Source organism: Macrobrachium rosenbergii, chromosome 1 (assembly GCF_040412425.1).
Source record: "Macrobrachium rosenbergii isolate ZJJX-2024 chromosome 1, ASM4041242v1, whole genome shotgun sequence".
Lineage (NCBI taxonomy): Eukaryota > Metazoa > Arthropoda > Malacostraca > Decapoda > Palaemonidae > Macrobrachium > Macrobrachium rosenbergii.
Window position 1 is genome coordinate 17,554,318 of NC_089741.1, and position 72,089 is coordinate 17,626,406.

Consider the following 72,089-nt stretch of genomic DNA (forward strand, 5'->3'; position numbering starts at 1 on the left):
GCGTATTTTTTCTCGTGGTCCTTTCATTTCTTTTTTTTATTGTCAACTTTCACTCTTCGACAAACTTTTCAATTTTTTGTTCTGTACGTTTTATTCTCTTCTTTTTTTTCCTCGATGTTTTTAGTCCTCCACAAAATTAGGTGTTTTAAACGCACGGCGTCCTTTTAGGCGTAACAGAGAATTTGCGCGCGTTACTCAAGCGTGATAAATCCCATCTTTCGCTGTTTACGCTAATGGTTAGTCTTATGCGCGTTATGAGGTGTGGTTGTGTAAATCTCTCTCTCTCTCTCTCTCTCTCTCTCTCTCTCTCTCTCTCTCTCTCTTATACACATATGCAAATTAACACACCATAGATATATATATATATATATATATATATATATATATATATATATATATATATATATATATATATATATATATATATATATATATATAGAGAGAGAGAGAGAGAGAGAGAGAGAGAGAGAGAGAGAGAGAGAGAGAGAGAAGCTAACCAACAGGCTTCATTATCAACCTACAAAAGTAACATATATTTTTGTATATATTTTTAATACATATTTACGCTTACACCATTGTGGATTTCTTCACCAAAGTAGGAATAACCATTTAGTACAATAAGATTAGGGACGAACCTTGAAATAAAGCAAAATCAGCTAATATATATATATATATATATATATATATATATATATATATATATATATATATATATATATATGTATATATATATATATATATATATACACACGTATTCATACACTATGGACTCTTTCTCATCATGAAAAGTTTGGTTCTAGTGGTATTTCAGTACGAGGCTGCTAGCTCCATCCCCATCATGCCCCTTTCTGAGACCCACTGCAGTCTAATAACCACCAATTACTTAGGTCATCTTAATAAGTTTAATTATAGTTAATTATATCCTTGTTCTTTAGCCTCTAACCCTTCAGCTACCCCGTTCAAGAACACCTGAGGAAACACATATTACTGGGTTTGTATGTCCATCAGATCGGAGAGAAAAGTTAAGTATGTCTTAGTTTAACTAGACCACTGAGCTGGTTAACAGCTCTCCTAGGGCTGGCCCGAAGGATTAGACTTATTTTACGTGGCTAAGAACCAATTGGTTATCTAGCAACAGGACCTGCAGTTTATTGTGGAACCCGAACCACATTATACCGATAAATGAATTTCTATCGCCTGAAATAAATTCCCCTAATTCTTCATTGGTCGGCCGGAGACTCGAACTCGGGCCTAGCTGAGTGCTAGCCGAGAACTCTACCGACTCGTCCAACGAGGAACTATCAGATCGGAGAGACTTTGGAAATTAGGAAGCGGGCGACGAGCAGAATCGTTAGGAAAGTTTATCCTCAGTTGATTATTATGACAATGAAATTGTTAATGACGCTGATAAGGGGAAGATGGAGAATCGCTGAATTGTTATGAGGAGATTTTCCAAACTCATAATCAACACCACGAAATGTTTTTACAGTATGATTAAAGGAGTGACTGAACTACTTGATGATGAGTGGAATTTACGTAATTTGTATGATAATATGATAACCATTTCATGTATGATTTTCAATATTACTGTAAAATTATTATTTTTAATGAAGGAAGTTAACTATTCAGTTATGAGGGAAAATTATTAACATTTATGACTATTGGTAAAAAATTGTTACAGAGAGGCTTGTGCTAAGATAGTAGATGAGATGCTGAATCATATAGGGAAAAATGTCACATGATGTATGACTATTGTAAAAACAAAAACAAAAATTGTTTATGGTTTATTCGGGTATAAATTTTGGTTCATTATGGCAAAGTTAAATTTTACACGATCTTGTAATCATAATCATTTCAGTGACATGCAGTATTACATGAAGATAGTGTCTCAGAATATAGGTCGTATGTCAGTGTTGTATACATCCACAGATAAATCTGAATACAAATGATTAAGCAGTTGTAAACTATTTTATCACTTAATCAGCTTTCGGGTTATGTACTCGCCTTAATTGCTGTTTCAGTTTATAAACCATTCAACTTTAACCGTCACTCACTTTGTTGCTCTCGGGCTTCATTGTAACCCAGTTATTCATTTGTTCTCTAATATAACTGCGTACTCGATATTTTCACACCGATGGTCGAAATATAAGAAACAGTGATAGAAAATTAAAGCACTGATCCATTGCCGCTTGCACGAGTACCCCAAGATCTGCTGTAAGTTTCACTCAGTGTCACTCATCCTCTCTTTGTTTTTTTCAGTATCTGGTGTTGCTGATCCTAGTCATCGCCTCGGAAATCGGCGGCATCATCGCTCTCAACATCTTGCAGATGAGGGTGAGCGCACCTAAGGCCTTTATTTTTAGTTTTCTGGAAGAGGAAACTATTGTGCCGGCTTTGTCTGTCCGTCCGCACTTTTTTTCTATCCGCACTTTTTCTGTCCGTCCTCAGATCTTGACAACTACTGAGGCTAGAGGGCTGCAAATTGCTGTGTTGATCATCCACCCTCCAGTCATCAAACATACCAAATTGCAGCCCTCTAGCCTGTATGGTTTTTGTTTTATTTAACGTTAAAGTTAGCCATGATATTGCATCTGGCAACAATATAGGATAGGCCACCACCGGGCCGTGGTTAAAGTTTCATGGGCCGCGGCTCATACAGCATTATACCGAGACCACCGAAAGATAGATCTGTTTTCGGTGGCCTTGACTATACGCTGTAGCGGCTATACAGAAAACTCGATTGCGCCGAAGAAACTTCGACGCATTTTTTACTCTTTTTTCTGTATTCTTACCCTCTCCGCCTCAATCACCTTGTTGCGCAAAGACTCTCTGGGAAACTGCGCCACTCGTCTTTATTGTGCTTTGTCTTCTGCAAATCTCCACTCATTCCAGCCTCCTTCCCCGTATCCGGGTAGTGCCGTTAGTGTACCTCACGTGGTGCACTGTAGGCATCCTGAAGAGCGTTTGCAGCGTCCCATAAGCCCCTAGCTGCCCCCACTTTTAACCCTTTTACTTTACCTCCATGCCTGCTTCCTATCTTCAGCCTTGCTGTTCAACCTCCCTAACTGTTACTTCTGAGTGCAACTGTGGGGTCTGCTCCCAGTTCCACTTTTAGATCCTTGTACTTTATCTCCTTTATATTCTGGATCTCTTTATCTTGCTGTCCAACCACTCCAATTCCCCCTTTTCGCTGTCTTAAGCGATGACTGACGGAAAGTCTCCAGTTCTTGGATTGACAAGACCAGTTTCATAAATCAGTCAGATTACATCCAAGTAGGGTCCAGGTCTCCCAACTCTTCCAGTGCTGTAAATTTAATTGAGTAATTTTCGGGAATTGTCTCGTGAATCTCACTTCATATCTGATTTGTTATATATCTTATTTGCTTTTCTATATTATTTATCTAGATTGTTTTTCCAAGCTATTTCTCTAATTTTGTTTATTATTTACTTCTATAATTCTTTTTCTGTACTGGGCTGCTTTCAGTATTGGGGCCCTTGGGTTGAACCTTGGCTCGTAATAATATGATAATGATAATATTGACATCCTGGTTTGGTGGTTGAGGGTATGACTAACGTACCGGATGCTGAGTCAGTCTTTTTTACTGTTATATTATTGTTAGAGTAGGGTCCACTCAACACCGTTCGCACCAGATTCCCAAGACCTGTTGCAAATTTCAGTAAAACCATCCCTCTATGTACCGGGCGTAAGTGACGATTTAATTTTCCTGGCCCACCCACCTCCTCAAGGAAATTTTACAATATTATTTCAAAGTGATGATGACAATGATAATAAGCTTCCACGAGTTGCTTTTAAAAATGTGATGATAGTAATTATAGTATATCTTCATACATTAACACTGAAATTAACATAATTCCAAAATGATGATAGTAACCATAATGATGATAATCTGTCCCAATACTCTAGTATTAAAATTAACATAATTTCCGTACTAATACAATTATCCTGACGTTGACATGTTTCTCCACAAATTCTCATTTTAATTCCGATAATTTCAAAATTATGATACTCATGATGGGATGATGATGATGATGATAACCGTTTAATGTCCTGATCTCTTTGCAGTTGGACGACATCCTGCTGAACGGCTGGGCAGAAGTGAACCAGGGCACTCGGAATATCATACAGAACGCTGTAAGTTGTCGTACTTATTTCTTTACATCTTGTCGTAAGACGAAACGGTCTAAGGTAACCGCTTCTTCTTCCTTTGGAGGTATGCGAAACCGCTTTCTTAAATATCAGTTGGTTTTCAGTAAAGATGATATTAACTATTACTATTAGTATTAGTAGAAGTAGTCGTAGTAGTATTAGCAGTAATAGGCGTAGTAGTATTAGCAGTAATAGTCGTAGTAGTATGAGCAGTAATAATAGTGCTATGATTTTTATATAATTGCAATTCCCACTTCGCATATTGGCTAATCTACTCCAGGAAGAAAATCGCTTAATAATGGACTTGATATATACAATTCTCATCTTTTTTCTAAACATGAAAGTCTGTGTTGCATTCTCTGATTCTCTGCAGTTATAGTGATGAGCAACATCATAGAATTGTTAATGATGGCATCTACTACGCTTTTGCGCGCTTCAGCAGACCACCTTTGTTTTATATTTTCAACAGAAAGACGTAGAATAAAAGGTTAAGATGAATGCCTTGACGAAATGTTGAATTAGGAAGTATAGCAAAAACTGGGGATCTCTATGTATCTCATACCCGCTGGAAGAATATAAGAATGTTCAGTATACACAAACCAATTCACGTCTTTTGTAATGTTACTTTGGACCTTCTTTGGACATTCATATATATATATATATATATATATATATATATATATATATATATATATATATATATATATATATATATATATATATATATATATATATATATATATATATATGAATGTGCAAAAGAAGTACCAAGGTAATATTAAAAACGTGAATTCTTATTTGTGTGTGTGTGTGTGTGTGTGTGTGTGTGTGTGTGTGTGTGTATTTCTCAAACGGCACAAGTTTTTATGTCTCTGTGAAACTATGCATATATTAGAACTCGCGCTTTTTTAAACATTACTGTGAAACTTTTTTCTTTTGAGAAAGTACGACACATACTTATTTACACAATAATATATAAATATATATGTGTATATATATATGTGTGTGTGTGTATATTCAGTGTACTGTATGTATATATATATATATATATATATATATATATATATATATATATATATATATATATATATATATATACACTTACATCCATATATATATGTGTGTGTATGTATATTTATATACATATAAGTATATAAATATACATACATACATATAAATGTATGTATATATATATACATACATGTACTGTATATGTACATGTATATACCACTCTGTGTACAGTATATATAAATATACATACATATATACGTATATATATATGTATGTATGTATGTATGTATGTATGTATATAATCTGCGCGTGCGTCCAACCCTTCAAATTGTCAACATCGTGAACAAAAACCAAAACAAAAGAATGGAGTTACCCCCCCCCCCTCCAATAAAACTAACCTACATTTAAAGCATTCCTGAACCTCGGAACGCGACCACAAGCACACTAGAAGTGTTTGCGATTTATGCTTGCAAACAGTCGATCGAGAAGAACCGTTCACTCACGCGTTTGTCACGCTGCGTGCTCTGATCGACTTTCACACTTATCGTTCTCAGATAATGGACATACAGTAATGCTTTTGATTTCACGGCTTATGAGCTTCGAATATTTGAATATTTAAAGCTACATTCACCTCCTATGCGGTTTATTGGGTGATTGTTTTGAAGTGCTAAAATTAAGTGTTCTTCTCTCGGTCAGTCCACGTTGAAAGGCACCGCATACAGCGGGCTTCACGTGGTGGCACTTTAGGAGTTACCAGAGGCAAGATAATCGTGATAATCATGTGTATAATTACCCGTTTGGTATGACCTTTCCAAACGTCACTTCTTTGTTGGTACCGGGAGGAATATCTACGGTGATGGTTGCGTTCTGTTCAGCTGACTGATGCTTAGCGTACCATTTTACAGTTTGGATGCTGTGGTTTCTACGGTCCGAAAGAATTCGCCTACACCAACTACCCTCTGAGTAACTCTTGCTACGACACCATCCAGAATGCAGATGCGGATTCCTTTACGGAGGCACAACAGAAGCTCAAACAAGTAAGTTCTCTTGGTTTTATGTAAACGAATGAATAAAGTGTAATTTTCACTTCTTATTAATTGAATGAACGAATTAATTGGGTATATGATCTATTTATTTGCCTATTTCATGCTGATTTTCAAATCCATTCATTCGTTCGTTCATTCTTTCATTTATTTAGTTCCATTATTGCTGACAGATGATTCTCATATACTGTCCATAATTAGAATAATACTTTATTCCAGTTTAAGGAACTACAGAATTTTAATAGGAAATCTCGCTTTCTCTTCATCCAGACATCCTTGGGAGCTAAGATAGAAAAGAACATTAGATTTTCCACTCCATCTTTCTCCAAAATATTAATTTTATTTTTTTACGTTTCGTTAAGTGTCATGCGAATTAATCATTGTCTCAGGTGGCGTAGTGGTTAGATAATAACCGAGTTATAATTTCAGTCCTCTAATATGCATAGGTTCGAATCCCACCAAAGAGGAATTTCTGCATTAATATCTTTTTAGATTTCAACGTTTTTAGTTAAAAGCGTATCCAAAAATATTAGGAGGTAGGTGAGTTACAGGCCATTGAGGTATAAAAGTACATGAAGTACATGTAATTAGTGAAAGGTATACCATTAAACTATTGAATGAGCTCTTATTTTACCTTCTGGGTAGGGGCATTCAGCCTTCTGACTCTTTATTGGATATTTCTTATGTTTCCATAGTTATTAATGTCATTATCTGTATTAAAAATCCGCAGTCATGTATCGATGTATTATCTGTAGGCTCCAGGTAGTTTCCCACTTGTGACAGGCCCAAGAGGTACTTTGTATGAAAGTGTGAGAGCCAATTGAGACCTCCAGGTAATTCATTATATATGACTGTAGATTTTCAGTACCCGATAATTTTTAGGTACTTGTAGTGTTTTCTTAAAGTTGGTCTCTTTATTTTTATTATTCGCTTTACATGAAAAGAACTGCACTCTGCCTTTTACTTTGTGATTGTTCAGTCTGTCTCGGAGAAATAACTTCTTGGGTATAAATCATTCTGGTTGCTCATGCTGCTCGGAAAGATTAGTAATAAATAACAATGTTTTCATTATTCACCATACCTCATAAAATTAAATAGGAAATAATCGAACTATTGTCATTATTCTCTCAGCTGCACGGAATGAAATAGTGAGTACTAGAACTCTTTACAGTATTCTTTCTGCCTCTTAAAAAAAAGTAAAGAACGGAACATTTTGATTGTGCTGTATGTTCTGCCACGTGGAATAAAGCCTTTAGAAATAGAAAGTTTTAATTCTTTATTTTGCCTCACAATAACGAACACTAATGTAACCCACTGTTTCCGCAGAATGGCTGTGGGGCTCCTCTCAAGTTCTGGATGAACGAAAACAAAGCCATCTGGTGCTCTGTCCTGGCGGCCGTGGGAGGCCTCCAGCTGATGTGCGTCGTCCTCTGCATCCACATCATCCACAAGCTGAAGGACAAGGTCGGCTACAAGCGAACTTCCTCCTCGAAGCGACGCCTCCACAATGAGAAAGGAGGCTACTCCCTATGAGCCGTCGACCATGATGACCTCATGTGGTAGCCTCAAAGGTCCTCCTCGCGTAGAGGCTGGTTGAAGGAACACCTTTGGGGAAGGGGTTGGAATTAGGAGGGGTTCTTGGGTTTGGGAACTCAAGAAGTCACCGCCCGATGACTTTTTTCCGGGACATCTTTTGGGAGAAAGAGGGGCCAGGAAGTCGGGCAAGGAGAACCGACTGAAGAGCTTCTGGTGACCCGGAAAGTCATCGAGGGATAACTACTTGGGGGCCACCTCGGGGGAGATGATTAGGGTCTGCAGGAGATGACTCTCTTTCTCATCAGGTTCAGGAGTCTTTCAGAGAAACCTTTGAAAGTCCTGCTCGAACAAAGTGTTCTTTATGAGTAGGACTCGAAAGTTTTCCCGAGTAGAATTTTAGAAATTCCTGGCGTAAAACTTTCGAAAGTACTTTCAGGGCGAGACTTTATATGATCCATCTTGGCTAGGACTTTGGAAAATTCATCCTTCCTGAATAGGACTTAACATCTCTGGAAATTTGCTCCAACTGTAATAGTAGAAGGTCTTACCCTTCTTATGAAATATCTTTGAAAGTTCCTGAGTTGGGATTCGAAAAACTTCTGCAGCAGGACTTCGTAAAATCCTTTCTGAGCAGGTCTTTGGAAAGACCAAAGAGGGACTTCTGAAAACTTTGATTTGGTTCTGAAGACCTCTCGAGTAGGATTTTGCAAAGTCCTTCCTAAGGAAGTCTGGAAAGTCCTGTCGGACTGACGAAGCCTCAGTGACGAATCAGAGTCGTCTCATGTGATGACCTTTCTTAGTTTTCTGTCTTGAAAAGGGTCACTATTCGAAGAGGACGCCCTTCTTCGAATTGAACATGAGGTCATCATGTGGCAACTAAGTTTCTCGAGTTGCAACTTGAGTTTTCACGTGGTGATCAGTGTTTTCGCGTGAGGCTGACGTCATCTTTCAAGGTGACTGAGGTCCAGCGTGATAACCCGAATTCACTCTTACGCCATTCAAGCTGATTTTCAATCTGTACACTTAGGGGTATGTATTTTCAAGTCTGTAGTGACGTTTTCCTTTCCAAAAGGTGTCTGTTTTTTATGACTACGAATTATCACGGAAGATCCACATTAGTCCCCGTCAGCTGAATTTTGAGCAGTTCGAGACTGCGAGCGCGTCAAGAACAAAAGTATGTTACGTGTAATTTCCATTTACTTGCGTACCGGAAAGTTTTTACTTGAATACAATTAAATTTGATTTACGACACCTTCTGGCAAAAACGAGTAAGGCCTGGAGAAAACGTAAAGTAATATGTAATGATAATTGTATATTAATAAGCCATTATATATATATATATATATATATATATATATATATATATATATATATATATATATGTATATATATATATATGTATGTATGTATGTATATTGAGTGTTGAGGTCATTTTGTGTGGTGCCATTTTAATATCCAAAAGTAAATTTCTTGTGTACTCTGTCCTCTTCTTACGGGTGGTTATCTCGAGAGAATTTCAAGATTTTTGAGCTGAAGTTGTAAATATACATACAGTTTGACGTGTAAACAGCCCAAGGTAATGCCAGCTGCAGAGAGATATTTTTTTATTTATTATTCTTTGGTTGAAATTATTCAGCAACGCAATTATTAAGTCGAAGGTCTTTGGAACATTAATTAATTATTACAGAGTATTTTCCTAACTATGAATATGTCGATTATGGTAAACGGTTGAGTAATAATTAGGAATTTATAAGCATATGTCATGTATCGAAGTGTCTTCCTGTTAACATATATAGTTAACACCGAAGCCTTTAACTCTTAAAAAAAAAATTCTATACTTCTGTACCTTCAAAACAAGAATATTTCAGGGTTGACACGAACATCTGATTTAGTGCATCAAAATATTGGAAGTCTGTCATCTCTTCATTTCGCTATAAGAATCATCGAATCTACAATTTGTGTTTACAAGAACCGACGAAAATAGTTATGGTATAGAATAACTTTTTTTTTTTTTCCGAGAAAACCGAACTGTAACTGACGAACTGAAAGGGCCCGCCTGAAGAACGTAATGAGGGCCCCCGAAAATGAACAACGGTGAGAATGATGATGATGATGAAGACAGGGAGCCATCTTGAAGTGATGATTCTGCAGAACCCACGGTACTATACCTTATTTCAAGCGATGAGATCTGGTCGCAAGACCTTTGGTCAGAATAGACTGGAATACATGAAGCAAGTACATAACAGCCGTGGTTTTTCTGACTGTATACATTTAACGGCTGTCAGCGAGATTTTCTGTAACGAAAACTAAAAAGTCTGGTATACTTTAAGTAAATTTATAATAGCTGTTGTTACCCTTTCGTTGTGCATTAAGATAAATATTGGAAAGATTTTTAATTAAAATACCGATGAAAGAAGCGAAACTGCATAGGGTTCAGGCTAAACGAGGCAACAGAGGCGCATTCTCACAGCAGAGTCTCCTAGGGCTGACTTTCGAGAAGAATACGTCCTGCGAGAAAAATTTAAAGAAGCTGGACAGCTAAGTGTTAAGAAATTGATGGGAATGATGATAGTTGAAAGTGTGTCACGTAAGATACTCGATATGCAGACACCAACTTTTTTTTTAATCAAGCGAAAGTTCTCTCGAGACATGACCATTCTTTAAACTTTAACGTAGAATTAGGCTTCGAGAGTTGACATCCTTAGACAAAGGATGTCTTAGTGAACTTGATCAATGCTGTATATATCTGTACATCCGCACTGTAAATCATGTAAGTAGTTTCTGTCTGTTGTTTATTTTAAGCTGTTTCGGAACTGTTACTTGTTATTGTTGCTTCAATATTGCATTTTAGTTTTAAGGACCGTATTACATTTTTTATACTTGCCATCGATATATGAAGTCACTTTTTTACTACATAAATATGCAGAGCATTATGTGGTTTCATTAACCTTCTGGTGAACCTTGACATTTTGTCCATGGGCTTTTTATTTTTAAGTCTAACCGCTCGACACCTTCCAAGTACCATTTCTCTGGATGGATGTCTGGAATTCAGATTCGTATCCCAAGCACTGGGACCCGTAAGACCATTCAACGCGGATGTTCCAATGGCAGCCTTATTTAACAACTTTGGATTCACTGCTTTTAGTTGTCACGCAGTTATTAACCACCCGTTAATTAAAAATAAGCGCTTATCTTTCACTTTAAAGCAGCCAGCTGTACTCATAAGAGTATCCATCTGGTTGGTTTGTTGAGGTGAAGTCGACATCAAGCCCACACGACCCCTTTACAAAGGCGGCAATTAATTGTGCTGAGAGGAAAAGACGTCTGATGTGGAACTCAGGACTAGATGCAACCAACCAAGAAGTCCGAACATTATGAGAAAGTGAATTTCAAATGAAACAGGAAGCCATTAAGCTTAACAGCCTATTAAGTTTATATGAGTATGAATTTGAAATGAACAAATAGAAAAACATTAGGCATAAAAACCCATCAAGTTAATGAATAAGTACGAATTTGAAACGAACAAATAGGAAGCCGTTAGACATGAAAGCCCATCGATTTTTTTTTTTCTTTGGAGCGAAGGCATCAGTATCTCCAGTATATGTACTTTGATGTAGTCTAGTAGCTGGTCATTTTAACTACCACGACAAAATACACGTACCACCTGACGAGCGCCCAAGTAACTTTTGATTTGACAAGTTCCCCTGACCAGCAGTCATACCGTATGCAAGCTTTGACATAACAAAGCCATTAATTCTAGTAGGTTTATCTCTAAGGTTGTCCAGAAATGCCCAGGGAAATTAAATCTGTAATCAACATTTTTAATCTTTCATATCAGAGTAGTGTGCTGTATTCTAATTGCCATACAAAATCAGTTTTTAAGAACGATTAATTTTAACTGACGTTGCAAAGATAATGGCCATGAAGGTTTGGGGAATATACTGTAGGGTACAGAATTAGTCAAAAGTTATACCAGAGTAGCTATAGCAGTCTAACACTATTAAGTCAGAATTATACCAGAGTAGTCTTTGTAATCTAACACATAACTGGGTCAAAATTATACCAGTGTAGCCTTCGTAATGCACCACGTTGTCAAAATTATAGCGAGTAGACTTAGATACTAACACTTTATTAGGCCAAAATTATATCAGAGTAGCCATCCTATTCTAACACCTTAACTTACTATCAGCGAAAAGAATACTATTTTCATCTAAGGCTTTTTAAATAATTGCAATGTTCATTATGTACGTAACAGCTGTTTCACCATCAATCATTCGAGTGACTAATGTGCATTATTTTAACATGATCTGCCTTTACTTAAATCGCAAATTATCATGCAGTTAGGCTACCAAAGCTCTTTTAAAGTGTGGAAAAAAAAGGTTAGTGTGCCATAAACTTCAACCGTTTTCTATATCGTTCAGAAGAAAATAGACAGGTGGCATAACTGAAAAGTAATTTGTATTTACTGGTGAACTATAGACTAACAGTGCGATTGTGTTTGTTGCAGTGGTCGTGCTTAGGCAAGAGGCTTAGAAGACGAAAGATCGTAAATACTGACTAAATAAGATAAGGTAAAATACCAAGCCTCCCATTCCTTTTGTCACTTAACGACCGCTTAGTTTCCTATGGACTAGAAGACTTGGAAATGTGCAAACAGTAAAGTACAGTATATGCCAATAATGTAACAACCGCTGGCTTGCTGTCAGTGAGAAGGTTCAGTAAAAGTACTAATATCCCGTCCTTCTGGTTTTGGTAACTGCCGGTTTACGTGCAAATTAGGCGCCGTGTTTAGTAGGCCTACCAACCACTCCTGGATGATAGTAAACGCATAGGCCTATGTAAAATACGGTCAATACCATAAACTAGATATTCCAGTCTTCGACTGGTGGGAACCAGGCCACGGCAATACTCGTAGTTTTCAATTTTACCTAAAGTATTGCGAAGCTCACTTTGTTCTTCACATATTTCTTCTCGAATTGCATGGTTAAGGAAAAATCCCATCATTTGCTCATAGACCGATGGCATCGACAGGTTGTGTCACAAGTCACATATGTGTCTGACTAATAAATACCCTAGAGAAAGTAATTTCCAAGCATTAATTGCCATGTTCTGTGTAGTCGATTAGGTGTAAATTGCCATTTTGTATTTGTGGCCAGTTGGTATTGGTTTAGTCTTTTAGTTTACTAACGTATGCTATTCTAACGTTCAATCCAAACTGTTTTGGGCGTTATCGACATTAAATTTCTGTCAGGTAGTCTTATACCACGACGTCTTACTTCGTCAGGTACCAGGCTGTTTATTCTAGTAGACCCTTTTGATAGCTTTACACAAATTTCAAGGAAGGAATTAATATAGAATTTAGGCCAATCGCTGGGACCTTTCAACGCTGCAAGAAAAATTGACCAAAATGATTTCAAAAGGTGTAACAGGAAGAAAACCTCGCTGCTCACTATGAAACAATGGTTAGGAGAGGGTGGATAAGATATTAGAGTGTTTACGGAGGTACAGTAAAAGGAATCAAAGGGGTTGCAGCCACGGGCCGAAGGGACGCTGCAAAGAACTAAGCAGTGCCTCCAGTGCACCGCATGAGGAGCACTGATGGCACTAACCCCCGACAGGGTATATAACTTGTTAAAAACGTTTTTATACAATTTCTGTCAGTAGATAGGAATAGTGCTTTCTTACGTTACTCAATTATAGGCTGCTTCATTTCACGAATTTTGTCTCTTGATAGACTTCCATCGACTTATGTTTTGGAGCAACGTACATTTGAAAACTATACTAAATATCCAGCCAACAGCTTTGCATAACCAAGTATATAAAACGTTCGACTTAAAATAGTTTTCTAGCAAAATATTCCCGAATAACTATTGCAGAATGAAAAGCTGCTTAACTTCTTTCACATGTTAAAAGGTATTAAAACAAATGTATATATTGCTTTGTATTAATGTTAGTACACAAGAATTCCTTTTATCTAAAACTGTCACTCAGATGAGAAAGTATAAAAAGGTACAAAGTCAAAGCTTGTTCCATATTCCTTAGGTTAACAAAAAATATCACTACCATAAAAATATTTAAATTTTCGTGCTACACCCACACACACTTACTGGATTTTATCAGTAGTCCCTATAAAAATTCAATTATTAAAAACTTAAATGATTCAACACAAAAATGAGCGTTGAAAGCTAAACCGTGGGAAATCCCTAGTACTACAACAAAAAACTGATACCTTATCAACTTCGTGAAACCATGTATACCTACACAACTTAATAGGGCAGCATTAGAAGACTGGGTACCTAAATACAGTACTTAAAAGAACTAAAATGATCAAGAGGGCAAAATATAAACTACAAAAGTAATTTTCAGCAATCCACCCAATAAAATTTCGCTAATATATCGCTAGTTCTGTTGCAGTTTGTAGCACAATATGGAATCAACCCACTCCTAAATAAGACATTTATATATATAGTTTACTTTCGGCGATGGCTGGTCAGACCCCATAAGTTTCATAACTAGTAGCTGAGAACCCACCCATTCAGCAGGCAAACTATGCACTCTTCTTCACCACCCGGATAATTGAAAGCTTTAGTGAAAATGGAGGTGTATGACGATTGGATTTTTGGTTTTATATTGGATTTTTGGTTATATAAAAGACTAAACTTCCTTAAAAATCTTAAGATTTGTTAGGCGGAGTAATTGTTAAGATACAGCAAGCCAGCTTCGACAGCCAAGACGGAAAGCGCACTTCTGCAATCTTCATAGCAGTAAGTGGAAGGAGCGCATTGCCTGTCGAATCTGGCTGGCCACTTAAGTGTAAAGGGACAGTGTAAACAACCAGACCAGCTATCGATAAAGGCATTCCATATAAAAGACAAAGGTTTGTATTATTGTAGGAATGTCATTCAAACAGAGCAAGAGCTACAAAACCTAACGATGGTAGAATCTTCTCAAATTCTGCCCAGCCACATTAAATACCTCATGTGATAACTACACCTGTTGTGAAAGATTTTGACCTCATTAAACTACGTAGCTATACACCTTTCACAAAATTACCATTAAGCTTTTCCACTCCAAAATCTTTCCATTGAATTTAAGGGAAAGCTTTGCTACTTTCAAGTCTGTTGAATTTTAAGAGAAGCCATGTTTTCATCAATGTAATACTAAAATATTTCATCATGCAATTCCTACGTTCAATGACATTACACCTATACCTACTGCTCTAATATCTAAAACTATGCCTTACTGTGTTCAGTAAACCTAAAGCTGCTGTTCTAATATAAAACCTCATTGTGTTCAGCAAGAATTAAAACCTTAAGTTAGTCCTTACAGTAAAAATTAAAAACTTTAGTTAGTCCTTACAGTAAGCCGTCGGGTGCACCTTTTAAAATACATTAAAATCTAAAAGAATTCAAAAGAACCTTATCTATAGTGCGCAAACCATATCTCTGCACTGCATCAAAAACATCAGTCGTCTAAGTTTACCCCTGTGATTAACGCCATCAGTTCCTTCTCATAATCGTCCCTCTTTTCTATTTTAATCTTTTCCTCCTCCGTCAAAGTCTGCCCTGTAGCCACTTTCCTGTCTAGTTTCTCTATACCATGAAGTTTCTTTTCCAAAAACCTCTTCCTCTTGATTATATACCTTTTCTCTGCTGGTGTCACCTTCCTGGAAACCTGCCATGTCAAGAAATTCAGTTACTTTCACAGATTTCACATATACCAAAAAATTAAAATTAGTAGAACAGAGACTAAAGTTCAATTATCAAAGCAATGCTAAGCAATAAAATTTTCAAGACTATTCATTAATCAGTCTAACAGTATCAAGACACTTTAATCAGTATTGCACTCAACAAGGATATTCGTTTAACTTGGAACATTTCTTTCCATGATGTAATTACATCGATACAAACTAACCTCTGTGGCACTAGCAGCGGCGCTCCCTTCACTTGTCACCGAAACCGCATGTGCACCATAATCTGAGGAAATCATGCTTGCTGCTTGTCCGGAGGCACCAGCCACTGCTAACGGTACTGGAAGGTCACTCCCGATGTAATTTGATCGAGGGGAAAACTGAGAGCGTGAAAAATATGAAAAATCACCCGTGCTCGGCACATTCATATCACCAGGTGATCTTGCAAGTGTGGTGGGACTGTAGCCAGCATGCGTTATTAGCGAATCACTCGCTCCTGCTCTTAGGGGACTGCTTGTCTGTGAAGATCCAATACTGTACCTCGAATTATCTGTAAAAGATTCAGTTCCTAAAGTTGCTTCAACAAGAAACTACACCTTTTTATTCAGTTTTATGGCCGATTAATTTAGGACAAATTATTAAGACTAAAAGCTGTTAATGAGACCACCACATTAAATTACCCCTACAGTCCAGATAGCTTAACCCAGATCCAGTTACCTACAATTAATCAAGACTAAACTCAAAGCTAAAACTTGTAGAAGAGTTTCTGGCTTTAAATTACAGTTATTTCCTGAAATGCTGATGAACATATAGAAGGTACTTTATATTTTTTTTGACAGTAGCTTATTGCTGCATGTTTGTGGTCATTTTATATTACAATGTCTAGCATTAGCAAAGATAAAATCCCACAAAATATACTGAAAAATGTGCCATTTAAGGTGTGATTAGATTTTACCCGCGCAAGTTCATACCCCTTATGGTCAACCTGGTTATAAGCAACTTCCTAGCCATAAGTATTTAAATCTAAAATTATCAGTCCCAAGGAATATCAGCATACACTTACCACCTCCAAAATTCTCACCATCATACGAGTACCTGGTATCGAGAGAAAAGCAAATTAGAATAATTTTATTTTTACTGAAAAAAAAAATTAACCAAATTAGTGATTCAGAAAGCTTCTACTGGGCAATTGAGTGCCGTGATTCAGGAGCTCAAATCAACTGGTTGACTGAACATCAGTTTCCTCTCAATAGCCTGGGAATGCTATTCATATTAGCCTATCAAGGCATGTTACTTTTAAATATTACTCATTCAGTGAATGATTAATTCAGCTTAGCTATATCTAATCAACAAAATCTACACAACCCAATTAAAGCATCAAACTGCAGTATAGTGAAGTAAAATGCCTTATCACAATTTTCAAATTTGAAAACTCATGAGCCCAACTTATAACATTAAATTAAACCTTCTTAAAATAAAGTTAAAATTTTCTAAACTACCTTCACACTGGGGTTTAGTCAAATAAAGTCACTAGTAACGTTGTCACGATCTCCACCTACTCTTAAAATACTATTTTAAGAGACCACTGTATGCTTTTCAAAGCACAGGGGTTACTGCAGTGCTCATAAGATCACTAGTTATCTCACCTAACTTAAAAATATACCGCATGTACAGAAAACAAACAAGCGTTCTCCACCAGCTCAGTATTCATTAACTGCTCATGACCCAAATTATAAACCAACATACATAGGGCTACCCTAGTTACACTTTTAGAAATACTAATTTTACTGAACCTGCATAAACTTCCGTGTATTGGTCTAGTACACCTATTATCAAACAAAGCCACTTACACAAGCACATTATAGCAGCTGCTCAAGGAGATAATGGTAAATACGTAAGTTTTTCAGATGTATGCATGCTTCAAATAGGGCCTATTCCCCTGCTTCAAGGGTAAATAAGATAAAAACTGTTAATGATTTAAATTAACTTTCCTAGATTTACAAACTAAAGTCTTTTATGTAGGGTTTTTCTTAGTATGCAAAATGGAAGAATCTTTTAAATTTAGTTACAAAGTGGTGGTACTGACAAGAAGCAAAATACCTTCCCACTTACCTGCCGATAGTCTAGCACTCAAGAAAAACAAGATTTTATATATTAGAATTTTTTCCTTTGAGCATACAACCATCATATACTTAAGTGGGGAAAACCACTTCCCAGAACTGACTGGCAGTGTTCAATCTCCAACTGAAGAAGACATGAAATTAAGCAGGCAGAAAATTACTTTTGTAACCTATACACCCCTAACATATAGATGCAAAGGTTGATAGGTCCTCAGCCAGACAACTTTGAAAAGCCAGACAACTTTGAAAATTCAGTTGAGGAAAATACAGGAGCCTCCTGGCTGCCTCAAGAGTTCGTGAATTACAGATCAGTAAGCAACTATTATTCTAGGGCCACTATATTGGGTCAACGTGATAACAACCTAGCCCCCGGATTCAATGGCCCCTGATTCCACCGAGAAGCAACACTTTCCCACTCGTGAGTCTCTTCAGAGAAAGATGTTCACCAGCTGGCAGACTGAAGAGTCAACCTGGTGGAGAGTTACATAAAGTCATCTGAAACGTAAGGTACCTCTCTATTAGTGTGTGTATTGTCCAAGAACTTGCTAGAACTGCTTGGAGCCAAGGAAACCTCTGACCCATAGTGTTTCATGTCAAGCAAGTAACAAGATTAATTTGGACAAAGACTATTGGTTGCTTTCCAGAGAGGTCTTCTCGCACAAAAGAGCCCAACAATCTTAAAAAAGTGCCTCCTCAACTCACCCTGCATAGCTTCTGAAGTAGTGAAAGATCCTCAGGTCCAAACAAACCCATAGCAGCAAAGAGGATCCCCTTCCAAAGAAGGCAGCCACTAGTCCGTCCTTGTGACCTTACTATGGTTTTTTTAGTACAAAGAACATTACATAACAGATCCAGGTTTGAAACACTTTCCCTGAACCAGAACCAATCAAGTAAAAAAAAACTATTGTCCTGTGACCTAGACTTTTTCGTGAAGAGCGCCAGAGCTTAACTAATAAGCTCAAGAGTGCTAATGTATATTCACAGCAAAGGAAGAGCCAGAAGAACTGGGTGCAGGCTTGATCATGTACATTACTGTACATTACAGTCCTCAGTACACTGAAGTATCACATAAGAGACCAGTCACACTTCAATGTTTGGGCGAGAAAAAAGCTTATGGAGAACACATAAGCCAGACACATACAGGCGCACACAAATTCCAGTCACACCTAAGAAAAGTACAAGTACGAACATTAGAGGAAAAGTTAAGAAAAAAAAATCTACAATAAAAGTATCCACACACTCGCCAAACTTCCCCATTATTCAAAACCAACATTATCCTTACTCTGCACAAGTACTAGAAGAGACCAGGCATAATCACTAACATAGCAATCAATCATCAGTGGAAGAAATACTTTAAAGAGCTTAGAATTGAAGTCAGGGAAAGCAGAAAGACATCAGCAGGGTAGAGAGAGAGTATAAATTAAAAGTGCTGGGTTACTGGCAGGAAACTGGGTAGTAGCTTGCCCCTATCCTACCTAATGCCGTATCACAAAGCTTCAATGACAAATTTCCAGCTAACACCAGAAAAACACCTGTATTAAATGTATTAAATAGGGATGGGGTTGTTGACATTCGGGTAGGAACAATGGTAAGAATCTATTACATGGGGTACATGGTGAATGAGACATTTACAAATAAATTTATTACCCAGTCACATTGGGAGCTCCATAACGCAGTTTTACAGGAGACACGGCTTTGGGCAACCTGACTGTAGGAGACGTTATTACAGGTGTTCTGATGGTGGCAGACCTGACTTCAGGTGACCTTACAGTGGGAAACCAGGTTTCAGACAAGTTGTCCCTGGGAGACAGGACTGTATGCAACTTGACAGCAGGAGACAAGGGTCTTGGCAACCTGATGGCAGGAGACCTAGCTTCAGGCAATCTGACAGTGAAAGACAAGGTTTCAGGTGACCTGACAGTGGGAGACCTGGCTCTAGGCGACCCGACAGCCGCAGACCAGGTTCCAGGCGACCCGACAGCCGCAGACCAGGTTCCAGGCGACCCGACAGCCGCAGACCAGGTTCCAGGCGACCCGACAACCGCAGACCAGGCTCCAGGCGATCCGCCAGTGGGGAACCTGGCTTCAGGCGATCCGCCAGTGGGGAACCTGGCTTCAGGTGATCCGCCAGTGGGGAACCTGGCTTCAGGTGATCCGCCAGTGGGGAACCTGGCTTCAGGTGATCCGCCAGTGGGGAACCTGGCTTCAGGTGATCCGCCAGTGGGGAACCTGGCTTCAGGTGATCCGCCAGTGGGAGACAATGATTCAAATGACCAGACAGCAGCAGACCAGGCCCCAGGTGACCTGACATTGGGAGACAAGGCCCCAGGTGACCTGACATCGGGAGACAAGGCCCCAGGTGACCTGACATCGGGAGACAAGGCCCCAGGTGACCTGACATCGGGAGACGATGCTTCAAGCGAGTCTTGAAGTGACTGGACTGCAGTAAACGAGGCTTCAAGTGACCTGACAGTGGGATACTTTGCTCCAGGCAATCTAACAAAGGGAGACTTTGTGTCAGGTGATCTGACAGGAGAACTGGCTAGGGCAAACCTGACAGTGGGTGACAAGGCTCCAGCTGACCTGACTGTCGGAGATAAGGCTCCAGGTGACCTGATGGTGGGAAATAAGGCTTCAGGTGACCCGACGGTGGAAGACGAGGCTTCGGGCGTCCTGATGGTGGAAGACGAGGCTTTGGGCGACCTGATGGTGGAAGACGAGGCTTCAGGCGACCTGACATTAGGTTTCGATTTCCTCCTAGCTCCTCCATGAGAATCGGCTTTAGCTGCAGCACTCTGTATCTCCGCTAGTGGATCTTTCCCCTCTTAGAAAAGTTAGGATAAACTCATTAATTTTTTTCTATTAATATTACATGAAAATTTTCAAATACATACTTTCTGGATTAATGATTTATAGATCTGCAAATTGATTTTATCATTCCAGTTAATAAAAAGGAGCAAAATCTTTAGTTTTAATCTTTAGGAATCAGGAGTAACAAATTCGAAATATTTAATCTTTAGGAATCATTAATTAAATTGACTGCATTTTTAGGAATCTTGAGTAACTGAAATTCAAATGTTTAGACTTCACGAATCATTAGTAAATAATTCAAGAGTTTTAATCTTTGGGAATCGCGAGAAAAACAAATTTTTAATCTTTGGCCGAACTCCATCTTTGGGAGTCATGAGCAACCGAACTCCATCTTTGGGAGTCATGAGCAACCGAACTCCATCTTTGGGAGTCATGAGCAACCGAACTCCATCTTTGGGAGTCATGAGCAACCGAACTCCATCTTTGGGAGTCATGAGCAACCGAACTCCATCTTTGGGAGTCATGAGCAACCGAACTCCATCTTTGGGAGTCATGAGCAAATCAACTCCATCTTTGGGAGTCATGAGCAACCGAACTCCATCTTTGGGAGTCATGAGCAACCGAACTCCATCTTTGGGAGTCATGAGCAACCGAACTCCATCTTTGGGAGTCATGAGCAACCGAACTCCATCTTTGGGAGTCATGAGCAACCGAACTCCATCTTTGGGAGTCATGAGCAACCGAACTCCATCTTTGGGAGTCATGAGCAACCGAACTCCATCTTTGGGAGTCATGAGCAACCGAACTCCATCTTTGGGAGTCATGAGCAACCGAACTCCATCTTTGGGAGTCATGAGCAACCGAACTCCATCTTTGGGAGTCATGAGCAACCGAACTCCATCTTTGGGAGTCATGAGCAACCGAACTCCATCTTTGGGAGTCATGAGCAACCGAACTCCATCTTTGGGAGTCATGAGCAACCGAACTCCATCTTTGGGAGTCATGAGCAACCGAACTCCATCTTTGGGAGTCATGAGCAACCGAACTCCATCTTTGGAGAGTCATGAGCAACCGAACTCCATCTTTGGAGAGTCATGAGCAACCGAACTCCATCTTTGGGGAGTCATGAGCAACCGAACTCCATCTTTGGGAGTCATGAGCAACCGAACTCCATCTTTGGGAGTCATGAGCAACCGAACTCCATCTTTGGGAGTCATGAGCAACCGAACTCCATCTTTGGGAGTCATGAGCAACCGAACTCCATCTTTGGGAGTCATGAGCAACCGAACTCCATCTTTGGGAGTCATGAGCAACCGAACTCCATCTTTGGGAGTCATGAGCAACCGAACTCCATCTTTGGGAGTCATGAGCAACCGAACTCCATCTTTGGGAGTCATGAGCAACCGAACTCCATCTTTGGGAGTCATGAGCAACCGAACTCCATCTTTGGGAGTCATGAGCAACCGAACTCCATCTTTGGGAGTCATGAGCAACCGAACTCCATCTTTGGGAGTCATGAGCAACCGAACTCCATCTTTGGGAGTCATGAGCAACCGAACTCCATCTTTGGGAGTCATGAGCAACCGAACTCCATCTTTGGGAGTCATGAGCAACTGAACTCCATCTTTGGGAGTCATGAGCAACCGAACTCCATCTTTGGGAGTCATGAGCAACCGAACTCCATCTTTGGGAGTCATGAGCAACCGAACTCCATCTTTGGGAGTCATGAGCAACCGAACTCCATCTTTGGGAGTCATGAGCAACCGAACTCCATCTTTGGGAGTCATGAGCAACCGAACTCCATCTTTGGGAGTCATGAGCAACCGAACTCCATCTTTGGGAGTCATGAGCAACCTTTGAGCAACCGAACTCCATCTTTGGGAGTCATGAGCAACCGAACTCCATCTTTGGGAGTCATGAGCAACCGAACTCCATCTTTGGGAGTCATGAGCAACCGAACTCCATCTTTGGGAGTCATGAGCAACCGAACTCCATCTTTGGGAGTCATGAGCAACCGAACTCCATCTTTGGGAGTCATGAGCAACCGAACTCCATCTTTGGGAGTCATGAGCAACCGAACTCCATCTTTGGGAGTCATGAGCAACCGAACTCCATCTTTGGGAGTCATGAGCAACCGAACTCCATCTTTGGGAGTCATGAGCAACCGAACTCCATCTTTAGGAATTCATGAGTAACTGAAATACAAGATTTTTAATCTCAAAGTGAATTTCAGTGCCATGATTCCTAAAGATTAAACACTTTAAAATTTCAGTTATGTAAAGTTACTTATGTTCAAAACTAATGTTCAAAACTATTCATTTCCATTACAGGTCGTGCTTACTGTTTAAACTGTCATTTCCATTGCAAGATGTCTTTACGATTAACCTATGTAAGGTGTCTAAAAGTTCACTAAGTTTCAAGTATTCACAGGAATAAACTGTTTAATATTCGTAGACGTTCTTCTGAAGTATGTCTATTGATCAATAACAATTCTATAAGATTCTTTCAAGTATCACCTGTTAGAACCCTTATTCCCCTCTCTCTATCATGTACTATTGACTCGACCCAAACACCCGTCATTTGACATAATCTGGAAAATGAAAAGAAAAACTCACCGAATATGCCCAAGCGATCATCTGCAGTTTTGTCTTCACACACAAGCAGGTGGGCTTGCATCTGGGATTCTCTAAAGTAGTGGGTGCTATTGTATATACATCTTTTGAGTTTTATATGTGGGTGCCTCTGCCGAAAGGAAAATTGCGAAATTATCAGAAAAACAGAAGTATAAAGCTATTAAGAGGAAAATGTTTCCATGAATACTTTCAGTAACTAACTAGTACTATTCTGAGTTTTCTTGTAGATATAAAGAAATTTATGTAGATATCAAAATAAAAAATTTATAACTATCAATATTTCTCAAACTACAGATTCTTTGTCCTGCCACGATACTTCAAAGCCTTAACATTTTCCACATTTATTGTGGTTTCAAACTCATTTACCTCCAACAAACTCATTTACCTCCAACAAACTCATTTACCCTTTGAAACAGTAAGCTTCCGACAGTTGAACTGTCGGCAGACAATGTTTAATGTTAATGTTGCCAAGAGAACTTCGAAAGAAATTTGTCGCCAATGCTCCAAGTCACTCTCCCATGTAGAAAAATTTTACGAATACAAGGTAAAGTGCCCTCACCATGAAAAAATTAACATTGCAAAGCCTTCTTACCCTCTCCCATGTAGAAAAATTTTACGAATACAAGGTAAAGCGCCCTCACCATGAAAAAATTATTAACATTGCAAAGCCTTCTTACCCTGTCGTAAGTCTCCCATTCCTGTGGTAAGTTCTCAAAGCGATATAGTTCGGTAATTAAAGCATTTACATGATTAAAAATATTTAAAAGTAAAATTTCAGGTGAACGGTAGTCTCGATATAAATTTTACCAACAATCAATCCTTATTGTGAAGGGCAGATTCTACAGAAAAAAAAAACCTCAAACCAGATTCCAAAAATATCTCCATTGCATAAGACCAAACACAATGAGCATGTCGTAAAGGGATTATTACTCCAGAAACCAAAAAGAACCCAACCCGTGCAAGATACCTCAGCCATCCACTGACGAAAGTTACCAGGCCTATTAGGCAAATATAGAGCGAGTCCGTCACGACAAAAGCAAAATATAATTTACTTTCCCCCCGAACAACACCCAGCTTAAACCAGCATAATTTTTTTAAAGACTGCTCTTACTACGAAAAGCAACATTCAATCCCTCGTCAAGATTTTGCATAGGAATATAACATTTAATCCCTAGTCAAGATCTCGCATAGGAAAAGAAACATTTAATCCCTAGTCAAGATTTTGCATAGGAAAAGAAACTTTTAATCCCTAGTCAAGATTTTGCATAGGAAAAAAAACATTTAATCCCTAGTCAAGATTTTTCATAGGAAAAGTAACATTTAATCCCTAGTCAAGATTTTGACTAGGAAGGTAACATTTAATCCCTAGTCAAGATTTTGACTAGGAAAGGCAACATTTAATCCCTAGTCAAGCTTTTGACTAGGAAAAGTAACATTTAATCCCTAGTCAAGCTTTTGACTAGGAAAAGAAACATTTAATCCCTAGTCAAGATTCTGCATAAGAAAAGTAACATTTAATCCCTAGTCAAGATTCTACATAGGAAAAGCAATATTTAACCCCTAGTCAAGACAAGCTTTTGCATAGGAAAAGTAACATTTAATCCCTAGTCAAGATTCTGCATAAGAAAAGTAACATTTAATCCCTAGTCAAGATTCTGCATAGGAAAAGCAATATTTAACCCCTAGTCAAGACAAGCTTTTGCATAGGAAAAGTAACATTTAATCCCTAGTCAAGATTCTGCATAAGAAAAGTAACATTTAATCCCTAGTCAAGATTCTGCATAGGAAAAGCAATATTTAACCCCTAGTCAAGACAAGCTTTTGCCTAGGAAAAGTAACATTTAATCCCTAGTCAGACTTTAGCATAATGACTGTCTCAAACATTTATCCTTACTGTACAAAGCATACGACAGACCACCTCAATGCCCAATACCTTGTGAATCACTAGACAAAATTAGTGATTAACAGTGAAATCAAGAATACCATGAATTTTAGACAATTCCTAGTACTGTACCCAGAACCCAGCAGTAACTAGTACTAAACAAAACTAGGACTAAACATTAGAACTAAACCAAAATCTCAAGACTTTAAAGCCAACTGTCCACTGAAAACTTACCTTCTCACATCTAACTACGTGAAGAGCAAACCTTTGAGGCAGTATACGATGAGACTTGTCGAAAGGGCATATCATCACTTCCTCGCTCTCCCTGTACTTTTCGCCATCAGATTCCTTAAAATTCATGATTCCTGTGGAAAATTCATTCGTTAACGGCCAAGTCTTAAAATAATTTTAATTCAGTGGCAAGGGGATTTACGTTGATAGTTTAAGAGAATGGATAAATGAAGAGAAAGAATAAATGAATGTAAAGTATCTGAAAATTATAGGTGGCATCATCCATGCTATTGATATAAATTTATCGAGCCCGTTTAACGATTAATATAATGCCACTGAAGAGTAGTAATTGTCTGGCTGGATGAAACCGTTTCAAGATGAAGCCATTGTTTGCAAAATACCATACTGCCGAGGTTGAAAATATCCACAGGCAGTTTGTAACCCAAGTAGTTTGACCTAAAAATCTATAACCAGTGGAATTCTCAGAATCCACAACTAAATAAATCATTCGAACTGCCCGAGTGATATAAAAAAAAAATACTCCAGTTACAGTTACACAGTTACGAAGTCTACCTCTCATGGAAAAGTTGTACATTTAGCTAATGGGAGCATTTAGCTAATGGGAGCAGTCTATATGAGCCAGGTGCCATATTTAATTATGATGCATAACTGCGGAAGGTGTTTTAAAATATCGGGAAAATTAAACATAATTGATGGTTGTTATACACAATATACCCGCTGCAGGTGGTACTAGTTACATTCTAAAATAACATTCCGAGAATCTAAAAACTAATCATGATACATGGTATGTTACTAAGGCATACGAACATGGATACAATGTTCATGTCTGTGTAAGGCTGACCTAGAATACAGTAAACTGGGTTCATTCATGATCATTCTAATGTAATGGGTAGTCTTTGCACCAGAATTAACTGCAGAGTTAAACTTTCGGAATGAGCGTGGTCATTTTTTCCATTAAGGACTCCTAAGTAAAGTACGGTTAATTATATGGAAAATGTGCACTTTCAATTTAGAGAAGGTGCGGTAGAGTTCTTTCGACTAAGATTGACTTTCATAAAAGATTAAACCTAAATCAGTAAAGAAAGAGAAAATATGCAAGCACGTCAAAATGGTGACAATCCATTTCTACTACATCGCCGAATCAAATCAAGGGCTCCCCATGATATGCATAATTCGCTTCATCCTGACAAAGGAGACATCAAGCAAGCATTACATCGCCTCCCCATCCACACCCCTCTTCTTTCAGTTGTCTCATACTCTCACCGATTTTCTCGGTAACTTGTACCGAAAAAATGCGCTTATACTGGAAGTATTACAATTAAACTCAGGTCTAGGCGAGGTCTAAAAGAGAACTTAGGTCTAGCCTAAACCACAAAGATGTACACCACGGTCTAAATTTTAGGTCTCTGCCTAAAGCACAGAGCACCAATGGATAATTATCAAGCTTGACGATCAGTCAACAATATTCCGTTAACGTAGGGTTAGCCGTTATGAAAAACGCAAACTGGAAAATTTTAGAACCATAATCCTTCACTGGCGATAGGAAAAGTATTAGGTAAAAAAACTGTGTGATGCGTTGGTACCGCGTCGTCAGCTGCCTTAATTTATTGCAGGGAATTTTTTATGCCAGTTTTAATGGTTACCCCAACATTCTCGAAATTTTTCTTATTGTACTATATTACATTTGGGTTTTACTGGTGTAACTGCCTCACCTACTGTTACATTAGCATTCACTGTACTTTATATAGCCTTGACACCACAGCTGACACCTCTTAATTGGATACTTTCATAACTTTACCGGACATTCGCCTGCCTCAACGCCTCTTATGTGGCTGGTCGAGGTAAACCCTGTAAGAAGCAAGAAACGAAAGGTACCTGTAATGGTTACTCGCTCAGGATTGTCTCTATAAACTCCGTGATTAGGCCAGAGTGGTGGTCGATTTAGATTAAGCTAGCTTAAGTGCTGGCACTGGTCTTCCATAAGATCAACATAGTAAATTGCTAAAGGGGTTAAGAGTCCTGATGTAACAGTATCTTAATATTTATTAAGAGATGCGGTTAGTAGACGTCAGTCACATATCTATACTATAATTTACACGAACATAGGCCCAAGCTTGACTGGCATTGTTTCCTAAATGTAATTACTGGTAAACAGCAAGCAGAACGGACTTTCAATAATCAAGATTAGCTATAGCAATATCTGTTGCCGGTATTTAAAAATTAAGGAAAAAGCTTTAGCCCGTTGGTATGGCGAGACACGAGATCCACACTACACTAATTCCCTTTATACCTCAACACTTACAGCGAGGAACTCTGCTGTCGAAAGCCTGCTCAACACCCAACTTCAGTTACCAAAAAACATTCCCTAAAGATACAGAATTAAATTTTTATTCAAAAGGTGACAGTCCTCCATTTAACTAAAAACAAATTTAAAACTGAAGGCGATAAAGTGCTTTGACAAACTGCAGACTTAACGGGCACCATGATGTAAAAACATCCCGTATCATTATACATACATTGCGGAGGTTATGACAGTATCATTATTGTTCTGTTTATCAGTGTTTAGGTTGAAAAGGTACAGAGTGGCTCTGAAAAGGAAGCCTGCGATCAAAATGACCTACGCCTTATCCCCCGGTTATCCTATGGCCACAGATACCACACGTACAAGAAAAGCAAGCGTACTCCGATTATTGCTGCACCGGACCTGGCGTTTTATTGCACTTAGGGCGACATTTGTGCCGTATGCTACTGGTAACCTGATTTAGTCTGAATATGAATCCGTGGTCACGTATAAGAACAAAAAATATTGTGGTTGAAAATAATCAGTACAGGCAAACTTATAATCAGTACAGGCAAACTTAAAGTGAAAAAACTATACTGAGTAATCTAAAAGTTAATCCGTCGCTTTCAGAAAAATTATCCATTTTCCTCTTTTCCCTAGCTAGCCTGAAAAAAGACGTTGGGTGCCCCATACGACGGTACTGTTAAATAATTAACTTAAAAAGCACCCGCCTTACGTCAAGATTCTTAACCCCAATTTCAAGTGACAATTACTTCAGTGTGAACCAAAACCGAGTTTAAATTTTAGGCGTAAAGCCTTTACAACTAAACGTAAGCACTAAGGAGCTTCTTGCAAATTAATAGTCTCCCATTTTTCCGTTTTTATACTCGTCACTTGTCAATTTCCGGACAAGCTTGACTGCAATAAAAAGTTAAAATTTAGACCGATGGCTATTTAAAATTTTAACCATGGAAAACAAAATTCTACCATATTGATTTCGCTTTCATACGAGTACTCAATGCCACACCGAGGGTGAATCGGGTATAGAGAAAGGGGGAAGTGGGGAGAAATGGCAAGGGATGAGGGGGGGGAGGTGAAATCCATGGGTCTCATTGTAACATCAAAGCACTGAAAACTTGCTTTGGGCGTTTAAATATGAATATTGCTCAGAAAATTAGAAGACACCAAGTAAAGCTTTATTATGGTGCACATTCCATAACAAATATGAACACCAGGTGGGAAATTCCTTAATGCTCCAGTTTCCTAATTCCAAGAAAAAGGGTATAAACCGTGCAAGACACTAGACCAACTCCTCATACGGAGAGTAAAACATATCGTAGTACACAACTTCATCAAATAAAAGTCATAAAACTTTACCGTACCTGATTATTTGATGCAGTGCAGATTAAATAGATTAAAAACACTCAACCCGAAGGTTTCGTCGTCTTAAAAACCCGGCAGCACCCGACTGATCGGTCAACTGCCTTCCACCCCGAAAGAGAATTTTTTCCCAAATTCAGGAAACCAGTGTTACCAAAAACTCAGAGGTCGAATTTGAAACGAAAGCTACTTGGGCAGAATGATCTTGATACATCGTTTACTATACTTAGTTTATCTTAAATTCGAGTCATAATTATTGAAATAGTAATACTAGATACTATCAGTATTATAATTAGATTAATACACTGGTCACATTTCTGTAAAATAATCAATTGTTAGGCTTGATTCTTGTTTCATTAAATTACATCGTAAGTAAATTTCGCATATACATTTGAGGACAATTCACATCTTAAAATACACATACGAAAAGGCACGTGCGCATACTCTGGCCTGAGGTTTTCTTTAAGTAGCAACATTTGGATTCAGTAATTTCTGTGGCTACTCCATTAGCGTAACAAAAGCTCCATTGTGTCGTTGTTATTTTTCTATATAATCCTGTGGACTGGGCGTAGAAAGATGGATTTATTAATTGAGGTCATGACAGACGAGGAACGGACATATATTTTAAATAGTGGGTCTTAAGATATAACTTTATTTTGAAATTGGAGAATAAATTACGATTTTCCCAATAATATTTTGCGATTTACTTTCCTGTTAGTAATCATCAACCAGGTAAATAATATCGAACGTGTAATCGTCTAAGTACATTTTAATTAGCTCGTATAAATGCGTGGAGAGAGAGAGAGAGAGAGAGAGAGAGAGAGAGAGAGTTGGTAATACTGTTCTCGGGAACTCGAGTTCAACGGACAATAAAGCTGGGTAAGGGTAACTGCTGCTGTGGAAAATAATGGGAACATTCTCAGAATTCACGGAATGGTCTGATTTACGGTCTGGTAAGATCTGAATCAGCGATTAAAGCAATAATTGCTGCTGAATATATATATAATATATATATATATATATATATATATATATATATATATATATATATATATATATATATATATATATATATATATATATATATATATATATATATATATATATATTTTAGCATTTCTGTGAGGGTGTAATTGACTGTTCTGTATATTTTTAGTTTTTATGTTAAACTTACAGTGCAGTAGGTAAATATTTTTTTTTTATTTTGCAGTTTTCCTTTTAAATGAAAATGTCATTTTATAATGGTGTACCTAACTTTAGCATGACAAACTGAACTTGCTATTGTGAGTTTCAGTCGTCATAATCATAAGCATATGTATGGGATCGATTTGTTTCTCGATGTACTCAGTCAATTTGATGGCGCTGAATGACCCCTCATAGTCTCAGTGCCTGGAGTGTTCTAAATTTTCTAATTTAATTGGTCCTTTTCCTAATTTTTTTATGAAGAAAAATATTGTAGTGGCCATGACATTAGTATTTATAGAATAAAAAAATATTGACGAGCAATTCTAGTGACAAATAGTTCCCGCACACAAATAAATTAGCTGATATAAGTTAGGCTTAAAACATATCAAAGTCTTCGTGTATTTTATATGAAAGTAAATAGAGATAACTACAAATGAAATATCTAAACCAAAATAAGGTCTAGGCCTATCAAAGCCTTTAGATACTTCGGAAGCAATTGAAGGTAGATACTGTATCCTAAACAGCCTAACCTAGCTCGACGTAGAATTCGGACTAGCAAAATCATTTATCTTTTTTGTAGGGAGAGGGGGCAGACTAGAAAGTCAAGTGACCCAAAAGCTACTTACCCTAATCTCACCTATTGCTTAGGCCTATCAAAGCTAGTTGGTTGTCCTTGAAGAAAATTGGGTATGGTTACCAGAAAGGTGCCTACCTAGCCTAACTTTAAAGTCCGGGTGCACTTTCATAATTATTGGCTTTTTTGTCAAACCGCTTTGAAACCGTGAGTCTGGGCGATTATGCAAGTTTGTGCGTGCGCTAGTGTGGTGATAATTTTCCTTAACTGAACATTTTTTGTTACAATACATATCGGTTTAGTTTTTTAATCTTTGTGTCCCATTGCCTTCCCTTTTCACGGATACTTCTTTCTTACATGGATTCCATGCTGAATTTACTCCCTTTATTTTCCAATTCACCCAGTATTAATTCTCTCTCTCTCTCTCTCTCTCTCTCTCTCTCTCTCTCTCTCTCTCTCTCTCTCTCTCTCTCTCTCTCTCAGTTACCCTTTACCTCATTTCTTATGATATCTTTAATTCATTCTGTTTTATCCTTAATTTTTGTGGATTCTGACAGTCTTCTACACACATCACTTTTGACATATTCTGGTTTTCAGCATATCTGTTGGGATGAGACAGCGACACCCATGCCCCTATTAGTCTACTCACTACTGCAAGTACATAATTCAAAACTCAGACCACCAGAGCACAATTTCTTATCCTTCCACGTTTTTAGCTTAATTGGATGGAGCATATTTGCCGCTCTACGAGGCTTCTGTTAATATCGAAGTCAAAATCAGTTCCCTTTCTTGAGAGTCCTTTCTAGCACACTTCATTCGCCAAATTATTGCATTAATTTGTATTTATATATTGTTACTACGGTATAATCTCTTTTATAAATTGATTTCAACGGTATATGGTGAAGCAGTAATGCAATAACGCCAAAACAAATGATTTTACTATGTATTATCTCTTCACATCATCATTCTCCTTAACATTGGTATCATAGCCTAACCTGTTCTAACCCAACGTAACCTGTGGTCTCCTTAGCATCCTTACTCAGAATGAAGGCAGTTTTGGAATGATATACCAAAACTAACTGAAAAATAACGTTTACAATTATGATTGTATAATTATGAACTAAATGCCCTTTATAATTCCGCATATTTATTTTTCGTACAGGTTGAGGCTGATGAGGGAAACATGAAAATCTTTATATTTTATTACAGAAAAATAACAAATTACAGAAAAAAGATAATAAAAGTAAAATATATTCAGTAGTGTAAACCCTCATTTGAATACTTCCGGACTTAGAGAAAGGAACATTTCTGGGGAGCTACTCCTAATTTTTCTTCACATCTGAGAAGGCTGATTTTTTCTTCTTTTTTTTTTTTACTTTGCGCGATGAGAAAAGAAACTGATTAACTTCCCTTTATTGAGAAAGGCTTTTTTCTATGCATATGGAAAGGTACCTTTTTACTTTCATTAACAAATACGGTTTTTTCTCTTATAATCAAGAATCACTGCTTATTAAAGTAATACTTGAGAAACGTTAGTAAGACTCGATTTTTTTTAGTTGTACACAACAAATAGTTCTTATTTTGCCTCACTTTCTTAATTCTAACATACGAAAAACACTTTATATTTCTGTCATACTTCAGAGATTTTTTTTTTTTAAGAAATACAATACTATTCACTTAACGCTTCTTATTTGAGACGTGCTATTCTTCATTTTTCATACTTGAGCAATTCCACATTTCCCAGAGTTCACGCTGAAAAATATTACTGCCTTGTTTTCTGTATTTAACTAGCGATGCTCCAACATTTTCCACACTTATTTTCCACACTTGGAACATATTATATTTTCATTTTTCATACTTAAGAAATGCTACTTTTTTATTGTCCATATTCAGAAAACAACTTCTCAGTCTTCATGTTTAAGGAATGATACATTTTGACTTTTCACATTTAAGAAGAGCCACGTTCTTTTTTGATCTACCCTGTTTGATATGCTACTCTATCCATGTGCCCCATTTAAGAAACGTTACTCGCGGCGGGATCGGTTTTTTCGGCCTTTTTTTTCCAAAGCTATGTTCTCGAGAATCTCGTTCCGCGTCTCGGGAATGACCCCTGCCGTCGCAGTGGCCACCAGGCCGCACATCCCACCGTAGATCCAGAATGTTCCAGACGCTCCAAGTGATGATGCCATCAAGGGGAAGGTCTGGGATGCGAGGAAAAATCCTCCGAACATGACTGAGCACAGGAGGGGCATGGCTGCCGAGCGCACTGTGGTAGGCAGGAGTTCCCCTCGAACCAGGTTCAGGGTAGGGTGTCCCACGCACGAAAAGAACGTGAAGACAACCAGGCACATCAGGGGCACCCAGTCCATGCCTCGCACGTCGTCATAATGGCTTTTTAGGGAGAAGAAGAAGCCTAGGGAAACTAACGAAATGCCGCATGTCAGGAAGGACACGAGGAGGGCTGGCTTCCTCCCAACGTGGTCGACGAACAGCAGGGAGCAGATTGTGCCAACGACTCTGATCCCACCAACGACCATGGCTGCCACGAAAGCGTTCATGCTGATGTCTGCCGCTTCTAATATTGGAACGATGTAAGCCACGACCACGATGTTGCCCGTAAACTGGGCTGCCAGGAACAAAATGGTCAGGTACAGGATGACCTTTAACGTACCCTTCTGCATCATCACTCGGAGTTGGTTCGCAATACTGAGATTTGAGTCCTTGCCCACGTCTTCCACCTGAGTGGATATGGATGCCAGTTCTGCAGTGGTGTCGTAGCGAGGGCCACGGTAGAAAGCTAGACTCCTAGAAGCTTCCTGCGTCCTGCCTTGAGTCACTAGCCAGCGGGGCGAATGAGGCAAGAATATCAGAGCGGCGATCACGGGCGCCACAGTGACCCCGCAGATCAGGCCTATATGTTGCCATGTCAGGCCGGTTGCCCCCAGACCGTAAACCAGGAGGACTCCGATCTGACGCAGGGTGTCGAGGGCACCCACCATCATGCCGCGGATGGAGCTGTGCGAGATTTCGGTGGTGTACTGATAGGAGGCGCTTTCTATCACTCCTATGGTGACTCCGATGAGACCTCGGGAGGCTTGGATCATCGGGATGGTTGTCGAGAAGTATAACGATATCCATCCCGACAGAAGGATCGGAAGGCAGATGAGCATAGTTGTCCTTGGGCCGAATTTCACTGTCGGCAAGATACCGACGAGGCATCCCACAGTAGCTGTCAGGTACACAACACTACCTGAAATAAAGAGAAGAGAAAGTTACACACAGGTACGTACGTGTGTATACATACAAAATACATAAATAGACGAAAATCATATCGTAGTGGTCGTAAGATATTGTATTGTAAGGGGTGAATAAAACACAATTTTATATCACGTTAGGGCCAAGAAAAGTCACTTGCTTTCGTGGAGAGAAAGTGAAGTAAAATCTTATAAGACGCGGCAAAGAGTCAGATAGTTTAATGAAGTTATATTTGCGAGCTTGCGGGGAAAGTGTGATACGGAGAGCGAGTGTATTCCACATGTTGCAACGGTTCACTTCCTTGACAGGCAAGCTTTTATATATATATATATATATATATATATATATATATATATATATATATATATATATATATATATATATATATATATATATATATATATATATATATATATATATATATATATATATATATATATATATATATATATATATGTGTGTGTGTGTGTGTGTGTGTGTGTGTTTGTGTTATATATAATTATATATATGTGTGTGTGTGTATATTTACATATATATAATTTATATGTATGTATATATATGTACATATATATATGTGTGTGTATATACTGTATATATATATATATATATATATATATATATATATATATATATATATATATATATATATATATATATTCCACGTAAATATTTGAAGAGGAAGACTAGCCCACAGAATAGAAATTAGAAGAATTTTAAAGAAACAAAATTTGTCTAAAATGTCTAGTTATGAACGCTCTCTCTCTCTCTCTCTCTCTCTCTCTCTCTCTCTCTCTCTCTCTCTCTCTCTCTCTCTCTCGCAATATCTGCAGTTCACTTTTAAAAGGAAGTAGCTGTGTATTACAATATTACGTAGACATTCCAAAAAGAAAATCACGAAAAAAATATGATAACTAATTTCAAAAAAAAAAATTAATAAATAAATGTTCCTTTTCTAACCTCATGATCATTCAACTGGTTAGCAAATCCACCAGAAGGTGAACTCGGTCAGAATGTGCTGAAACAGGAACGAATAAAAAGACTGAACAACTGGTGAACTTCTGCTAACTGGTTTTCTAATATATGATTCGACCAAGTGGTCGCGTCCAGGTGCCGAAACCAGCCCTATTATTTCCTTTAACGTTTACGCCGTTCTAGCAAATTTCGACTCGAGAATTCTTTTTTTTTTTAAACTCTTTTTGAAGGCAATGTCACACGAGCACGTTCTCTGACTTATTTTATATAATTGTAACAAAGCTTTGCGCACGGTATCCAACAATTACTTCGGTAACCCTTTTCCCGCCGAGAGAGAGCAACCACATTTGCTGAACAGCAGCACCAATATGCAGTAAATGTGCTTCCTGTCGAACTTCTCAGTTCCAGAGGTCCTTTATTCCTCACACCGTTGTCCTGTGGAACAGTCTCCCTGAAGATGTTGTGCAATTGGAACTTCAGAAGTTCAATCGAAGATGCAATGTATTACTACCCTAATGCTGTTCTTGCACTTTAATACATTTTTTTTATTAATATTTTTTTTCTTTTTAATAAGTGAGATCTCTTCTTTCTGTATTTCCCTTTACCTTCTGTTAATTCAAGTATATCTTAGTTTAACCAGACCACTGAGCTGATTAACAGCTCTCCTAGAGAGGGCTTGCCCGAAGGATTAGACTTATTTTACGTGGCTAAAAACCAACTGGTTACGTAGCAACGGGACCTAGAGCTTATTGTGGAACCCGAACCACAATATGACGAGAAATGAATTTCTGTCACCAGAAATAAATTCCTCTAATTCTTCATTGGCCGGCCGGAGACTCGAACTCGGGCCTAGCAGAGTGCTAGCCGAGAACTCTACCGACTCATCCAGCGAGGAACTTTTACCTTCTATTACTTCCTAGTGGGCAACATATTCTTTGGAAGCTTGAATTTCAAGTCAGTGGTCCCTGTGGACTTGTTCCATATGAATAGGTTTCATCTTCTGCATAATAATAATAATTAATAATAATAATAATAATAACGCCACCAAACTGAAGTCACGTGAGGCCAAAACTGTACAACTTGCGACCTGCTGCCGAATACTGGTACAGTATACTGATGCACAATTTGGAGGCAAGTTGCTAAAAGATGCCCGGCTTTCGAGTTATTCATGGCTTACATTCTAAGTATGTATTTTTTTTTTTTGTCACGCCACAGCACTGGACAGCAACAACTTCCCAGTAACCTGCTTTGTTCTGGAAGCTTCGGAAGCTAAAGACCAGAGCTTGATTGTAATCAGTCATGAGCTCTGTAAGATGTAATAAAAGAACCCAGGGAAGCAAAACGAGACACCACGATTCACAGACATTTAATTTATTTGGTGCCGGAATTTCTTTACAGATAGAGTGAGTTTGGACCACTGCCGGATAAAAATTCGTAGTCTAGTCACACCGACGCTTCCCAAAATTGAAAGGAAAGCGCGTGCCATCATCTGATCGCTCTTTGCTTCCTAACGCATTTGCGTCACATAGACTAATAATAAATAGATGTAAGAATATTAAAGGTATCTTTTATAACTGTAGAAGAAACTTCAACCTTTCGACGAGAATTTTCTCTGCTTATTTTCGTGATTTAAATCAAAGAGGAAATAAATAAACATATTTGCGAAATTCTGTGTGTGTGAGAGAGAGAGAGAGAGGGTGGGGGAATGGGATCATTTGTTCATGTTTCGGAAAAACGGAGCAAAGAGAATCTCACAGAATTAGAGAGAGAGAGAGAGAGAAAGGAAATGCTTTCCGAATTCTCGAGACTACCCGAACAAAAAGAGTATTTTCCACTTTACAGAAAGAACCAGAGCATTGCATGAAAATGCTCAATTGTGGGCATTAGTTTTCTAAAGGTGGACAGAGACAGCGAAGAAAAGTAAATATACAAATAATCAAAAGAGTAAAACTCATGTTCATTGACTTGCTATTTCATTCTTCTCATTTAGTGCCTTGCAGTGTTTACTGACCGTACAGCCAATGTTCTCTTGGGGTTCTGTACCCTGATGTACTGTCTTATAACTCCCTTTTTCCTTAGGGGTTATCAACTAGGTTTTAAAGATGTACTTATTAACCCCAAACCCTAATACACACACACATATTATATATATATATATATATATATATATATATATATATATATATATATATATATATATATATATATATATATATATATATATATATATATGACTGTAGACTATGAACAACTGAAAAACCAACTTTTTTTATCATCATGATATCACTCCATAAAATATATTCATTTTAGTAATGTGATCTTTTGAGTAATTTGGTCTGTAGATACCAGTTACTGACTCATGGTCTAAAGCCTACTTAATTATCTGCATATACTTGTCTTGTGTGAATTAATTTTCTCCAAGAGCTGAGGTTTATGGAAACTTTCTTTGCAAATGTGCTAGTCTACAAGAATCGTCTATGCGTGAAGCCTTTGCATCCAAGAAAAATCATGATAATGTCTTTCCTCAGAAAAGGGATACGACTCCACATTTTGCACTGCCACAAATCTGTCAGCTGCTAAGATTAAACAGGAGTAACTAGCAGGTGCTAGCTATCGCTCACAATTGCTAGTTTCTTGTTAAAGGGCTGATGTAATTAATACTGAAGTAGTATTTACTGTGATCTTCATAATGCAGGTGGTTCATAGTTACCACATGAGGTTAATTAAACACTTCATAAATTCTAAGGGTCAAGCAAGTTACATTTATAGGATCCTTTGAAGTCGTCTTCAGCTCCTGAAGCATTCCTGCAGAAACGCCCATTGGATTATAACGTCTTCTTGAAGTCTTAAAGATCCCGTTGTCTTTAAGACTTCAAGAAGACGCAGCCACACAGAGAGAGAGAGAGACAGAAAGGCAGCCAAGGAAATCAATATATATATATATATATATATATATATATATATATATATATATATATATATATATATATATATACATGCACACACATATATATATAATATGTGCGTGTGTGTGTATGTGTTTCTGTAATTAATCAAAGACTTCAATGACCTCTTACCAGCTTTATTTCCTAACTCGTTCTAGATATGTTAATCACAACATACCTTGAATCTGAATAGGGGAGCAGCCTCCCTCTAACTCACGTGTGTGGGTTCGAACCCCACCACGGAAGAAAGTGGATCTTCTTTTGTTACCACATGGATTCAAGGCTTGTAGTCATAAACTTATCTAAAAAGTGTGAAGTGATTAAGAAGTTAAGAGGTCACTGTAGCTGTCAAAAATAGATTTATATCTGGTCAAAGAAGCCGGAAATAATATAAATATATATCTATAATATATGTGTATATATATATATATATATATATATGTATATATGTATATGTATATATATATATATATATATATATATATATATATATATATATATATATATATATATATATATATATATATAGGCATTCAGCCAGGAGAAGGGTGCCAAGAAGTGACTTGAACCCAGCGCTTTCATGTATTCCTACACCTGTCATCAGGGTTCACTTGCACTTGAGCCCTGATGAGGTGTAGGAAATGAAAGCGCTGGGTTCAATTCATTTCTCTTCACCCTTCTCCTGGTTGACTGCATATATGATCGGCACTCGTCTTCAGTGATTTGTTGATATATATATATATATATATATATATATATATATATATATATATATATATATATATATATATATATATAGATATAGATTTATACACGATTCAGTAGTGAACGTATGAATGTGGCAGTGGCATTGCTTTTCCAGTGCCACTTCTTGTAAGGGAAAACTTTATATTGAATATATATATATATATATATATATATATATATATATATATATATATATATATATATATACACATACATACGTAAATACATATATAAGTATATATATATATATATATATATATATATATATATATATATATATATAAAAGTGTGTGTGTTTGTACATAAAGCAAGTGAGTGAAAATGGTTCAAGAATGGAAAAGAATGAGAATGAGGTGGTTTTATAGCAAGTGGAATCTTTGCCTGGCTGAGTAAGGGCGACTTGAAAAGGTGGTTAACCAAGGCTTGGAGTTCCTGTAGTCAAAAAGAATGGACAGTTCGGGGGGAAATGTGTTTGTAAAGAGGCTTGTTTGAAAGTTAAAATTTCCAAGAATGGCCGTAAGTATCCTTGGGAAAAAGAAAACTGAGGATAAGAATGTTTCTGAATATGTGTTGAGGCACAGCACTGTAGATGGAAGAAAAAAATTATGTATTTCAGTTACAGAAGAGGATTGGCTTTAGAACATTTGGTTATTATCTTGCTGAAGCAGAGTCAAAATATCTAGAAGTTTAAGTGAAGTTGTTGTAAGGGATGCAAGAATACCTTCTAAGGAAGAGATGGGCGAAAAGTGACCTTGGATTAAAGACACCAAAGCAGAAGGAGTATTTAAAGCTCAGGAAGGAGGTCGTAGAGTTTGTGGGGTGAGTGTGAGTGAATGAAGTTAGGAAGAGAAAAAGAAAAACAGTAATTGTTGGGATGAGGAAATGAGAGGTTCAGTTAAGGGAATAAGTGGACACTGTTTGAGGTGCAGTAGCGTAACATTAGAGAAGTCATTTATATTTCTGCCAGAAGATGGATATGAAAGTCACTTAGAAAGTTACAGAGATGAAGAGAAAAAATAAAGAAAAGAGTGAATCTTTGCAACTATGCTATGGACAAGAGTAAACGCAGCAATATATGATGTCGTCTGCAAGAGAGCAAAGTAAACGTCTATATCTTCCGCAAGAGAGCAAAGTAAACGTCTATGTATTCTGCAAGAGAGCAAAGTAAACGTCTATGTCTCCTGCAAGAGAGCAAAGTAAACGTCTATGTCTTCTGCAAGAGAGCAAAGTAAACGTCCATGTCTTCTGCAAGAGAGCAAAGTAAACGTCTATGTCGTCTGCAAGAGAGCAAAGTAAACGCCTGTGTCTTCTGCAAAAGAGCAAAGTAAACGTCTATGTCTTCTGCAAGAGAGCAAAGTAAACGTCTATGTCTTCTGCAAGAGAGCACAGTAAACGTCCATGTCTTCTGCAAAGAGCAAAGCAAACGTCTATGTATTCTGCAAGAGAGCAAAGTAACGTCTATATCTTTTGCAAGAGAGCAAAGTAAACGTCAATATCTTCCGCAAGAGAACAAATTAAACGTCTATGTCTTCTGCAAGAGAGCAAAATAAACGTCCATGTCTTCTGCAACAGAGCAAAGTAAACATGTATGTCTTCTGCAAGAGAGCAAAGTAAACATGTATGTCTTCTGCAAGAGAGCAAAGTAAACGTCTATGTTTTCTGCAAGAGGGCAAAGTAAACGTCTATGTCTTTTGCAAGAGAGCAAAGTAAACGTCTATGTCTTCCGCAAGAGAGCAAAGTAAACGTCTATGTCTTCTGCAAGAGAGCAAAGTAAACGTCTATGTCTTCTGCAAGAGAGCAAACCAAACGTCTATGTCTCCTGCAAGAGAGCAAAGTAAACGTCCATGTCTTCTGCAAGAGAGCAAAGTAAACGTCCATGTCTTCTGCAAGAGAGCAAAGTAAACGCCCATGTCTTCTGCAATAGAGCAAAGTAAACGTGTATGTCTTCTGCAAGAGAGCAAAGTAAACGTGTATTTCTTCTGCAAGAGAGCAAAGTAAATGTCTATGTCTTCTGCAAGAAAGGAAAGTAAACGTCCATGTCTTCTGCAAGAGAGCAAAGTAAACGTCCATGTCTTCTGCAAGAGAGCAAAGTAAACGCCCATGTCTTCTGCAATAGAGCAAAGTAAACGTGTATGTCTTCTGCAAGAGAGCAAAGTAAACGTGTATTTCTTCTGCAAGAGAGCAAAGTAAATGTCTATGTCTTCTGCAAGAAAGGAAAGTAAACGTCTATGTCTTCTGCAAGAGAGCAAAGTAAACGTCCATTTCTTCTACAAGAGAGCAAAGTAAACGTCTATGTCTTCTGCAAGAGAGCAAAGTAAACGTCTATGTCTTGCAAGAGAACAAATTAAGCGTCTATGTCTTCTGCAAGAGAGCAAAGTAAACGTCCATGTCTTCTGCAAGAGAGCAAAGTAAACATGTATGTCTTCTGCAAGAGAGCAAAGTAAACGTGTATTTCTTCTGCAAGAGAGCAAAGTAAATGTCTATGTCTTCTGCAAGAAAGGAAAGTAAACGTCCATGTCTTCTGCAAGAGAGCAAAGTAAACGTCCATGTCTTCTGCAAGAGAGCAAAGTAAACGCCCATGTCTTCTGCAATAGAGCAAAGTAAACGTCTATGTCTTCTGCAAGAGAGCAAAGTAAATGTGTATTTCTTCTGCAAGAGAGCAAAGTAAATGTCTATGTCTTCTGCAAGAAAGGAAAGTAAACGTCTATGTCTTCTGCAAGAGAGCAAAGTAAACGTCCATTTCTTCTGCAAGAGAGCAAAGTAAACGTCTATGTCATCTGCAAGAGAGCAAAGTAAACGTCTATGTCTTGCAAGAGAACAAATTAAGCGTCTATGTCTTCTGCAAGAGAGCAAAGTAAACGTCCATGTCTTCTGCAAGAGAGCAAAGTAAACATGTATGTCTTCTGCAAGAGAGCAAAGTAAATGCGTATGTCTTCTACAAGAGAGCAAAGTAAACGTCTATGTTTTCTGCAAGATAGCAAAGTAAATGTGTATGTCTTCTGCAAGAGAGCAAAGTAAACGTGTGTCTTCTGCAAGAGAGCAAAGTAAACATGTGTGTCTTCTGCAAGAGAGCAAAGTAAACATGTATGTCTTCTGCAAGATAGCAAAGTAAATGTGTATGTCTTCTGCAAGAGAGCAAAGTAAACGTCCATGTCTTCTGCAAGAGAGCAAAGTAAACATGTATGTCTTCTGCAAGATAGCAAAGTAAATGTGTATGTCTTCTACAAGAGAGCAAAGTAAACGTCCATGTCTTCTGCAAGAGAGCAAAGTAAACATGTATGTCTTCTGCAAGAGAGCAAAGTAAACATGTGTGTCTTCTGCAAGAGAGCAAAGTAAATATGTATGTCTTCTGCAAGATAGCAAAGTAAATGTGTATGTCTTCTACAAGAGAGCAAAGTAAACATGTATGTCTTCTGTAAGATAGCAAAGTAAATGTGTGTGTCTTCTGCAAGAGAGCAAAGTAAACATGTATGTCTTCTGCAAGATAGCAAAGTAAATGTGTATGTCTTCTGCAAGAGAGCAAAGTTAACGTCTATGTCTTCTGCAAGAGAGCAAAGTAATCGTCTAAGTCTTCTGCAAGAGAGCAAAGTAAACATGTATGTCTTCTGCAAGAGAGCAAAGTAAACGTCTATGTCTTCTGCAAGAGAGCAAAGTAAAGTCTATGTCTTTTACAAGAGAGCAAAGTAAACGTCTATGTCTTCTGTAAATGAGCAAAGTCAACGTCCATGTCTTCCGCAAGAGAGCAAAGTAAACGTCTATGTCTTCTGCAAGAGAACAAATTAAGCGTCTAAGTCTTTTGCAAGAGAGCAAAGTAAACCTCTCTGTCTTCTGCAAGAGAGCAAAGTAAACATGTATGTCTTCTGCAAGAGAGCAAAGTAAACGTCTATGTCTTCTGCAAGGGAGCAAAGTAAACGTCTATGTCTTGCAAGAGAACAAATTAAACGTCTGTGTCTTCTGCAAGAGAGCAAAGTAAACGTCCATGTCTTCTGCAAGAGAGCAAAGTAAACGTCTATGTCTTGCAAGAGAACAAATTAAGCGTCTATGTTTTCTGGAAGAGAGCAAAGTAAACGTCCATGTCTTCTGCAAGAGAGCAAAGTAAACGTCTATGTCTTCTGCAAGAGAGCAAAGTAAACGTATATGTCTTTTGCAAGAGAACAAATTAAGCATCTATGTCTTCTGCAAGACAGCAAAGTAAACGTCCATGTCTTCTGCAAGAGAGCAAAGTAAACGTCTATGTCTTCTGCATCAGAGCAAAGCAAGCGTCTATGTCTTCTGCAAGACAGCAAAGTAAACGTGTATGTCTTTTGCAAGAGAGCAAAGTAAACGTCTATGTCTTCTGCAAGAGAGCAAAGTAAACGTGTATGTCTTCTGCATCAGAGCAAAGCAAGCGTCTATGTCTTCTGCAAAAGTACAAAGTAAGCGTCGTTGCAGCAAGAGGAAGGGGATATCACCTACAGTTTAAATTTAAAGTAATGGAGTGGAGGAGGATTAAACCAACAAAGAGGAAAGCCAACGTTGATTGATGTCACCTACGCAAAAATGAAGGGAAATTTAACCGAAGAGGATAATAAAGCGCGTATTAAAAAAAAATCTATGGCAACTTTCAAAACTGCACAGGATTCTTTCTCAGTTTTTTCTGTAGGCTATGAACTAATATTATAAAGACATAACAAAAGTAATAAAAAAAAAGCAATGAGAATTTCAGATCGAACAGAAGGAATCAGTTCCTCATTTTTGAACGAATATAAGATACTGCCATACAACAGATCGACTTTATGTAACCAAAAAATTAAAACTATATGTCCCAAAGATTAACAGAAATTATTATTCTCATTTTTTAAAAGGAAAAAGTCTGATAAAAAACTGAAGTAAAACAAAAAAAGAAATATCCATAGCACTTACTGAAGAGAGCAACCTGGTTGTCGTCGAAGACGGCCCCTGAAATGGTCGTGTTGTCTCTGGTCAGCTGCGGAATGGTGACCCCTGAGTACCCGGCCGCCATCCCGAGTCCCACTTGAACCAGAGCTGACACTCCACCTCCAACAATCTGAAGAAAAAAAAAACTCACGATTATTTTAATCTAGTGTGGAGAATATGATTATGATAATAGCGATAGCAACAAGGGAAACTGTGCTCACCGTGATAGCTCATTGACAGTTGAGCACATTCCGATAGCAACAAGGGAAACTGTGCTCACCGTGATAGCTCATTGACAGTTGAGCACATTCCGGTTTACTGCACTAAGGTATTAATGGAAGGCGGATGTATACCATCTAGGACCCTAGGGGGTAAAACCATCACTGAAATTTTAGGAGACAACTTTGATGTTGGCCCAGTTATCAATCTTTTAAAGGCCTCTGGTTTCTACTCTATGCGTTTATGTGATTTAGATATTAGTGATAGCAATTATGATGAAACAGGCAATGATGATTTTGAGGATGAGTCGTGGTAAAAAGGCCAGCTAAAATAATGATCATGGTGATGATGGTAGTAATAGCTACGATGACAAGGATAGTGATGGCAGCAACAAAAAAATTCAGGTATATAATAACAATGATGATGATGATTATAATAGCATTAATTACACTGAATAAAGAAAACAGAATCAATGTTATGATGATATTGAGTGACAAGGACGATGGTAGTGGCTCTGTATACTGTAATATAATAATAATAACAGAGAGGTCTGAATAGTTGGAACAGATCAGACAATGGATGGAGCCAGATTCAGAAAGAACAAAGATCCCCTCCACGAAAGCCTACAACACAAAGAAACTAAGAGAGAAAACGAGTGAAGTTAATGAAATAATGAGACTAATCCACACCACCAGTATCACAGAAACAAATAACCTGGCATATGCAGGAGCGAGACTCGTAGTAGAACTCATGGGGATACGAACACCAACACCGCCATCACAACCAACCCAACAGAAACCAAAACATCAACCGCCTTGGAAAAGGCGCCTGGAAAAACAAATCATGGCGATGAGATCTGACTTAAGTAAACTGAAAGAGATGGCAGAAAAGAGGCTAAGAAGCATACAGAGACAGGAGAATGAAAAACAGAACAGAGGAATGGCACAACAAACCAATGCACGGACAGTACATGAGACAGAGAAAAGAACTGGCCAGTGACGAAACATGGCAATGGCTACAGAGGGGAGAACTCAAGAAGGAAACAGAAGAAATGCTAACAGCGGCACAAGATCAGGCCCTAAGAACCAGCTATATCCAAAGAACAACAGGTGGAAATAACATCTCACCCATATGCAGGAAGTGCAATATGAAAGACGAGACCATAAACAGCATAGCAAGTGAATGTCTGGCGCTTGCACAGAACCAGTACAAAAATAGGCATGATTCAGTAGCAAAAGTCCTCCACTGGAGCCTGTGCAAGAAACACCAGCTAGCTTGCAGTAATAAGTGGTACGAACACCAACCTGAGGGAGTGATAAACAACGATCAGGCAAAGATCCTCTGGGACTATGGTATCAGAACAGATAGGGTGATACGTGCCAATAGGCCAGACGTGACGTTGATTGACAAAATCGAGAAGAAAGTATCACTCATTGATGTCGCAATACCATGGGACACCAGAGTAGATGAGAAAGAAAGAGAGAAATTTGACAGGTATCAAGACCTGAAAATCGAAATAAGAAGGATATGGAATATGCCAGTGGAAATTGTACCCATAATCATAGGAACACTAGGCACGATCCCAAGGTCACTGAAAAGGAATCTGGAAAAACTAGATGCCGAAGTGGCTCCAGGACTCATGCAAAAAAGTGTGCTACTAGAAACAGCGCACATAGTGAGAAAAGTGATGGGCTCCTAATTAGGGAGGCAGGATACAACCCGGAACCCCACACTATAAAAACCACCCAGTCGAATAGGATGACTGTGATAGACCAAAATTTTAATAATAATAATATCCAATTGTACTTTAATTCCATGGATGATAATTTGATCGATTTAGAGTTCACTGTCTCAGATGCTCGCGAGTTGGTAAAGAACGATCATTTGGAAATTTTATCTCTCAGTTTAACAGCTGAGCACGACACCCGAATAAAATATAGGCAAGAAAATCATAACAGCAGCTGCGCTCGGTATGTCGTAAGATATCGTTATCACCTTCACTAGAGTACAGAATAGCACGCACACATGTATATTTATAAATATATATGTATATAAATATGTATATAGTTGTTAATTTTATATATATATAATTATACATATACATATATATATACAATATACATACATATATATATATATATATATATATATATATATATATATATATATATATAATATAATATATATATATATATATATATATATATATATATATATATATATATATATATATATATATATATATAAAATTAATAACAAGAAGTGTGTGTGTGTGTGTGTGTGTGCATTGCATCACAGTGAAGGAAGCATTCACTGGGTGAATGATGACTGCGTTGCTGAAAACCTAAGTTTGTTGAGAACCCGAAAAAGTCTGGCTCAAGAATAAGGCAGCGCCTGAGAGAAATACAATTCGGGTTGTCGTTTCCCAGCAAAGGAGAAAGGAGACAACTCTCGCTCAAATCTTCTTCGCCTCCTTTCTGTTTTCTGTTTTTTTCCAAGCCTTGTAAGTGTAATACATCGTTTATAGGTTAGGTTCATATTCTGAACTTCTGATTTCTCTGTATTAGTCTTAGGGTTTGTGTTAGTGTACACTTCTTGTAAGAAAGATTGATCTAAATAGTGAATTAAGTACCTGGTAATGATTCGACTGTTGTATGTCGTAATCACGGTGGATAACGAACTGCATGGGTATATGCCCAGAACCTCTCGTATTTCTTTGTTTAATCAGGGCTGATTCCACCATTTGACTTTTGAACCGACAATTGCTGCTATAAATTATACGAGACGCATTCCAGTTTATCCTGTGGTTATGGTTATTTATATGGTTAAAAATAGCCGAGCTATGTTGGCCATACCGTACTGACCTTTTATGTTGTATTAATCTCCGGGGGAGTGATTTACCAGTAAAACTGATATAAGATTTGTCACAGTCGAGGCAGGGTATTTCGTATACCCCTGTGTCCTTGGGGACTGGCTTTTGTTGGACGTTGATCAGGGATTTAGCTAAGATATTTGGGTAGGTAAAAGCAAAAGGGTTAGAATTTCCAAGAGTGTGCGTCGTCAACGTCTTAATCCTGCCCAAGCGTGGCATTTTAACTTTATCGTTGGGTGTCTCTCAGTCGTGTTTCTGGATAGCTTTCTGAATTATACGGTCACGGTACTTCAACTGGAGTGACGTAACGGGTGACCTCTGGATTTCTTAGTATAGAAGTTAAGTATACCTTAGTTTTACCAGACCACTGAGCTGATTGACAGCTCTCCTAGGGCTGACCCGAAGGATTAGACTTATTTAACGTGGCTAAGAACCAGTTGGTTTACTTAGCAACGGGACCTACAGCTTATTGTGGAATCCGAACCACATTATAGCGAGAAATGAAATTCTATCACCAGAGATAAATTCCTCTAACTCTTCATTAAATACCGCCTGTCTGTATTCCTTACTTCATTCATATACTTGCCAGTAGAGGGAGACATTCTGGTCTCTGAATATATATAGCAGTAAATTTCTACCTTTTGGCGTTTTTATGGGCTACTATTATTAGGTGGATTTCTGTTTTAACAGAAAATATTTCATAGTTATATGTAATAATATATATATATATATATATATATATATATATATATATATATATATATATATATATATATATATATATATATATATATATATATATATTATATCTGCATTCAACCAGAAGAAGGATGAAAAGCAATGACTTGAACAAAGCACTATCACGTATTCGTACACTTCATCAGTGTTCGGGTGCACGTGCCAAGGAAATAAAAATAGTTACAAGAAGAATTCGGGCCAAACAAACAACGCTAACAATTGTCAAACAGTGGCCATACCTGATGATTTGCTTGTTCTAAAATACCCCGCGTTAAAATTTCATTCACTAGTAGGCTGATGTTTAATAAATATCACAGTTTTTTTTATAATACAAGATTTTCTATTAAATTTCGCTTCACCAGATCTTTACAAAACATTACCTCCTTAGATTACTCTCCAGTTAATACTGTGATTACTGTTATTCATATGTACAAATAATGCATTTGCTAAGAAATTCACAATCTCGTGGAAAACAGTGTGTGTAATAAAAATCCACAATTATATAGTAAACTGTATTACTGCGTAAAAGACAAAAGCAAAGAGTTTCGAACCTGAACGGTGTTTACGTTAGAATAGGTATTCTGACGTCAACACTTATGAAGTCTTTGCTTTTGACTTTTACATAGTAATATAGTTTACTATATAATTGTGGATTTATATTACATAATAATGCATTTGATATATTACCACTTCTTACATTATATTTGTCTTGTTTCAATCGAATAGCCAGCGCCGTCCCACTTTGTCCCACGTACAGTATGTTTGATAACATTCTTCAGAAAGTTTTTGTTTTCAACCTCCTGAGTTTACATCGGTCTGTAAAATGTTTTCTGGGCTTTATAAAAGCTGTTTTCAATAAAAAAAAAAGTAAAAATTGCGCCGAAATTTCTTCGCCGCAATCGAGTTTTCTGTACACCCGCTACAGCGTATAATCAAGGCCATCGAAAATAGATCTATCTTTCGGTGGTCTCGGTATAATGCTGTATGAGCCGCGGCCCATGGAACTTTAACCACGGCCCAGTGGTGGCATAGCCTATATCGTTGCCAGAAGCACGATTATGGCTAACTTTAACCGTAAATAAAAATAAAAACTACTGAGGCTAGAGGATCTGCAATTTGGTATGTTTGGCGGCGATTGGAGAGTGGATGATCAACATACCAATTAGCAGCCCTCTAGCCTCAGTAGTTTTTAAGATGTGAGGGCAGACAGAAAAAAGTGCGGACGGACAGACAAAGCAGGCACAATAGTTGTCTTTAACAAAAAACTAAACACCTGGATACCTCAAATTTTCTGCATTCCACGTATCTTGTGAAGTTCCTGATCTAAATACTCGGGCTACTGACCCGCAGTGACCTTAAACACATTGCAGGAAAAGCAGCAGCCGTAGTTTTTATGAATGATTAGAATATAACTGAATACAAGAACAAATATTTGTAGACTTCATGTGGACGGATAATTTGAAGTTTCTATCCGATCTATGTACCAGCACATCTAAGAATGGGAATTTACCCTCTTCTTCCTTCTGGAGAGTAAACTTTACGGAGGGTGCTTGTGCATTTAATCTGTTAAGAAAATTGTTTACATTCCTTTTTACTGCCCATGAACAGAAAATGTCATCCGCACATGGTACCCACAACACACCTCTTGGCAAAAAGTTCGGTCAATATTTTCTTTCAAGGAACTCCAAACATAGGTTGCTAAGTATTGGAGAAAGAGGCTTTCCCATGGTCATATCGAATTTCTGTTCGTAACAATCACCATTAAAAGTAAACTTACAACCGTTGATGCCCAGTTCAATTAAAGTTTTGTGTGAAAGTATGAACACGTGTTTTTTCATCTCATCCTCTAAAACAGTGATTCTCAAACTGGGTACCGTGGCACCCTGGGGTGCCACAGACAGTGCCCATGGGTGCCGCAAGATTGTCATGAATTTTGTCTTGGCTGGATCATCTCAATGAACATTTGTAAAAAAAAAAAAAAGTTTGCAGAAGTCTTCAAATAATTATTATCAGTGTGTCTAATTCTTCTTATATGCTATTTGTTTGTACAGTATGTTTCTGCATGCACGGTGTGCTGATTTTGGTTTGGGTATGGATAATAATTTTATTCATTAAATAAGGAGTTAATTCATGCGATATGGTGGAATGGTGAAGAAGGGTGCCACGGTAATGATTACATTAGTTATGGTGCCATCACTAAAAAAAGATTGAGAACTACTGCTCTAAAACCTCTAACAGGTGGTCTTGTGTCAACTTTGTGGAGAGTGAAGTAACGTCGAAACTTACCATAACAAAATCATAATTTCTGCTGAAATTGTTAAGACAACGGATAAAATCTACATTATTTTCAAGAAGAACATCCCGGGACAGTGCCCACTATAGTGGTGTATTTCAACCAGCCATTTTGATAGCTTGTATGTAAGAAAAACCAATAGAGCTTACAATAGGCCTCACTGGATATCCTTGTTTGTGCTTCTTTATAGAGCTATACGAGTTAGAAGTTGGACAAGTGGTTAAAAAGTTTTGTGTTAAATCCTTGTGATGATACAGGAGTTTCTTAAATGTTCTTGTCAAACAGAGCATTATCATTTTTTAAAGTATGATTTCCCAGCTGAGTATAGGTGGTATGATCCTCTATTAGTTCGTACATTTTTTTTCCTTTTTTGTTAAACTCAATTTTATCCAGTATAACCAGAGCACTTGACTTATCTGCTTTCGTAATATGGAGAGTGTTGTCATTTTTAATATTCTCGTACGTTTCAAAGATTCTCTTTGGAATAGTAGGTGGTATACCCAGTCCAGCGATTCGGTACTATATAATACTCTTGCAGATGTTCAGTTTTGTAAATAGGGATGTTGCTATATTTTCCCATTTGACAGAAGGCATTCCCCGTTTCCAAACAATCGATATCATTGTTGACAGACAAATTCAAACCATAACCCAGAGCTGAAATAGTCACCTAATCAAAAGTGATTTTAGAAAAACTACATACAAATTCTGGATTGGCAATTTATAGTTTTTATCAAATTACTTATCTTTTTATCCAACCTTATTTGTGGTTTATTGCACTCAATTCTCATTGTATTATAACAAAAATCATACAGTACATTTCCCCACTCTGTGGTACATACATAGTTAACATTGTTCTTATCACATCCGAGTTTTTTGAAACATGCATTTACACCCAGTTTACAAATATTAATGTTTCTTTAAAATCCTGCGCTGATAACCCTCGAATGCAATTGTTGTTAGGATATGTAAACGCGTAGTAGTGACAGGTATATCTTGTTCATCCAAATAACGGCTGAGAAATCTGCTTCTCTTTATTTTTTTTTTTCTTTTGTGCGCTCGTACGAAAGATGTAGAAAACATATCCCCAGAGTTCCTGATGGCAGGAAAAGGCAACCCAAGGGTACGCTGGATGGCAAAGAGGCGTCTGGCTTCCGTAATGCAACGAATCACTGAAGACGCGTGAAGTTATAGCTGCATCAAGACGGAGAAGTTTGAAAAGAATGACTTAAGCCAAGCGCTTTCGTGTGTTATTTACACACCCCACCAGTGGGCGCTGTCCCGGGATGTTCTCTTGAGAATAGTGTAGATTTTAAACTGTGGTTAGGATTGCGAGTACAGAACCTGAATTCGACAGGAACAAGTATAGCAGTGGTGCGTGTATATCAATTCCTTCGTTGCTTGGACACACGTGGAATATATAGTCAATGTTTTTTTATTAACTGGGAAGTAGGGATAGTAATGAACTGAACTGTTGGTGTTGATGCTACACAAATGGTTTCTTATTGACAATGTTACGCTCATAAAATCCCACCCTACATAGTTCTCTCTCTCTCTCTCTCTCTCTCTCTCTCTCTCTCTCTCTATATATATATATATATATATATATATATATATATATATATATATATATTTATATGTGTGTACATATATACATATACATATATGTATGTGTGCATATGCATGTAAGTATAAAATAATCTCTTCTCGATTTCCCCACTCTTCTTGGATACTTTGAATCCGAGTGGGAAATAAATGGATATGGGATTCGAAGCCGAGTCCGTGCAAGTTCGTAATAAGATTCACACCCAAGCACGTCACAGATGTCGAGTTCATTTATTCCTCATTCGGATTCAGGGCTTGTAGTGATAAGCATATGAAAAATGTGTGAGGAAATCGATAAGTTAAGAGGTTTTTATGGCTATTGAAGATATGTATATGTCAAGTAGAAGTAGGAAGATTCAGTATTCAAATGTGCGCAGTGCATATTGGCCATCAACTGCTATAAAACGTGATATATATATATATATATATATATATATATATATACATATACATAACGAAAATATGGAGATTGTAGCGAAATGAAATTGAGAGGATTAAAGAAAGAAAAACATAACTTACATTATCCTTTCTTTTTCAAGTGGGTATGCGCATGTTTTGTTATCTCACTGAAGGCCAGTGTACATGAGATAGCGTTTGTTTAAAGTCTCCATTTCAGAATAATCTCAAATGTTTTTATCTCAGCGGAACCCAAATTGGTGGCAAGATTGAAGCCTAGCATTTACTTGTTCGTGTGAAACTTATGCACGGCATCAGGAATGCGAATGTTGAGAAACACGTGACGGCGCTCCCCTCCCGACACCGCCTTGAAAGTATTGGGCATAACCGACATTCATTTAAAAAATTGCGCCGAGGAACGAAGTATAGCAGCCGACGTGCACTTTATGCTTTAATGATAAAGACTCCTTGTTCTGCAAGACAAGAGTGGCAATGGTAGCCATTTGCCCGAGATCCTGCCAACTGTTGATACGCAAAATGAATGGGCGAATAACTTCCGCGGAAACTAGGTCTGTCGGGCATATTAGAAGTGGCAGCTTCTTACCAGTATTAATCCATTTAATAACCGAGTCATTTTTCTGACGGTTTAGCATATGTAGCATTTCACTCACTAAATTTTTATTGCACTGAATTGCTGGTGGGAAAAATATGAAAAAACATCCACGTGAGACGTGTATCCACTAAGTATCCGAGTTAATACACTCACTAGCATTGCATTTCTAACCTCAGATGACAAACTGACACAGCTAACCCTTCATTCTCACATGCAGAAAAGGATCTCGTTCAAAACATCGAAATTGTGAAAGAAACGATGTAAATCATCCGAGGAAAACGAGAAAGCCATACCTACCTGAGGAAGGAGTGCAGGCGAGTGTCCCGTAGACGCAAGCTTTTCCTCCTTATCCAAAGATTGTTTGCTTCTCGATCTTTCATCCGAAATATCAACAGCTTCATTTGGAAACAATTCGCCTCTCTCCAAACTCGCATTATCCTTCTGGGACATTTCCATGTTTTCCGCAGGTTACCGTCCGCTTTCCAGTTCTCTAAAGATACTACCGAAAGATAAACAAGAGAAAAAATTTAAAGGTAACGAAGTGGTCGTAGCTATATGATTCTACTGATTTAAATGGGGCTACATTTATAGAACTCAGCGGGAGGTTTTTCTCCTACACACGCTGTGGTCTCTCGTAGACTGGCGGCTACTGAGTGTTGGCCACGAGACGCGCACTGCCAAAGCCCAAATTACATTACGTAATGGATTTTTGTTTATTTCAAAGATAGCGTCTTATCAGCTTTCCTTCCAGAAAACGATAGATGGTTTAAAGGTACCAGTTTTACTCGAATGAAATTTATGGCACACGAAACAGTTACTTTCATAAGTGAAATAGAATCCATACTATTGCAGTCGAGCCTCTTGGTACTCTAATTATGGTGGCAGTTATCACTGAGCAAACTGTTGGCGTACTTTAGTATTGTAACACCAGTACAACGTGCCCACATTGCGCTCCGCTGTTCTCTAACAATTTATTTTTCTTCTTCAAAAAGTGAGATCTCTTCTTTCTGTATTTCCCTTTACATCCTCTTACTTCTTCCTAATGAACACCATATTATCTGGAAGCTTGAACTCCAAGTCAATGACCCCTGTGGGCTCGTTCCATATGAACAGGTTTCATCGTCTGAATAAAAATAATAATAATAATAATAATAATAATAATAATGATAATAATAATAATAATATAACTTATATATGGATCGAACACAAAAGTGGTGAGAGCAAAGCAAGAGCGCTACCAAATAAGCCACATAAGTCATAAACAGTTATTATTAATACCTAAGATGGTATACCTGGGCAGGCTGAATACTTTACATGCCAGCATACCTCGCCAAGGCTGAATTTTTATATGGAAACAATGCCGATTTTAGTGTAAGTGATATTCATATAGGTAAGCTCAGAAGAATGAGACTAAGAGAGTTTCATGGGCTCGCGTGCGGCTGAGTGCTCATTCCCTACCTTTAAGAACAGACGAGGAAGAGAGACTCTGTACTTGTAGACTAATACAAACCGAAAAGCATGTCGCTGAAGATTGCCCGCAAACACTGGTTTTTGGGGTGCAAGCAACTTGTTTCATGAAATGTCAGATTATAATGTGGTATGCAAAATCATCCATAGCATATTTTAAGAGTAATAGGAAGATGACGCTCATGACAATTGTTCTTTTCGTAGTTCTCGGTGCCTGCTTTGTTTACTGCGATGTGGCCATCGGCAGGCAGGGGCGTCATTTTGGGGGGTGGGGGGGCGGCCTATGGGGGTCAACTGCCCCCCTTCAAAACTCAACCTGCCCCCCCAAGACCCAAGTTGCCCCTCCCCACAAAGCCTCAACTTGGCCCCCTCACCCCCAAGCCCCAAGAAGTAACAGCATGTTTTCTTTTTAAATGTGCAATCATAAATATATAAAATTTCTCTGAAATATTATGTTTCTTGATCTTTGTCTACTAGCTACCGGTGATGATGAGATAAAACATATACTGTAGTAGCGGGAGTGTATAATTTTTGCCGAAATACCTTGCTCATGTGGCTTCAGAAACACATAAAATAGCTCAAAATAAAAAAAATAAAAACTCAGCTGATTAGGCTCACTTCGCTCGCCAAACCGTCTTTGCCCCCCCTCCCCCAACAAAAATCTGAAATGACGCCCCTGTCGGCAGGGTTTGTGTAATTTTATTAAATATTAGCTATGTCATTAAATATTGTCATCTTTATATTTTTTTCATTTTCTGCAGTGTTCCCAGTTTTACAAGTCGTTTTGTATGGAATTTTTTAGAATTAATTTTTTTAGTATTAATTATCTTTTGCAAGATATGAAAATATTGTAATTTTTAATCTTATGATAATTATGGAAGTATTTTAGTTTTGTAGCCAATAAATCTATCTATCTTATCTGTCTATCTATCTATCTATCTATATGGTATGAAAGGTGCGCAGCCTGCCCAGGAAACTCTTTAAGTTCTGTGCAATCCTTAGGTTTCTACTTTGTTTAATACTGTTGTGTGGCACTTGATGGCTCCCATGGTTTCCACTCGAAAGTCCCGGGGGTCGATCCTGTGTGAGGTGGAAATTTACCTCCTTTCACGCGAGATTGTGTGATTTTCATTAGCATTGTTCTTATTCATAATGAAATGACGAGTGAAATTCACGCTCCTTTTATTCCTCCTGTATATCACAAGATTTGCTTTCAGCTTTCGGGAACCTGCCCATCACTCTGTGAATCTTTGAAGATTTTAACCCAAATATAATCATGCTCTATTAGCACAGTTTTTCTTTGACTTTCTTCAGATGCTTATGCACTTGTGGCATCAATAACTTTGTGGAAACAGTTCCAGAATCTTCAGTACCTCTTCTAACATTCAGGATTTAAGTCGTGAAGCGATAAACAAAAACTGCCGCTATGTTGTTCTAAATTATTTATGCCAAAGCCGACAGCTGTTTCAGCTATTAACCCACGGCCTTTTTTAATAAGAGTTTGTCTACACTTTCCTACATAGTAAAGTATGGCTCCATTGTGAGTGTAGTGCGGCCCTGAAAAAAGCCATTGGGTTATGGGCCTAAACATCTGTCGGCTTGGAATGAGTAAATTAGAACAACGCAGCAGCCCTTTGTGTTTATCCCTTCAAGACTTGAGCCTCGAAGATTTTTAGAATAACTGGAAAGACAGAAAGTGTTTTCATGCAGTTATATATGCCATGTGTATAAACACTTGAGGAAAACAAAACAAAGTTGTGAATGTTTTTCATTATTATTAGTAAGGCTCTACAGAATATGTAGTTTTCTAAAAAAAAAAAATTCAAGAGAGAGAGAGAGAGAGAGAGAGAGAGAGAGAGAGAGAGAGAGAGAGAGAGAAGCTACTGAACAACAACAACATCCCGGGAAAAAATATGTCGAGGCTGAGCTTATCTCTGAAAAGTAATTGCTAAGTCAATGAGAAGAAAGATAAAACACTAAACTTCATCTTTCTTTCCACTGAGGCTGCACTTTCTCAGAAGAGTGATTGCTAAGTCAGCGGAAAGAGAGATAAAGCACCAAAGGTTAAAGCGTTGATTCAACACCCAGATGTCAGTGCCCAGAGTCAGGGGTATCGAATGATGCAAGCAAATAAAGACTAGGATCGGAGTGTACTCGAGTTGTCAAGTCATGTATCCTCATAGCCAAGACAACCGAACGCAGGAGGAACGACCTGCGTGCCAGCGATTCGAAAGATTCCGCTAAAAAGTACAAAGGGAAAAAAGTATACCTTAGTTTAACCAAACCACTGAGCTGATTAACAGCTCTCCTAGGGCTGGTCCGAAGGATTAGGCTTATTTTACGTGGCTAAGAACCAATTGGTTACTTAGCAACGGGACCTGCAGCTTATTGTGGAATCCGAACCACATTATAGCGAGAAATGAATTTCTATCACCAGAAATAAATTCCTCTAATTCTTCATTGGTCGGTCCGAGAATCGAACGCGGGCCCAGCACAGTGCTAGCCGAGAACTATATCGACCAGTCCAATGAGGAACAGAGGTGAATGCCGCAGATGGTGATGAGGAAAATATTAAGGAATTTATGAGAGTAAACAACCCTTGTCCTAAATATATGTTTGAAAAATGGGAAAGAATAATATCAAGAGAACTAAATTTGTTAAGATCAAAGGTCAAAACAATGTCATAAGTGATCACCACAGATTAGGAGCGTGGGAGGACAATCTGACGATGCCAACTAATGGCTACTGTTTGTACGATTAATTAAAAAGAATTGCGTACACAAAGTCTGCACCCTACCAAGGGCCATGTTGCAGTGAGCAAAGCAGGCACAGGCACCAAGACCTACGAAAAAAACAAATTAAAAATTACCTCTGGTCATCCTGTTCTTAAAGTGAATATCAATTAAGCAATTATTTGTGGCAGGCGTTTGGTGGAGTGATGTAAGTGGCGCGTTTAAACGTCTGTTCCCTTTTCTTGGTCCTACTGCGACGCCGATTTTCACGCTGTCTTCAGAACTCTCGAAATTATTCGAAGTCACATGCAGGAAACGAAAACAATAAGGATCAAGGTCCATTGTCGGAATTGCTGAAGCAGCCACTTTCACGGTTTATTCAACTCGTGGTGCAGATTTAAAAGCAATGTTTTAATAGTTTATTCCTGGAATAAAGATACTCTATCGCTTATTAAGATTGTCGTGATCGTTTGACACAAAACACTGGCAGCAGGATTAAAAAAGTCGAGTGTTTCAAGCTATAATGGTAAAAGTTATAGCCATCTCGTAGGCTTTTCGGAGACTCTCGTTTCTCTCTCCAGAGGGAATGGAATAAACGCTAAGTCATGGGGTACAGAGATGCCTGCAATTATGCCGTCCTCTCTGAAGGAAAGACTTTCTTTTGAAGGAGTATTCTCCCCAGCGGGAACGGTTATCTGAGCTTGGGAAGGAATGGTGACGAAGTCTCACAAATAATAATAATACTAATGATAATAATAATAATTCCTTTATTCAACTTCAAAGTTACAGTGAGTATTATTTTACATTGTAAAAAAATACGCTAAACACTTCAGTACGTCTATCATTCGATTGTGCACTTGCTGACTTGTTTTACCTTATGAAAGCGTGGTTCGCTGCCAATGAACTTAGATGTGGAATTAAGAAAAACCAAACCACTCCGACTAAACTTTCTACGTCATTTATCGTTGAACCAAACCACTCCGACTAAACTTTCTACGTCATTTATCGTTGAACCAAACCACTCCGACTAAACTTTTACGTCATTTATCGTTATTGCTTTTAGAAATTAACCTGCTGTTGCTGAAGTCCATGCAGACCTTGTCATGGTCATTATCCCACCAATGATTAGCAAGGGTATTGTATCTATACGTGTTCATTACAGAGATAATGCCTTACTAAACCTTGTTGGGATAATGAATTTATAAAATCGGCAGTAATAAAAGAAATAGAACAGTTGAAAAGTCAGTGGTGACCATCAACCCGTCTCTGACATGCAACACCACTTCAGCAATGCACAGTTGCAAATGTCATCAAAGAAAATGATTTACGTGACTCAGTGGTGGATGCCAATAATGAGACCTTCTCTTTTCTCTTCTGTTTCTCCTTCTCAAGAAATGGCAGCCGCTCCTGGTGCCGAAAGTAATCCTTGAATGGGGAAACCTTTTCGTCACCCGCCATTGACCTTTTAGGAGTCTATTTATTCTGCATATTGTTGAACATGATTAGTTATCAGACATTGACTATTATTATTAAGATTATTATATTGCTTGCAAAGATTATTGAAAATCATTTTACCTATAAGAGCCTAAGGAAATTATTATTATTGTTATTATTATTATTATTATTATTATTATTATTATTATTATTATTATTATTATTATTATTATTATTATTAGTCACACTTTTCATTAGATCTTCGTAAAATTTTGCAAGAAGGTACCCTATGATCCCTTGAATGTTAAACATTAATGAATAATTATGACATAAACCTATTTTCTAGGTCACGAGGTAAAAAAATTGCCAAAATCGTCCAGAAGTGTGCATGGATATCTTCCTGAATGTATGAAATTCAAACAAAATTTAAATGTGTTGTTGTGCCCGTTAATTTCCAGTAATATCACTTCTAATCCTTAAGGAATCCCCCCAATGGCAGATAACGTAACAAATAAAGGCCACTTGCCGCCAGCGATTGAGTGCCTTATTAGATAACAGGACTCTTCACAGTGGCAGTCAAATTGGGATGAGTCACTTTGCGTCAGTTTTGACACAGTAGCATGGGGTTACAAAACAGTCCTAATTTAGTATATCATTGAGCAGTGGGGCTTGATCTGTCCTTTTCTTTCTAACTGTCCTTACAGAAGTGGTCTCCCTTTGGTCAAGAGTTGTAATCGTTTGCGCGAAAGACGAATTATTCTTATACCTTGATTCATCTAAATATTGTGCATCAAATAACTCCGTCTGTATTGATAGTGGCCCAAAATTTGTTGCCAAAGAATTTAAGTACCTAATGAATCTCAAAGTATGAGTCCTTTGTGTTTTGAAAATATCAAACAGAAGTATTCACATCATGTTAGCTTTAGTAAAATAAATTAAATCTCATGTGTGTATTTATGTGAGGATATTCAAGGACTTATCTTCGCCGTCTTCGAATCTGGCCGTCGTCTGTGGGCGTACAATTTTCCTGGCTGCCTTACTGGTACGGAGGCGTCAGGAAAACACGTAACTTCTTGCGTTTGTGTTGCTGGGGCCTCTCTCTCTCTCTCTCTCTCTCTCTCTCTCTCTCTCTCTCTCTCTCTCTCTCTCTCTCTTTTACCGGGCAAGGTCAAGATCTCAGTTAGTTCTTTTGCCCTGAGCTATATGAAATAAACACTTTAATTCATATGGGCGAAGAACGGTCAAACTCGGCATCTGGGATCACTTAGTTTCGTTATTGCCCCTTTTCTGTTTTGCTCTCTGTCTTTATCAGTGATTTTCTGTACGCCCTCGTGTGTATATTAAGATATTTAGTATATTCAATTATAGACTCGATTCCATTATATATATACATATATATACACACATACTGTGTGTATATATATACATATATATTGTCACGAAGTGTTGCAAGTACCTAGTCATTACACAACTAATCATAGAATTAAAAAAAAATGACCTCACTTTAGCCAGATACCTGAACTCTCATAACAATAAAATTATGACTGAGTACTCTAAAGCAACAGTGATCCCTTAAAAACTTACTAATCATGTGAGAAACCAGACTAAGTTTATCAGAACAAATGTGAGGTATCAACATTTAAACAAGAAATATACTAAAGTAAAAGGGCATCGCTTCATCAAACACTTGAATGTATGAAGCAGGTGTACACATCAGCGGTATCTGTTTCCCTGGTCTTAATTCACTTCAGCTAAACTAAAGGAACAAAACATGTTTATCACTATGCCTTATGCACACAATTAATCCTATCATTGGTGGTCAGTAAATGAAACACTGTTGTAAAAATTTTAAATACAAAAATTTATTTTTCAAATTCAAAATTTATAATCAGAATTCACAGTCTGAAAAAAATTACTATTACTTGAAAACAACACAAAATTTAATTAATTCTTGAGTTAAGCCACAAAGATTAATTTATCAAAAAATTGAATTAATCAAGCAAAATTTAAACTATTTAGAAATACTTAAGATTTGAAAAGACCTAAGTAAATGAAAATTAAATTAAGTATGCAATGTTAAATTATTAAGAAATACTTAAAATGCTAAGTAAATAAATGTTAAATCACCATTACATAAAATGTGAAAAATTAAGAGATTGACAACATATAAAATATGGCAAAGTGTTAAATTCACAAAGAACTAAAAAAATAATTAAAAAAGAATCAAATAATCCAAATGACATTAAGAACACACTATTTCACAAAACATAAAACATGAAATGGAGTGTAGATTTACTAAGGCAAAAATCCCTTAATATATCAACCTTAATATACCATGGTAATAATAAGTAAAAGTCACTTTACCTTACACAAGCTTGTGAAAACTTTTACAAAATCACCCCAAATACAGTTGCTCGAGATTCACAAAACATACTTTTTTGATAGGCTCCATTACCAAAGATTAATACCAATGACCACACAAATATTTTACGATAATAACTTGTCTCTTATGAAGAAGAGAAAAATTAAGTGTACCTTTGTTTAACCAGACCACTGAGCTGATTAACAGCTCTCCCAGGGCTGGCCCGAAGGATTAGACTTATTTTACGTGGCCAAGAACCAATTGGTTACTTAGCAACGGGACCTACAGCTTATTGTGGAATCCGAACCACATTATAGCAAGAAATGAATTTCTATCGCCAGAAATAAATTCCTCCAACTCTTCATCAGCCGGCCGGAGACGCAAACTCGGGCCTGGCGAGTGCCAGTCCGAAAATTCTAGAAAAGGAAGATGACTTCACTTCCTGTGCACATTAAAACAATATGTGATCAGAGCAATGTAATCTTAAACATGACACAATTGCCATGTGCTTATACTCCCAGTAAATCTAAAAAAAAAAGTATGTAACTCAAGCAGAAAATCTCATTGAACAAAGCTTTTAACGAAATATTAACACGATCAAAACAGACTGGAGCTGTCTAATTAACGATCAGCATGTTTTTTTAAAACAAGATGAAGAACAGAACCTGAGTCCTCACTTATCTCTCGTGATGACAGCTAGAACATCTGGTATAACTTAAACTCTCTCTCCTACTACGTTATTGTTAAGAAACACGTCGTTAATTCTAAATTACGCTGTTTAGTTATCTAGATCATTAATTCTTGTGAGATCTGACATTACAAAGACATTTCTACTTAACTGTCACTAATATACTGAATATACAACATAACATCTCTTGTATAAAGAAAAAATTATACAACAAATTATTATAAAGCATATCATAATATTCGGAAAATCATATTTTATACATCTTACAAGAGAATATCATAAGAATATATATATATATATATATATATATATATATATATATATATATATATATATATATATATATATATATATATATATATATACACACAGTATATATATATATATATATATATATATATATATATATATATATATATATATATATATATATATGTGTGTGTGTGTGTGTGTGTGTGTACATATATATATGTATATCTATTTATTGATATTTGTAAATGGAGGTTCCCTCGATGAGACCCTCTCGTTTCGATGACACGTTTTGACATATACTGTAGTTATAAACATTCAAGTGTTGTGCCTTTGTCCCCGTCTCTATCTCTCTCTGTCTGTCTGTCTCTCCACCTTCGCCGCTACCAAGAACGATCAACCAGCAACCGGAAAAATAATCACTTAATAGGTCGATAACTATAATAGATTTTATGAAACGTGCCCACAACGTTCCCCCTCTTCCGTCTCGGCAGGCGAACGCTGATCTGTCATTTTCCCGGCTGAACCCGCTGCCACTGTACACCGATGTCCGAGAGAGAGAGAGAGAGAGAGAGAGCGAGATTATCCTAATATCATCATCTTCCCTCCGCTTTCCTCTCTGATCTTCCCATTTTCCTTTCGCTATCATCAACGTCTTTCCAATGTCCCTCGCTCTTGCATTTTCTCTCTTACTTCCTTTTCTCTCCTGTTCTATTCTATTCTCTCATATCACATTATTTTCTTCTTCAGCTGTGTCATTTTCAGTTGCCTTTTCAAGTCCTTCCTCCCAGTAGTGTTCACAAGTCTCCGCTTTTAGTTTTCTTTTACTATTGTTACTTCGCTCCTTATTTGATTCACACTTTCTTCCAATTATGAAAATAAATATCTCTCAGTATTAATATACGAATAAACTGCGCCAGTCAGAAAACTGAATGACCTGGGCATGGGAAAAAAATAATTGGAGATTGCGTTTATTTACTTCAGTATTCATTTATCGCGTTCTTCAGATTTTTTCTCCTGCTAGGTGCCAGGGATGTTTGACTCGAATTGGAAATCGTTTAGTTTCCAATACGTAGTTACCTATTATCCTTAGGAAGAGGTAGTAATGGCAGCGTCATGGAAATACGAATATCACATGAAACACTGTAGATATTCTGCTTTCGTTTCTTTTACTGTTTAACTTTCCTGCCGGTACAGACTTTTGTTATCAATAAGTTTCCATTTATCCCAGACTCTTAATGAACTGAAGTTTGCAAAGTTGATAAATCAATTTAAGAGGCAATATGTTTTTTCGGGAGGCGACAAAACCCCACATGACAAAACCCCACCGACAAAACCTCCACCGACAAAACTCCCATACGACAAAACCCCATATGACAAAACCTCCCTACGACAAAACCCCCACCAACAAAACCCCCACCGACAAAAACACCCATATATTTTCTAGAAGCAGCTTACTGAAATGACTAGTGTATATATAGTTTTTTTTTAATCGTTTATTAAAGAAGATAAGATTATAAAGTAAAAATTTACAGTTTCGTAATATTTATTACACAAAACATATAGGAAGTCAGAATTTATATATTCTTATATTTTTTGCTACACCATTAAGAAATTCTTCGATGTCCTTCTTACCATTACTAAAATCAAGACAAAGATTTTGCAGTCGCGATTGCAATTTTACAGTTTCTCTCCGATGGCATTCTTTTCCAAGCAAGTTTGAACCATCAGTGCATCTTTGTTCAGAGCTTCAATTGTAACCCAAACTGTGGGATGACTATAACCAACCAGGTATTTAAAAGTATTGTTCCAAGTTTCACACTGGTTATTTGTACGGTCTTCGCCACTAACTGTTGCTTCATACACGCTCCATCCTATGCTTTGTAGTTTCCGCCATGTATTCTGTGTTAAATGGTAAAAACATGTTTTCGTATGGATTTGAGGTCCCAGTACATTTCCTATAGCATTCAAAAGTGATTTTTCAAAATCGGTCATAGTAGTATCGGGATTCATATGTAACCCTAGTTCCTCTCCTTTATCTAGAACTGTTGTTAGAAATTCTTGATAGATTTCCTGTGATCTGCCGGAAAGGAAACCATACACACAGCTTATTGCTGAATCACCGAGAGGAGCTCTAATAACAAATAGCTGTTCAAATAACACAGGAGCCGATGCAAAGGTTCCATCCATATACCAGGTATGTGCCTTAGCTAAATGGTCCATCGCATCTCTTGTTGCAAATATAATGATTCGATTATTGGCTTCAGCACCATTATCATGAAGAAGAAAAGGCACAGAATGTTCTCCTCGTGTCATAGTCCATTCACCTAAATTCTTCAAGTCCTTCAACGATTCGGGATCCTTAGGGCGTCCTTCTTGGCGTTTTCTTTGAACATATCTTTTAACTGTATTTATATTTTCCATGGCAATTCTTCCGTCCTCAGTCATACTCTCCAACGAATCCGCTACAATGCGACTAGTATTTCCTCTAGTTGATTTGGCCTGTTGATAGAGGGTTGTATGCACTTTTGCTGCTCCCACTGATCCTTCATCTCCCGCATGATTATGTTCAATAATTGAAATGACCGCCGATATTGCTAAATTTGTTGTTATTTTTCCATTACATCTAAACGCTGATCTTCTGGAACATTCCCACCTCATCGTAGTAGCACTGGTGGATTTTTTTACTATACATATAACCTTTATAGCGCAGTTTCTCTCCACCTTTATTATTACGGATGACTTCCATGATGAGCAAAGGAGTACAGAAAAAATTATTTCCACTCAAACTAAAGCTCCGTCTTAAGAAAAAAAGTCATTTTGTAAAAATTGTAAATAACTAGCAAAGGAGTATTGTCAATACAAATTTGTTGATAGTTTGCTAGTTAACAGACGAAAACAGTGAAAGCTTTCCTTGTAACCACTGTACATAACTTATCGAATAACAATAGGTAATTTACTAATTTGTCGCCCCTCTCTCTCTCTCTCTCTCTCTCTCTCTCTCTCTCTCTCTCTCTCTCTCTCTCTCTCTCTCTCTCTCTCTCATATATATATATATATATATATATATATATATATATATATATATATATATATATATATATATATATATATATAGCTTAATGATAAATAATATTGCCAAGACCAGGAAGAACATTCTTTATTACAAGCTTTCGAGGAATAAAACCTCATCATCAGGCTGAAAAACCGACAAGGATGAGAATCAATAAAATTACAATAAAATGAATTGTCATAATAAATCTTCAGCAAAAATACTAACGAAATATAAAATGAACAAGTAAATACAAACTAAAAGGGTGAGACGTAAAATAACGAAAAATTAAAAACACAAGCATAAAAATATGAAAATAAAACTATAGTGAAATGTAAACAAACTACCACTCACAAAGTAAAATATTTAACGACCTAATTGAGTACCTACTATGAAATTACACGATAGCTAGTTGAATACCAGACGAGTTGTTGTTCAATTCCGGCTTCATCTTTTTAATAGTCAGCGACTCTGAAATTAAAAGGTCCAGTCTGTTTGAACAAAAAGACAGTACCCGAAAATCCAGGTCAGTGAAAGGATGGTCCTGTGCTAAACTGTGTTCTCTAATGGCAGAAAAGGGTGGTTTGGAAAGGGGAAACCTAGTTCTAATAGAAAGACCTCTGTGTTCCAAAATTCTGTGTCTGAGCCAGCGGGAACTAGATCCCACGTATCGCAGACCACACTGCGAACAAGTGAACAAGTAAACGACACAGGAATTAAGGTCCACAGGCAGAGTAGGCTTCTCTCTCAAAAGTGATCTTATTGTAAAGGATTACAGAAAACAAACCGGAAACTGATTTGAGGGAAACAATGCTTAAGTATTTCTTGTAACTTTTTCGGACCATATAGCTACTATGACCAAGGTAAGGCAATTTAATGTACTTTACATCTTTACTAGCAGTACTGTACACCGGTCTGGGACAAAACTTTTCATTTAAAAAATTTTTCAGAACTTTGTAAAATACAAAAATGGGATATGAGTTTTCAGAAAAGTAGTTCTGGAGGAAAACCATATCTTGATGAAATAAATTAAAATCACAACAAACATTGTAGGCTCTATTAATCAAAGTGCGTATTGAGTTCATCTTATACAACTCTGGCGAAAAACTGAGGTAATTCAATCCCAAGCCAGTAAAAGTACTTTTCCTATAAACAGAGGTCTCAAATTTGCCACTATTTCTGTATACCTGTACATCTAAAAATGACAACTTATTATCCTGTTCCGTCTCACAAGTAAAAAGAAATGTTAGGGTGACGAGAATTAAAATATTCAAAAAACAAATCAACATGTGATAATTCCTTAAACACAAGGAAAGTATCATCTACATACCTACAGTAATACAAAGGTTTGAAAGCACTAGGGCATTCAGACATCCAAATCCTTTCACAATAACCCATGAAGCAATCCGCATATACAGGTCAAGGAATTTCCCATAGCTACTCCATCTATTTGATTATATAATTTACCATCAAAAGTAAAAATGCCATCAGCAGTTGCTAAATGTAATAATTTTTGCAAGTCTATTTTATTAAGTCCAAACCCTGATAGATGGTTTCACATATATTATTAAGAATAATGTCGGTTGTTTCTTTTAATGGGATATTGGTGAAAAGAGAGGTTACATCGAAAACTAGCCATTATAACATCAGTTTTAAACCCCTAACTTTAGGTGAATTTAACATATCTAATTCTTCCAAATTTGTTAAAGAATTATGCTCTTTCAATTTTAACCAAGATGTTATAATGGCTAGTTTCGATGTAACCTTCTTCTTTTCACCAATATCCCATTAAAAGAAACAACCGACATTATTCTTAATAATATATGTGAAACCATCTATCAGGGTTTGACTTAATAAAATAGACTTGCAAAAATTATTACATTTAGCAACTGCTGATGGCATTTTTACTTTGATGGTAAATTATATAATCAAATAGATGGAGTAGCTATGGGAAATTCCTTGACCTGTATATGCGGATTGCTTCATGGGTTATTGTGAAAGGATTTGGATGTCTGAATGCCCTAGTGCTTTCAAACCTTTGTATTACTGTAGGTATGTAGATGATACTTTCCTTGTGTTTAAGGAATTATCACATGTTGATTTGTTTTTTGAATATTTTAATTCTCGTCACCCTAACATTTCTTTTTACTTGTGAGACGGAACAGGATAATAAGTTGTCATTTTTAGATGTACAGGTATACAGAAATAGTGGCAAATTTGAGACCTCTGTTTATAGGAAAAGTACTTTTACTGGCTTGGGATTGAATTACCTCAGTTTTTCGCCAAAGTTGTATAAGATGAACTCAATACGCACTTTGATTAATAGAGCCTACAATGTTTGTTGTGATTTTAATTTATTTCATCAAGATATGGTTTTCCTCCAGAATTACTTTTCTGAAAACTCATATCCCATTTTTGTATTTTACAAAGTTCTGAAAATTTTTTAAATGAAAAGTTTTGTCCCAGACCGGTGTACAGTACTGCTAGTAAAGATGTAAAGTACATTAAATTGCCTTACCTTGGTCATAGTAGCTATATGGTCCGAAAAAGTTACAAGAAATACTTTAGCATTGTTTCCTCAAATCAGTTTCCGGTTTGTTTTCTGTAATCCTTTTACAATAAGATCACTTTTGAGAGAGAAGCCTACTCTGCCTGTGGACCTTAATTCCTGTGTCGTTTACTTGTTCACTTGTTCGCAGTGTGGTCTGCATGATACGTGGGATCTAGTTCCTGCTGGCTCAGACACAGAATTTTGGAACACAGAGGTCTTTCTATTAGAACTAGGTTTCCCTTTCCAAACCACCCTTTTCTGCCATTAGAGAACACAGTTTAGCACAGGACCATCCTTTCACTGACCTGGATTTTCGGGTACTGTCTTTTGTTCAAACAGACTGACCTTTTAATTTCAGAGTCGCTGACTATTAAAAAAAGATGAAGCCGGAATTGAACAACAACTCGTCTGGTATTCAACTAGCTATCGTGTAATTTCATAGTAGGTACTCAATTAGGTCGTTAAATATTTTACTTTGTGAGTGGTAGTTTGTTTACATTTCACTATAGTTTTATTTTCATATTTTATGCTTGTTTTTAATTTTTCGTTATTTTACGTCTCACTTTTTTAGTTTGTATTTACTTGTTCATTTTATATTTCGTTAGTATTTTTGCTGAAGATTTATTATGACAATTCATTTTATTGTAATTTTATTGATTCTCATCCTTGTCGGTTTTTTCAGCCTGATGATGAGGTTTTATACCTCGAAAGCTTGTAATAAAGAATGTTCTTCCTGGTCTTGGCAATATTATTTATCATTAAGCTAAGATTTCCAAGTAGCCGCCCAATTACCGAGACTATATATATATATATATATATATATATATATATATATATATATATATATATATATATATATATATATATATATATATATATATATATATATATATATATTTATTTATTTATTAACTATCCACACTTTCATTATTCGTGTGGGTTTTGGTCGTGTGGGGTTTTGTCGTGTGGGGTTTTTGTCGTGTGGGGTTTTGTCGTGCGGGGTTTTGTCGTGTGGGGGTTTCGTCGTATGGGGGTTTTGTCGGTGGGGGTTATGTCGGTGGGGTTATGTCGTGTGGGGGTTTTGTCAGGCATTCGTTTTTTTCTGCCCACTTTGGCATTTCACCATACTCACGAGAAAAAAAGGGGGAAATCAAAACTGGAAATTCTTACATGGATATTTAGGCGTTTCTCTGAAGACCTTGGATTAGACTAAAGTAACTTAAGCAAAACTAATCTCAAATCATGATCAGACTCATTTATAGGATCTCAAAAAGTGTACTGCCCTATTTCTTCAAATTATCGCACTCCGTATGTGACTAGGCCTACGATGCAACATTCTCATTTAATCATAATAAATCATTCCACATTTTATCTTCATTCTATGTTTTCTTTGCAAACCATGGTTATTCTGCCCCATTTAATTTCATGTAACCAGTATAAGTCAGGTAGAGGCTAAGTAACAAAGATTCAATTAACAAATCCTTTGGTTAATTTGCTTGGATTAAGTTGGCTTATGACAGCACAGGCCTCTCCTGCAGGTGGCTCATAAGTGTGGATAAGTGTTGAAGGGTATAGAAGGTCTGGTGTGGACCCCTGGATTACTTCTTGGTCTTGGGATGAATTGGACCATAGCCAACAAAATCAATGACCAAAACATCCAATGCTGCCTGAGTCTACCTAGGCTCTTATTATCCAAGTACGCATGAACTCAGGCATTTTTTTTTTCTAAGAACTGTGGTGGATGTATGCAAATCCGAATAAAACGTCTCTCCTGACCGCAAACTGTCTAGGTCACTTGTCCAAGATATAACAACTCCCAATGTCTCTCCAAGCAAGATATGTTACTGTGCCAAGTTTACAGCATTTTGTTTAATTTCACTTATTTCATTTTATTACTTAACTGCTTTTCGAAGATACGTAAAAGCCAAGTCAGTATTTTTTGTTGCACTCTGTATAAGATTAATAATAATAATAATATTATTATTGTTGTTGTTGTTGTTGTTCTTGGCGGGTTTAGCTTGATAGAAAATTTCAAGGTATTTATATCCATGGTTATTGCTTAAGTCAGACACATTTGCTGATACTCATTAAAGTAAACGTTATGAACTGTGTACCAAGTGTCTGTGTGAAAAGGAACGATAATAGCCTACATTGCCTTGAAACACTTGTGTATATTTTATTCATTACATATTCATAGGCGGGCTATTGCATATATTTGCACGCACATTGAGTAAAAATAAAATTGCGAAGTGACGACTTTATCATATGGCCTTTGGAAAGGTGACAATAAGGTTTACCGGACGGATTTCCGTTGGTTCCTCTTCTTTCAATATCTTGCACTAAGATATTTAACAAATATTAAATAACGTACTTTTTGTTACTGTTAAGTATAAACTCAAGACTTGCAATATGTGATATTGCTAAGGGGTCAAAGTGTAGGCTATTTAAGACTACCATTTATATTTGTTTACCCATTTTCTATGTTTATGACTAGCGCCTCTGCTGGCGAAGATTGCAACTGATGTAACTTGAACTAGTAAATAAAACATGATGCTTTGGCCAGTGAAATAATTATCGGCCTTTTACTAAAGCATTCCCCGACATCCCACCGTCTCTGTTACCTCAACTCAACAACAACAGCAATAATAATAATAATTCGCTGGTTCTTAAGGTTAATTTATAGGAAGTTACGGAAGAATTGTTAAAAAAAAAACTAGGGAACTGTGGAACTTTATATTAAATATGCACTGCAAAGTTTACAAAAATTCATGTCTAACACTGGAATAAGTATATTTATATAATTTACCGTTATCTCTGTTGCATCGTTTTGTAAGTCTAGTCCCGACGAAAATTTCGTCTTGTTAGCCGGTCATTTTTTTTTTTTTCCTTTTACAAAATGCTAACGTCGTTATTTTGCAACAACATAATAGAATGTTTTCATCTTTAGAATTTTAGAATTCCTATATAAAATCTTTGTATCAGGAATATGCACCCTAAACTGCAAAAACGTTTTTAACCGCTGTAAAAAGAAAATAGTATCATCCGTACCGCTGTAAATGGTGTGACAGTCCCAAAATGGCTGGGGCATGGGGTCTGCAGCCAAGACCACCGCTGCAGCCCCATTCCCACAACTGATATTGCAAAAAGGAAAAGAATCAGGTACCAAGTGATGAAATTTCAATGTGCGAGGATGTGATGCAGTTTTGTTCAAGGAGACTACTGTACAAATGTGGGCATATAGTACTTGCAAGCTGTTATATATATACATACATATATATATATATATATATATATATATATATATATATATATATATATATATATATATATATATATATATATATATATATATATATATATATATATATATATATATATATATATTGTTACGTGTAGGGTCTTGGCTGAACATTTATTGTTCAATTTACGTAGTTTTCACGGCCCTGCAAACCAAGATTACACGTAACCTGCCACTTGAAGCCAAAAGTTAACCTCAAAGACAGTCGTTAATTAGCCAAAGGTCGCCAGTTAAGGATAATTACCCTTAACAAAGAATATTCAAGGAATAAAGACTTTATAATAAACGTCCACCAACTGCGGACGCAGACAAGAATCTCTACTCGTTAAGATGATTTTAGAATTCAAACGCAACGGCTCCTCCAAACGTTCGAACGCTAGGCATACAAAAGCATTGAGACAAACTGATTTGCTTACCCTAACTCCTAGGTATTTTACTGGAATAACGGGGTTGAAGCTAACAATATAATAATTTGGCTTAATCTAGACTTCGTGAACACCTATACCGTAAGTGGTGGCTGAAGGAAGAAAACAAAGGAAATTTGAAATACAGAAAAAGTTACTAGTCAATCGACGAAGCTTCAACAAGAATCCGACTTACCGTGAACGTCGAGTCGCTGCGCAAACGAGGGACCTCAGGAGTCGGGATTCTGGCAGTCTTCCCAATTCACTAATTAAGATAGACGTAGGAGTAAAAGTGATAAAGAACAAAGAATATCGTTTGGGCCCACACGCCGCGTACACCCTGGTTCAGAGACCGCTTCTCTCTCTCTGCCGACCTCGCTTGCGGGACAGCCAGACGAGGTGGCCTCTTGACATACTGCCCCGGGCAATCCGACCTTGACAAAGGCATCGCCGAATGCATAGAGTAAAGGGAAAGATAGCTTAAGGCCACCATTACTAGAGACGATTGAGTGAAAACCATCTCTGAGGTTTAGGTCCCTAATGCCCAGCCTATGCGCGGCGCCATCTGTCTACTGCTGTGATCGTTATTTTGAATTGCCTGGCCTACCGGCGGGGCAGAGATGTTCTCTGTCGAGGTCAATCTGACTAATATTCCTACACCTAAATACATCGAGGGCGAACAGCAGTAATATTTATAAAAAATATATATATATATATATATATATATATATATATATATATATATATATATATATATATATATATATATATTTATATATATATATATATATATATATATATATATATTATATATATATATATATATATTGTCACAACTTCAGCTTTCCACTTGAACCATTCATTAATTCCAAGTGATGAGGACAGCACTTCATGTAGCGTAAAGTAGATTTACGAGGTGCATTAACAAACCAAAACTTAAATTGAACAAGAGTTTTACTTATTTCAACTAGCTTAAGAATATTTCAACAATAATTACAAATATCCACTTAATTACTGTAATGAACAAAAGAATCGTAAGCTACCGGATAATGAACTCAAAGACAAAGTTGTAATGAGTTTGGAAGTTAACATTTCCAAGGATTACACAAGGAAAAACAGGAGGTAATTTCATACTCTATGTATGATACAAAAAGCAACCAATAGATGGCGCTAACAGCATATACATAATAGGTGGGTTATTATAGTTACTACATGATAGAGTTATTATAGTATTACAACAATGATAGGAGGGTTATCATAGTTCCCCCCTGTTAGAAATGAAATTACTGCGACATTTTCATTTCTGACCAAGGCGTGATAATGCATCTGCAATAGTGTTGCTTGGCCCTAGAATGCTGTGGATCTTAATGTTGTATGCAGACAGTATGTATGACCATCGAAGAAGTTTCTTGTTGGTAAGCTTGGCCCTTTCTAGAAAAGTAAGGGGCTTGTGGTCGGTGTAGATGACGACACTTTCAGCTCCTTCCAGATAGGGACGAAAATGAAGGACAGTTGCAACAATGCTAAACAGTTCTTTCTCGATCGTAGGCCATCCTAGTTGAGTGCCTTTGAATGCTCCAGAGTAATAAGATATAGGCAGCAGTCATTCTAGCAAGGGAGGAAAAGTACTGGTTCCATTATTTATTTCCTGTAGTACGACACCGCCAAAGCCTGTATTACAAGCATCTACCCGTATGAAAAAAGGTTTAGCAAGATT

At 37.3% G+C, this 72,089-nt stretch overlaps 5 protein-coding genes across 5 annotated transcripts in view; 1 reads left to right on the top strand and 4 right to left on the bottom strand.

The window, feature by feature from the left end:
- The window catches only part of LOC136838497 (tetraspanin-31-like), an 80,062-nt gene extending 69,374 nt beyond the window's left edge, over positions 1-10,688 (top strand). The window contains exons 4-7 of the mRNA XM_067103549.1: positions 2,260-2,334; positions 4,085-4,153; positions 6,085-6,216; positions 7,549-10,688. Coding sequence (XP_066959650.1) covers positions 2,260-2,334; positions 4,085-4,153; positions 6,085-6,216; positions 7,549-7,755 — 483 coding nt within the window. The 3' untranslated portion in view covers positions 7,756-10,688. The remainder of the gene's footprint in view (positions 1-2,259; positions 2,335-4,084; positions 4,154-6,084; positions 6,217-7,548) is intronic.
- A 3,946-nt stretch (positions 10,689-14,634) lies between these two features.
- On the bottom strand, positions 14,635-28,962 carry LOC136834726 (apomucin-like). Its single transcript, XM_067097730.1, has 7 exons — positions 28,810-28,962; positions 25,129-25,259; positions 22,995-23,121; positions 19,216-20,392; positions 16,512-16,543; positions 15,673-15,998; positions 14,635-15,432 (listed from the first exon to the last, which is right to left on the bottom strand). Exons 2-7 carry the CDS (start codon positions 25,252-25,254, stop codon positions 15,223-15,225), a joined length of 1,998 nt encoding a protein of 665 aa, XP_066953831.1. The 5' UTR covers positions 25,255-25,259; positions 28,810-28,962; the 3' UTR covers positions 14,635-15,222.
- A 2,790-nt stretch (positions 28,963-31,752) lies between these two features.
- Positions 31,753-52,980, bottom strand: LOC136835273 (facilitated trehalose transporter Tret1-like). The gene is made up of 3 exons (XM_067098985.1): positions 52,433-52,980; positions 43,388-43,532; positions 31,753-33,816 (listed from the first exon to the last, which is right to left on the bottom strand). The coding sequence occupies exons 1-3, from the start codon at positions 52,589-52,591 to the stop codon at positions 32,591-32,593; spliced, it is 1,530 nt and encodes a 509-aa protein (XP_066955086.1). The 5' UTR covers positions 52,592-52,980; the 3' UTR covers positions 31,753-32,590.
- A 9,767-nt stretch (positions 52,981-62,747) lies between these two features.
- Positions 62,748-63,728, bottom strand: LOC136839630 (uncharacterized). Its single transcript, XM_067105947.1, has one exon. The coding sequence runs from the start codon at positions 63,726-63,728 to the stop codon at positions 62,748-62,750; it is 981 nt and encodes a 326-aa protein (XP_066962048.1).
- Positions 63,729-68,137: 4,409 nt separating this feature from the next.
- Positions 68,138-72,089, bottom strand: part of LOC136839641 (uncharacterized) — an 8,119-nt gene continuing 4,167 nt past the window's right edge. Inside the window, exon 4 of the mRNA XM_067105955.1 lies at positions 68,138-68,280. Coding sequence (XP_066962056.1) covers positions 68,138-68,280 — 143 coding nt within the window. The remainder of the gene's footprint in view (positions 68,281-72,089) is intronic.

Coding starts and splice junctions, on each gene's coding strand:
- LOC136834726 (XM_067097730.1), bottom strand. CDS start 25,254: ATGAATTTTAAGGAATCTGATGGCGAAAAGTACAGGGAGAGCGAGGAA. Junction 23,122..25,128: donor ACGTAGTTAGATGTGAGAAG/GTAAGTTTTCAG, acceptor TCCTTTCGGCAG/AGGCACCCACATATAAAACT. Junction 15,433..15,672: donor CCGCTGCTAGTGCCACAGAG/GTTAGTTTGTAT, acceptor TTGACATGGCAG/GTTTCCAGGAAGGTGACACC.
- LOC136839630 (XM_067105947.1), bottom strand. CDS start 63,728: ATGAGGTGGGAATGTTCCAGAAGATCAGCGTTTAGATGTAATGGAAAA.
- LOC136835273 (XM_067098985.1), bottom strand. CDS start 52,591: ATGGAAATGTCCCAGAAGGATAATGCGAGTTTGGAGAGAGGCGAATTG. Junction 43,533..52,432: donor CGCCTGCACTCCTTCCTCAG/GTAGGTATGGCT, acceptor TTTTTTCTTCAG/ATTGTTGGAGGTGGAGTGTC. Junction 33,817..43,387: donor CAACCAGGTTGCTCTCTTCA/GTAAGTGCTATG, acceptor TCTTTATTTCAG/GTAGTGTTGTGTACCTGACA.